This window comes from Lepidochelys olivacea (genome assembly GCF_965140295.1).
Source record: "Lepidochelys olivacea isolate rLepOli2 genome assembly, chromosome: 19".
Taxonomy (NCBI): domain Eukaryota; kingdom Metazoa; phylum Chordata; order Testudines; family Cheloniidae; genus Lepidochelys; species Lepidochelys olivacea.
In genome coordinates, this window is record NC_140429.1 from 11390642 (window position 1) to 11459976 (window position 69335).

At 50.2% G+C, this 69335-nt stretch overlaps 3 protein-coding genes across 8 annotated transcripts; 2 read left to right on the forward strand and 1 right to left on the reverse strand.

Moving 5' to 3' along the window:
* The first annotated feature begins 305 nt into the window (after positions 1-305).
* Positions 306-11998, forward strand: LOC311533072 (uncharacterized protein). Its single transcript, XM_084652172.1, has 5 exons — positions 306-383; positions 928-960; positions 2071-2103; positions 3135-3165; positions 9917-11998. The coding sequence occupies exons 4-5, from the start codon at positions 3146-3148 to the stop codon at positions 10200-10202; spliced, it is 306 nt and encodes a 101-aa protein (XP_084508298.1). The 5' UTR covers positions 306-383; positions 928-960; positions 2071-2103; positions 3135-3145; the 3' UTR covers positions 10203-11998.
* A 4202-nt stretch (positions 11999-16200) lies between these two features.
* RCC1 (regulator of chromosome condensation 1) lies at positions 16201-29368 on the forward strand. 2 transcript variants are annotated; one of them, XM_084652284.1, is made up of 10 exons: positions 16201-16312; positions 18879-18963; positions 20539-20726; positions 21717-21896; positions 22068-22164; positions 22933-23055; positions 23865-24020; positions 25179-25298; positions 26427-26579; positions 27560-29368. In XM_084652284.1, the coding sequence occupies exons 2-10, from the start codon at positions 18891-18893 to the stop codon at positions 27733-27735; spliced, it is 1266 nt and encodes a 421-aa protein (XP_084508410.1). In that variant the 5' UTR covers positions 16201-16312; positions 18879-18890; the 3' UTR covers positions 27736-29368. The 2 variants fall into 2 exon arrangements, with proteins under 2 accessions (XP_084508410.1, XP_084508411.1); XM_084652285.1 differs by lacking the exon at positions 21717-21896.
* Positions 29369-37389: 8021 nt separating this feature from the next.
* Positions 37390-46409, reverse strand: LOC311533207 (uncharacterized protein). 5 transcript variants are annotated; one of them, XR_014714527.1, is made up of 4 exons: positions 45840-46409; positions 45377-45443; positions 44360-44423; positions 37390-38200 (listed from the first exon to the last, which is right to left on the reverse strand). XR_014714527.1 is itself a non-coding variant. In XM_084652422.1 (4 exons), exons 1-4 carry the CDS (start codon positions 45761-45763, stop codon positions 37928-37930), a joined length of 411 nt encoding a protein of 136 aa, XP_084508548.1. In that variant the 5' UTR covers positions 45764-45858; the 3' UTR covers positions 37390-37927. The 5 variants fall into 5 exon arrangements, 1 of the variants encoding a protein (XP_084508548.1); XR_014714528.1 differs by having other exon boundaries at positions 44360-44489; positions 45840-46408; XR_014714529.1 differs by having other exon boundaries at positions 44360-44489; positions 45757-45858.
* Positions 46410-69335: the final 22926 nt, after the last annotated feature.

Consider the following 69335-nt stretch of genomic DNA (forward strand, 5'->3'; position numbering starts at 1 on the left):
GGGCCTGCCTGCCACTGCCCCCCCCTCCACCCGCTGCTGGTCTAGGGCGGCCCTGCAGGGGGCGCTGTCTGGGCTTTCCGCAGCCGCCGCCCTGGGAGGGGAGAAGCGGCCGCACGAAGGCCAAGCCTTTCCCCGCCCGAGATCGATAGTACGCATGCGCGTCAGGGAGCCTCCGCCCCCGGCCGGAGGGCTAGGGCGCAGCGCATGCGCCCACGGAGCTGTTGGCGTCTCGGCCCGCCCCGAGCGACGCGACGCAAGCCCCGCCCCGCCGTTTCCGGCTCACCGCTGCAGCGCATGCGCTCTGGACCAGCTCTTCCCGTCGTGCCCTGGGTGCTATAAATTCTCGTTGCCCCGCCTCTGTCGCTCTTTTCCCTCGGAACGAGGTGGGTGGTAGGAGCGGGGCCGGGCCTGGTTTGGTGGGGCGCGTGTGGGGGGAGAAGGGGATGGTGGCCCGGGGGGGGGCTTATGATTCCTCTCCCGGCCACGGCCCAGGGGAGGCCGGGCCTGGGGCCAGGGGGTTCGTACGGCGGCTGGCGGGGATCGTGATTCCTGAGTAGAGCCTGGGCCTCAGGCTCGGCCCATCCCCCGGCGCCTCTCGCGGGGGGAGGGGCGGCGCCGCGTGCTGCCCCCGGAGGGCCCCCCTGGGTCCGGCGTCCAACGAGGCCCCCGGAGAGAGGTTGCGCGCTCGGCTCTGCCCGTGTGGCGCACGGGAGCGCAGGCCCCTTGCCCCGCGTTGGAGAACTGGTCTGCAGCCTGCCGGTTCCTGCTGCTGCTCTGAGCCCTCGGACTGCGTCTGCGGGGATCAGCCATGCAGGAGACGGTGTATCCCTGGGACGGCTTCTTCCCGCTGGGAAGGCACGTTCTGCAGCCCTGTCAAACCCCATGGGCTCAGCTGTTCTAACAGGTTATTTGTTTGTTCTGTTTCAGCAGCTTTGCAAGCAGCGCATGCCTGTCCACAAGGTGAGGACTTACAATTTTCTCTGTACATATAGGTACCTTTCCACTTGCTGGTATTGTTTTCTTGCACACTTGGGCTGGCTCTGCATGGTAGCCCAGTTTACCCCAAATAACATTGAACCCTGGAGATGGAGAAGGCTCACCAAGGATAGCAAAGTTTAACTAAACCTGAACCACCCCTGTTAGAAAGCCTAGGTGGTGATCCTGCTCTCTCACAATAGAGGAGCACTCTGTTGTCTGGCTGCAGGATCAGGCTTTTGGGGGGGTGTGGAGTGGTACATTTGAAATCTTGTGTCAACAGGTGTTCTCAGTTTAGTTGGTATTGGCCCTACTTTGAGCAGGGGATTGGACTAGATGACTTCCTGAGGCCTCTAACAACCCTAATATTCTATGATTCAATACATATATGATTTTGTGTAATAATTGAAATTTAGAAGGTATGTTGTAGTCCCTTTGCCTTTTCATTGACTGACTCTAGATCTTTGTTTTGGTCCATACAAATTTCCATTTTGATCAAATTTGAATTCTAGTTCACGTACATCACCCCACTTCAGTGTTTATAAAACAGACTTGTGAGGTCCATTTGGTCAGAGTTCAGTTTTCATAGCATTACCCATGGTATGTCTAACACATTTGTGTAACTGGTGCATGGTGTACACCCATGTTTTGCATTGAGGGTTTTCGGGCACTGCATTACGAGGTCAGAATTCATTAAAGTTTAGCATCTGGGAGGCTAACTGGGTGAGTGGTTCAATTGTGTATGGACTAGAGTACATTATTTCAATCCAACGTGGGCATCCGGAGAAGTTGCTCTCTCTTGGCTCTGCCCGTGTGGCGTACGGGAGCGCAGGCCTTCGGGCTCCATGACGTATAGTCCTATTCCACGACGTTGGAGAATAAGCTTGGGCCTCTGGTCTGCAGCCTGCATATTCCTACTGCTTCTCTGAGTCCTCGGACTGTGACTGAGGAGATAAACCATGCAGGAGACATTGCATTACTCAGATTGCTTCTTTGCTCTGAGAAGCCATGTTCTGCAACCCTATCAAACTCCATTAGGCAGACTGAGCAGGGATTCGTTCAGTTGTTCTAACATGTTTGCTTGTTCTATTTCAGCAGCTTTGCAAGCAGCACATGCCTGTCCACAAGGTGAGGACTTATAATTTTCTGTGTGTACATAAATACCTTCCACTTCCTAGTATTGTTTCCTTGCACACTTGGGCTGGGTCTGCATAGTAGCCCAGTTTACCCCAAATAACATCGAATCCTGGAGATGGAGAAGGCTCATCAAGGATAGCAAAGTTTAACTAAACCTGAACCACCCCTGTTAGAAAGCATAGGTGGTGATCCTACTTTCTCACAATAGAGGAGCACTCTGTCTGGCTGCAGGATCAGGCTTTTGGGGGAGCGTGGAGTGGTATATTTGAAATCTTGTGTCTACAGCAGTGTTCCCAATGCATATATGGTTTTGTATAATTGAAATCTAGAAGCTATGTTATAGTCCCTTTGCCTTTTCGGTGACTGACTATAGATCTTTGTTCTTGTCCATAAAAATTTTCATTTTGATGTAGATCAAATATGAATTCTAGTTCACCTACATCAGCCCATTTCAGTGTTTATAAAACAACCTTTGTGTGGCCCATTTGGTCAAAGGTCTGTTTAGTACATTTGTGTAACTGATGCATGACGTATACCCATGCTTTGCATTGCGGATTTTGGGCCACTGCATGGATGGGGTCGGAATTCAGTAAAGTTTAGCATCTGGGAAGCTAACTGGGTGGGTAGTTCAATTGTGTATGGACTAGTGTAAAACAGTGCTAGAGTACATTATTTCAATCCAACGTGGGCATCCGGAGAAGTTGCTCTCTCTTGGCTCTACCCGTGTGGCGTATGGGAGCGTAGGCCTTCGGGCTCCATGACGTATAGTCCCATTCCACGACGTTGGAGAATAAGTTTGGGCCTCTGGTCTGCAGCCTGCATATTCCTACTGCTTCTCTGAGTCCTCGGACTGTGACTGAGGAGATAAACCATGCAGGAGACATTGCATCAGTCAGATAGCTTCGTTATTGCCAGGGTTGTGCATGTGAGTGTTAAAAACACACTTCAGTGAACTATAAGGAAATCTGATATAAGAGGGATGAATTATCAACTCATCTGAAAACTTTTTTGTTTTCTTCTAGCTTCAGGTGCTATGTTGCATCAGTTGAAAAGGTGAGTAATGTACTGTCCATTACTTCTTCATAGATGTAGATTTTTTGCAATTCATAGCTGATGTTTATTAGCACAAGCTCTTTAGCTTTGTTGATTAGTATATAAAAGCTGTATGGAATCAGTTGTAAAGTAGCTTAGTTTATCATAGAAAGAAAAGGAGTACTTGTGACACCTTAGAGACTAATCAATTTATTTGAGCATAAACTACAGCTCACGAAAGCTTATGCTCAAATAAATTGGTTAGTCTCTAAGGTGCCACAAGTCCTCCTTTTCTTTTTGTGAATACAGACTAATATGGCTGCTACTCTGAAATTTATCAGAGACGTTTCACTTCATTGTAGCTATCCAGAGGAATTACTCTGTGTTGGACCAACACAAGGTTAGCCTTCAAGCCTTGTAGCTTCTAAGGGACAGATGGGACCTGAACTTGTGTGACCATGGTGTGGTCCTCAAATGTAGATTATAACCTGCTATGAGGAAATTGAAACTACAAAAAACCTGCCTTGCTGAAAAGCATGAGAATCTGCATAGATCACTACTGTGGGGCTAAATTATTTTGATTACACCCTGCAATATGTATGCTCAGTTGGCTCCCATGGTGTTCAAATTTTTTGAGGCTGGATTAAGGTGACCTAATCTCCCATAACTTCCAGTAGAGAAGACAACGGGGCTGCCTAGTTTGGGTATTGCAACAGAGCAGTGGAAGACAGGAATCTTGAAGCCTATGAAAGTCTCCCATAGCTGTGGGTTTGAGGGCCATGATTTAATCTGCATATTATGGCAAGGCAAGAGGGAGTGAAATCCCTATAATATGGCCTTACCTTTTTGGAAATCATTTGCACTCCATATGTGCATTTTTATCAAGATTTGCAGTTATTCTTGAATTAAACCTTACTACATTCCCTGTGAAGAATCAACATTCACCTACTACTTATGGGGAAGGGAGGGGGTGTGTGAAATAAGGCACAGGAAGTAAGTCAAAACTGGGAAGAGAATCCAGGTCTCTTGACTAGTCATAGGCTTTAACCACAACATTCTCCTGTCTCACACTAACACTGATAACTTTGTTTAAAATACCTAGGAAAATCCCATAAAACAAAACCACTGACCTCTGGCTTTATTCTTTCTCCAGGTAAAATGAAGAAGCAGCTGGATTACAGGGTTCACTCTTTTCAGGTTCCATATTTGAGTTCTCTTTTGGATCCATTTTCCAGCAGGATTCCTGCAGTAGTTCTTCACATTCATGTCCTGGTCTCCTATTCTTTTGACTGGATAGTATTTTAGTACTATATTTTATTCCCTTTTGTGGATGATTAGTTAATTCTAATGACCTGGTATGCTAACTTCTGATCTCATGATTAAATTAAAGAAAACAAGAGGAGTTAGTAAAAAGAGGTTTAACAAGGTTCTGTAAAGGAAAAATGTAGATGTGGTCATATGTTATGTTTTGTGTGGATAGGAGAGTTCTGGTTTTAGTTCTACTCCTTTAGTGCTTTGTGTCGTCTCCAGGTAGCCTGACAAATGGAGTAGGGCTGTGTTTACTTTGGCAAAATTGGTTTCATAATTCTCAGGGTCGATAAAAATGATCTTTTTAATTTAAATTGGAATTTTTTTTTCATTTAAATTGTCTCACTCTGTTCAATGAAATCTGAGTTTAATATAAAATGTTATGGCCTACGTTTATAATCTAAAAACATTTTAATAAAAAATATACTGAATTCATAAGTCTATCAAACTTACAGGCTGATTTCAATGTAAAGAAAGAAATGGAAAAATCTTGCTTCTGAGGTCAGGCTTTATAGATATGGCACAATAGGTCATGTACTGTAATAAGGGCTTGTTTGTTTAATAAAAATTTTGTATGCTGTTCTGTGTGTTTGTTAAAATAATTTCAGTTGCCATTTTTAAGCAGTTTGACACAAATCATGAATAAAGTTAATTAGTAAATAAGCAATTTATTATCACCCACCATTTGCCATACTAAAAATGGACTATAAATTACTAAAAATCTGAATTTTAAGCTATATAATCGCTTAAATACATGTTTACGTGTACTGTTCTAGTTAGCGAAAATGATGGACCAAATCTGGCATAAAGGCTTTTCTATTTAGTTTTAAATCAACAGGTTTTAATGGTTATATCCACTTTCTTTAGAAAATAACTGAAATACAAATGGAAAGATTGGTTAAAATCAGTGATTTAAATCATGCTTTAAATTGCCTTGATTTAAATCAATTCACCCTGCCACAGATACCCCCAGGTGTAGATCCCACTGGTGGCATTAGTGGTGGAAATTGATATAGAGAGGACTCAAGTGTGTGTAACATTTCAGCTCACCCTGTTCTATAACCTGCTTTCACTACATTTTCCACAATTGCTACTACTCGTGGTGAGTCGCATGTCTTACTTTAGTCAGTGTAGACTTAACTCAGGTTTGCCTAGACAAGGATTATTATGGGTGTTGTGTTACACCATGTTGGATAACACAGTGGTTCTCAACCAGGGGTCCATACCTCCTGGGGGGGCTGTGAGCAGGTTTCAGAGGGGCCACCACGCAGGGCCAGAGTTACTTGCTTGGGTGGGGCCCGAGGCAGAAAGCTGAAGCCATGCTACGTGGGGCTGAAGCCAAAGCCTGAGCAACATAGCTTTGTGGGGGCCCTAAGCAATTGCCTTACTTGCTCCCCCTTAATGCTTGCCCTGGCTTTTTTGTGCAGAAAACCAATTGTGGCACAGCTGGACCATGGACTTTTATATCATTTTGTGGAGGCCTCCAAAAGAGAGAGGTTGAGAACCCCTGGGATAACATTCTAAAAATGCCATTGACTATTGCCTAAATATGTTAAACTGCACTAAATACAGCCTAGGCTTCAATTCAGCTTAGTACATGCCTCATTAAGTGTGTGGCAGTTCTCCAAAGTGAGTTTAATGTACTCACCCACAGCATAGATTTATTTGAAAGCTTATATTTAGATGTAGAGTTGTCAAGCATTGCTGTTAGCCTGTAGGTGAGTGAAACAATGTTACCTAAACAAGTCTCATTTTTGATGAGGTAGGTGAGAGAACCTTTTCTTGGTCCAGCTTCTGCTTGGTGAAACAGACAAGCTTTTGAGCTACACAGTCTTGACATGAGGCTTGTGTAGCTCAAAAGCTTCTCTTTCACTAACAAGTTGGTCCAAGAAAAATTACCTCATCTACATTGTTTCAATATCCTGGGACTAATGGTTACAACATTGTCAGATTTTGCACAGTTCCAGAAACACTTCAACAGGCCTGACTCTGGTTTTTACTGTTCATTGCAACATCGTAGTGTGGTATTTATGGATCTAACCTACCTAATGTATTAAGACTTTTATTGGGTTTGCATAGGTAAATCATTTAATCAGGAATGATGAAGCTGCTTCACATCAAGTGAAAATGGTGAATATCTCTGATTTTTCCAATGAAATTGGCTGACCAGGCCAGTCCCCCAGTGAAGGTTGTGTACCAGTAGTAGTAGATAGATTCTTTTAAGTACAGAAGTGGGAAGCCTGAAGTGCTAAAGGAGTACTCCAGGAAGATCAGACTATTGCAGAGAAGCTAAATTAATTTTGTTGGTTTTGACTGCAGATGATTTAGGGGAGATCCGTGCACCCCAGCCATTCCTCTTTAGGTAACAGATCTGAAGAATTGTCCCAGATTGAAGAGTCAGTAGGGAAAGATCACTAAAATCCGCTTTTGTACCACATGACTGGAAGATACTTATTTTTTTTAAAGTCTCCAGAGGTGATGCTGGCAATTATAGGTTAGCAAGCCTAACTTCAGTACCAGGCAGGTTGGTTGAAACTATGGTAAGGACAAATTTGTGTCACATACACGTTATGGGGGAAAGAGTCAACAGGACTTTACTAAAGGGAAATCATGCCGCACCACTCTATTACAATTCTTTGAAGGAGAAAGGTGATCCACTAGATATAGTGTACTTGGACTTTCAGAAAGCCTTTGGCAAGGTCCCTTACCAAAGGCTCTTAAGCATATATAGTGTAGATAGCGCCCCTATGAGGTGGGTGCATATGGTGGTGGGAAAACTGTTCCCAGGGAGGAGTAGTTCAGTCAAGCTGGAAGGCCACATTGAGTGGAGTCCTACGGGGATTGCTCCTGGAGCCGGTTCTATTCTATATCTTTGTTTGCAGATGATACCAAACTGGGAAGGGTTGCAAGTGCTTTGGTTGAAAATGATTTGGAGAAATGGTCTGAAATAGAAGATGAAATTCAATAAGGAAAAATGCAAAGTACTCCACTTAGGAAGGAACGATCAATTGCACACATGTGAAATGACTGCCTGGGAAGGGGTACTGGGGGTGTTACAGGGGACCACAGGCTAAACATGAGCCAACAATGTTGCAAAAACAAACATCATTCTGGGATATATCAGCAGGAGTGTTTTCTGCTCTGCTCCATACTGATAAGGCCTCAACTGGAGTATTGTGTCAAACTGCACCACTGGTCAGAAAAGATGTAAACAAATTGGAGAAAGTCCAGAGCAGCAACACTGATTAAAGGTCTAGGAAACAACCTGTGAGGAAAGACTGAAAAAATTGGGTTTGTTCAGTCTGAAGAAGAGAAGACAGGGGGACAGAATGGTTTTCAAGTATGTAAAAGGTTACAAGGAGGAAGGATGAGAAATTGTTTTCAATCTCTGAGGCTAGGACAAGAAGCAATGGACTTAAATTGCAGTAAGGGTGGGTATAGGTTGGAACAGTCCTGTCAGGGTGTTTAAGCACTGGAACAGAAAGCCTAGGGAGGTTGCGGAGTCTCCATCATTGGAGGTTTTTAAGAACAGGTCAGACAAACATCTGTCAGGAATGGTGTAGCTATTACATAATTCTCCCTTGAGTGCAGGGGACTGGACTAGATGAACTTTTGAGGCCACTTCCAGTCTTACACTTCTACAGTTCTATAGGATAAATGAGAGGGACCTCTCATGGGTTTAAAAGTATCAGAGGGGTAGCTGTGTTAGTCTGTATCCACAAAAACAATCAGGAGTCCGGTGGCACCTTAAAGACAAACATTTATCTGGGCATAAGCTTTTGTGGATATATCTGAATAAGTGGGGTTTTTTACCCACGAAAGCTTAAGCCCAAATAAATCTGTTAGTTTTTAAGGTGCCACTGGACTCCTCTTCGTTTAACTGATTAAAAGAAAATAAAGGGTAGGAATAAATGATGAGTGTTCAGTGGTGAGACATAAATAGTGGGTTTCCTCAGGGATCCGTACTGGGACCTGTGCTGTTCAGCATATTGGTAAATGGTTTGGAACAGGTAGGTGGCAAAAGTTGTAGATGACACAAAATTACTGAACATAGGTAAGTCCAAAGCAGACTGCACAGAATTTCAAAAGGAGTGACAAAATGGCAGATGCAATACAGTGTTGATAAATGCAAAGTAATGCACATTGGAAAAAATAATCCCAACTATACATATAAAATGGTAGGGTCTAAATTAGCTGTTACTACTCAAGAAAGAGATCTTGAAAACATCTGCTCAATGTGCAATGACAGTCAAAAAAGCGAACAGAATGTTGGGAATCTAGGGGGGAGGGATAGCTCAGTGGTTTGAGCTTTGGCCTGCTAAACCCAGGGTTGTGAGTTCAATCCTTGAGGGGGCCATTTAGGGATCAGGGCAAAAACTGGGGATTGGTCCTGCTTTGAGCAGGGGGTTGGACTAGTCCCTTCAAACCCTGATATTCTATGAAAGGGAGAGATAATAAAACAGAAAATATCATCATGCCACTATATCATTCCATTGGTACTCCCATGTAGTTCTGGTCACACCATCTCTAAAAAGCTACATTAGAATTGGTGAGGACAACAAAAATGATGGGGGTGGAACAGTTTCCATATGAGGAGAGATTAAAAAGACAGTCTGTTCAGCTTGGGAAAGAGATGACTAAGGCGGGGATATGATCGAGGTCTATAAAATCGTAAACGGGGTGGAGAGAGTGAATGGGAAAGCGTTATTTACCCTTTCACATAACACAAGAGCTAGGAGTCACCCGCTTAAATTACTTCTTTACACACGTACAGTTAACCTGTGGAACTCATTGCCATGGGATGTTGTAAAGGCTAAAAGTATAACAGTTCAAAAAAGAATTAGATAAGTTCAGGGGGGGGTCTACACCCATCAATGGCTATTATCCAAGATGGTCAGGGACACAACCTCAGGCTTCAGATGTCCCTAAACCCCAAACTGCCGGAAGCTGGGACTGGAGGACAGGGGATGATGGATCACTCAAAATTGCACTGTTCTGTTCATTCCCTCTGAAGCATCTGGCACTGGCTACTGGCAGAGACAGGATACTGGCACAGATGGACCATTGGTCTGACCGAGTATGGACGATCTTATATAAATGTGTATGAATTCATAATTTAATGCTTCTTCATTAATAAGCTTGTGTACATACCATGTAGCATCTAGTCTGCCTGGCAGAAGGTTTTAATCTGTAATTGCAAATGTGTGCAGTACTAGTCTTTGAAATATTCTAGAAATTAGTTTTTTTTATTCAGTGACACTTATGTACAGGTCAGTATTAGGCTTAGAGATGACAATCCACAGCTTCGGTGGAGCTTCAGTCCAAGTGCTCACTAAGCAAAACTGGCAATTTTTCTATTAACGTAGATCCAAGTTAGCACAAGTCTGTGTACTTGTAGAAAATGAAAAATGGTGGTAGTGGTGAGTAATGCTAACAATATACTTTGGGAATTTTACCTCTACAGGGCAGTTACGGTATGTGAAGACATGGACGATACAAGCCCCTTAAAGCTTAGATCAAAGAAAAAAAGACTGTCCACAAACTTTGAAACATGTGTTGTTTGCCAAGAAAATCAAAAGAATGCAAACCTGTCAAAAGCCACCAGTGCTGGCCGGAACTCTGTGATGCTGGCAGCAGAAGCCAGGAGAGATGAATTGTATTGGCGGCTACTGGGTGAGTTTTTTAGTTTAGACAAAAAGAAAAGGAGGACTTGTGGCACCTTAGAGACTAACCAATTTATTAGAGCATAAGCTTTCGTGAGCTACAGCTCACTTCCTCAGATGCATATCGTGGAAACTGCAGCAGGCAGTGTGTCACCAATACTCTACCACAGGGGTCGCTTTCAGAAATACACAAGCAAGTCGAATTTGGCATATGTCAGAGTTATGTTGAACCCAGGGAGGAAAACCAACTCTGAATCTGATCAGAGAGCAGCAAGCTCATCCGAGTCTGTAGCCACCGGTTTAAGCACATCCTCCAGCGACTGGTCCTGTTGCGTTGTTTGCCTAAGAAAAACACATAAGAAAGACAAGAAACTTCATAGAATAGGAACATTTGAGAGAGCAGCCAATCTGAGGGAGGCAGCACTTCAAAGAGGAGATGCTGACATGATGCGCAGAGTATCTGTGGAAGACTTGATTGCTAAGGAGGCCGTTTATCACTCAACATGCATTTCTTCCTACTTGAGTAAAACCAATCTTAAAGCAAAACAATCAAGTTGCACTGCAACAATACAGTCACCTTATGACGTTGCATTTTATCAGCTGATTGAAGAGATAGACAATGATCTTATGGACAACAAGAAAGCTCTTCTCCTATCCAAGCTGCTTCAAAGATTCAAAACCCTACTTCCCTCAGAGATAGAAACCGCAAGCTATTCCAGTAGCAAATTACAGGCAAGATTAGTAAAACACTATGGGTCTGCAATTTCATTCCATGGACAGCACGGACAAGGCAAGTCTACCGTTGTTCTATGCAGCACAGTAACATTAGCTGATGCTATCCAAGCTTCTAGTAATGTGAAGCAGGCCCTTAAATCATCCAAGCGTTTTTTGGATGGGCTTCCGGCGAGTGAACCTGATCATCGGCTTTCAAATGAACAAGTGGTTTTGTATAATGCTGCTTCAGTACTTCGGTCTGAAATAGCCAAAGTGAAAGCCTCAGAATATTATCCAAAGACAGGTGATTGTAATTTTCAGAGACCAGCTACTTTTGTGCCCCAGTTGGTGCAGGAATTTGTCCTTCGGCTGATAGATAAAGAGGCACATAATTCAGTCAGCAGTGAGTGTCTTCCTTCAGAAGACATTCAAAGAAGGTGCCACTCAATTGCAGAGTGCATAGTATTTAACAGTAACCCATGCACTCTCCACAGAGATCATGATGGTGAACAAGATAGTGATGTTGACTAGAAATGTCACCAGCGCTACTAAATGTCCATGATACCTGTACAAATTTATTATTAGAGTGTATTTCACCCTTTAAAAGGTTGTTGTGATGCTTTAAGGTCACAAATCCAATTTTATGTCTTGAAATAATGCATGGAGTCATTAAACTGACAGAAACTTGCAAATATTTCAAAGTGATCATTTTAATGTGTTATTTCTGTAGCAGTGACATCGCTTGGCAGCGCCATGTCATACCTCATCGTAAAATAGACATGGTTTATGGTGTGCCTGTGTGTCGAGATGGCACATTAAGTCGACCCGAATCAGTGGTGTCTGCCGCTCGCCCGTCTCTACGCTGGACTTGTAGATCACTAGCTGATGTGTTCTAACAGCATACCCATACTCCTAGTCTAGACAAAGCTTTAGTAAAACAGGAAAAAAGTCAGAGATGTTAACTGGAAAGAAATAAAAATGTTCCAGTGGGCTCCCCAGTCCAGGTCAGACTGCATTTTAGGTACTAGGAGAGGGTGGGAGGTTGGGAGGTAAGGTCCCATGTGTACTGTATTAAGGAGAGTCTGCAGTTTTTCTTCATAAAGAATCTTATGGACACTGACTGAGGGGTTCAGTGGTATGACCAATAAAAGAATTGGTTTTAAACAGTGGTGCTTGGATCTTGATCTGTCGTTCAGTGACATGACTGGTTAAATGGTTTCACTCAGAGTGAAACTCAGGAACACCTGATGACTTCTCGTGTTTCATACAAATAGCTGTATGCACTTGGGTTCTCCCTGTGTCCTTGGATGTCTGGGGATTAACTCTTTCATCTCCAGTGGTATCAACTTGTCAGGACTAAATGGACCAATCTGAGGCTTCCTTGATGCCAAACTGGCTGATGAAAATCCAGCAGATGTGGTTGATGGATTTATGAAGCAACCTTGCTTGGCAACTTTCTTAATAGGGCTCCTAGCCACCAGATTGCCCAGGGTGAGCTTTTAAGAGGTCATTATCAGACCCAAAGTGTAGAGTTTACCAACTTTTTGTTACAAAACATAGCATTAGTAATACTTAATGAAAATATTTCTGCTAATACTGTAAGTGACCGAGACCTACATTTTTATTTCTCTGTAAAATGCCATGAATGCCTGAAGAAGAGCTCTGTGTTGATCAAACACTTGTCTCTCTCACAAACAGAAATTGGTCCAAGAAAATATATGACTTCACCCACCTTGTCTCTCATGAATACCTATGGCATTATATGACTCGAATGAAATAGTTTTTGGTGAGGGTTTGACCATCCACCTGCTGTATGAGTAACCAAATTGTTGATGCATTATATGAGCAATGGAAACTAATTTCCATCCTCTTCATAAGCGACAGGAGTAGTTATGACATGAAACTTGGGCAAACTAAATCTTTAAAGTAAGTTTCAATAGCTTGAGATTTTAGTGATGGGTAAGAAAAAAATAGGGTTTTTGTCATGATAGTGACTCTTTAAAGAAGGAAAACATTCCTTAGAAAACAATCCAAATGTTAAGGAACGCAGAATACACTGGAGAGCTGAAGTGAACAAAAGCTTAGCGTAGTTCAAACTACATTCTGGTAAGACATCCATGCTGTACTCAAGGCTAAAGATAAGTTCCAAGATATTAGCAAGCTACTAGGAGAGGCAGAAATATAAACTGGCTATTTTGTAGGGATACCTAAGTAACATTGTCCAAAGTGAAATATACCAGAAAATTGACCTAGTATTTGTTGTCATTTGATCACCGGGGCTGTGCAAACCTGAATTTATTAAATCTAACGTTCTGTGGAATGACTTTTATAAGGTGAAGGGAACCTAAAAGCATTGGCTTGAACCAAGGGTAATGTAGGTCTGAGCGTTCTTTTAGTTCCTTTGGATGTCTCAAAAGTACCCACTACCAAGCTAATGTGTAATGCGGATGAGGCTTGAGACAGCATCCAAATGCAGTAATACAAAGCTCAACCAATGTGTATTTTAAACCTTCAGGGCACAGCAGTTCTATGGAGTCAGGCTCTCAAAAGTTAGTTGCAGAGTGGGGGGAAGTTCTCTACTATGATTGTCTCCGATTTGGAGCTGATGGACCCATGGCTGAAAGGCCCTGACTACATGGGGACCTGAACTGTCAGGAGAAACCTGAAAAGAGTTGAAGACCACTTCCGTGCAGCAGGCTTTACATGGTTCATTGTATTCATGTTTAAATTGATGTCTAAAACCTGTTTCCTTCCATGCATATGATTTTCTGTTTATAGCGCCATACTGCCTAGATGCCCTAGTTATGGACCAGGCCCCCATGGCGCTAGGTGCTGTACAAAAACAGGCCAAAAAGATGATTTCTGCCCCAAAGGCTCACAATTTATGCTGGTTTTCTCTGCCTAATCTAGGAAACATTTCTCACGATATTTTCTCCACACTGCCATGTAGCTGTCTTTAGATCACATAGAGCAAAGTGGTTTTCAACCGTGCTGACAATTCATCCACATTACAAAATCTGTGTTTAAGCAGGCAGGCGTCTGATCATGTCATAACCAGGCCCAAGCCCTAGTCCTAGATTGTGCTTCCTTAACACATTTGACATGCTGCTCTTATTTGCTTAGAAGATGTGAAGATTGTAGCATCATGCTTAAATATTTGCAGTGCAGCCAGAGCATTAAAATGGCTTCCCTTTAAATAGGCAAGGCATTTTGCAACAGACCTGCGAACATGGCCCTAAAGTGAAGCATGACTCAGCTCTGCAGTTGAAATGTGTGTAATAGGTTATGGAGCCATGTTGCCTGAACACCTGTTTGGACAATCCTTGCTACAGCCTCTGTGCTGAGTTTTAGAACATACTGCGTTTCTATTGAATTATGACTAAAATGACTTTGGGCTGTTCTATTGCTTACCAAAGGCCTCAAGGCATTTTACCAGAGTTAGTTAATCCTCACAACACTCCTGTGAGACTGGTGTGTAGTTCCCGTATTTTTGGAACTAGGGGGAAGTGAGACATAGAAATGACTTGCCAATGTCACAGTAATCAACGGGGGTAGGAATTTTGACTCAGGAACATGGGATTGGAAGGAATCTCCTGGGTCACTGAGTTCAGTCCTTGTCCTGTCATAATCCCTTTAATAACTTTATCAAGATCTATCTTAAAACTAGTTAGGCTGTTTGCTCCACTTCTATTAGAAGGCTGCTGCAGAACCTCACTCCTCTGATGGTTGGACATCTTAATTTCCAGCCTAAATGTATTCATGACCAGTTTAGACCAAGTGGTTTTCAACTCTGAGCACTAGGCATCAGTCCACTCCATACAAAAGCTGTCAGTGCAGGTCTACATTTTACAGCCTTAAGGGAACTCGCCCGGCAATTGCAATGCTTGCTGTGGGGAGTGTAAGGCTGTGCCACAAAAACTGGTGAACAGTTTACCCCAAACACTTGTGAAATAAATGCTTACACTAATTGTTTCACATCTTTCCTCTTCCCCATCCGGACAGGAAAATACTGTTATACAGGATTAGGAAAGAAATGGACTATGATAAGCCAAATTACTGTGATTTCCTCAAAGATGCCATTTTTATGCTGTAAGATCTCAGTGCAGGGATAGGGTTATAGTTTGTCTTGCGCCAGGATAGTAAAGGAGATGACTTTTTAATGTGAGTGACTGTCACAGCAAGATGTTACACAGGGCACCCATTATGCAAGGAAAGTTACATGTGTGACTTCCTGCGCTACTAAGGATAAGCGTGTGCTCTGCATAAGGTGTGGAGAGGGAAGGAAACGTGCTGTTCCCCTTGTGTCATCCGTAAGCAACAAATGAACAGGAACTTGTTCTAAAAGAAGCCACTGAGACAACCCTAAAGCCTACCGATCATAATTGCTGCTTGTAGCCAACCTAAAGCATAGATAGTCACAGGCATTGCAAACCTGTCGTGTGTAAACAATGCATTAGTATAGTAAGACACTCCATTCTTGCCTCAAAGGAAGCAGTCGGGTCTAGTGAACAAAACACTGAGTTAGGAAACAGGAATTGCCTCATGGATCTGCCATTAACAGCGGAGTTGGGACACCATCTAACCTCGCCATAGCCAAATCTCCTCTCAGTAAACTGGGGCCAAGAGAAGGCAGTTTTGCGGACTAGTTCATATTTCTACAGCACTGTGAACGATAAAAATAATGTAAATGTTTCCAATTTAAAAAAAAAAAAAGAGAGAGAGATGTCCCCTTTCAGTGTTTGGGTCCTGGGGACTGCGGCGTTGGGCTTGGGCAGATGGCATTGATTAGAAGTTACAGAATGGTAAACATCTGACAAGTAAAACAAGGGCGCAAAAATTGAATTCTTAAAGTATACGCCTTTGAATAATGTCAGTTCTTTGCAGTAGAGGTGTGGTTACTGGTTACATGCACAGTGAACCCTGTAAGCACTTGGGCATACGCTTCATGCCATGTGTGCGATGAGGCCCGTGGAGTTCAGTGGCTGGAGCCTAAAGTTAAGCGTGTGCGCAGAATTTGCGCGCTGCTGCAATTGCATCTGCACAAGGCAGCTCCCGCCGCTGGGGCGGACCTTCGGGTCTGTCTGCGGTTCTCCGTCTGCCGGTCCAGTTGCAGAACTGGGGCACACAGCGCCAGACCCTGCAAAGCCGCCTACGCCGAGGAGTCCCACTGACATTGCCTCCGACCCCCAACGCTGCAGCCGGGGGTGAGCGCGGGCAGGACCGGGCCCGTTGCACTTCGCACGGCCCCCCTGCCCTGGCCCCAATTCACCGCGACTTCTCCCCCCTCCTGGGGTTTCTAGCTCCCTCCCCGGGGCTTTTCCGCGCAGTGGCCAGCAGGGGTCGCCAGCACCATTTTCTGTCGCTCGCCCAGGAGGCCGGCAGGCAGGCGTTGGGGCTCTCCTCGCGCATGCTCCGGCTGCAGGGGGGTGGGGGGGCGCACAGAGGACCGAGCGGGCCAGCCGGGGTGGCGGAGCAGCAGGGAGGTGAGAGCCCCGGTGCCGCTTCCCGTCCTCCTCCCCCCCCCCGCCCCGGGGTAGCCAGGGGGGAAGCGAGGCTCCGGGCTGGGGGGGATGCACCGATCCCCGCCCCCTGGGTCTCCGGCTCCCCCTCCCCGGTGGGGGGCCGAGGCCTGGGCCGGCCCCACGTGGCCGCCGCGCGGCTGTGTCCGAAGGTTCCACGCGTGGAACGCCGAGTGTCAGCCCGCGCGCGCGCGCCCCCCGCCCCCGGCCGCGCTCCGAACGTTCCCCGGGAGCCGCTCGCGCAGCCCCCTCCCCCCGTCCTCCGGCGCGGCGCTGCGGCAGCGTGCGACAGGCAGGGCCCGGCCCAGCGCGGGAATTTCAAACCCCGGGGCAGCGGGGGGCAGCTCGCGCGCCTTGCGCCGCGCGCGGGGGGCTAGTGGGCGCCGACCTGTCCTGACTCCCTGCAGAGGGGAGCGTGCGGGGGAGGAGGAGGGGCCATCAGGCCCTTAATTCCTGGGGGGGGAGTTTGCAGGTTGGGACGCGCGGGGGGGGGCGTGTAATTCTCAGGTTGGCGCTGTCAGGGCTGGATGCGGGGTGCTTGTTGTGGCCTCGTTGGTCCCAGGATATTAGCCAGACAAGGTGCGTGAGGTGCAGGAAAAGACACTGCCTCGCCCGCCTACTCCTAAGGGTGTCACCCAGCAATGACGCCGCATGTGGGCAAAGCTCGGGGGGGTTTGCACATTGCCTTGCGCTTTCTGGTTGCACCTTTGAAGCTTGGATTACTCGGGCATTTCTCCGTATCTCATCTGAACCTCTTTACTTTTGTGCAGTTTTTTTTCAAATATTGGTCATTGTGGAGAAAGCATTATGGCCACGCTCCACCCCAGGTATAGCTGCATTTCAGCAGTGGGTGGCATGATTTTTGTGGTGCATGGAACTCGTATAGCCAGGTTAATAAAACTGAGAACAAATTTTACGTGGAAGATACCAAGTGAGCTAAAATTGAGCTGTATTGTATTGCAATGCCGGTGTCTTGGAGGATATCACTTTGCACATATAACCTTGTACTTGGGGGTCTCAAAACACTTTACAAACATGAAAGGGGACGCAGCATAAAATGATTATCTTACTGAAACCTTCTATTTTTCACCTGTATTTCTAATAACATCTTACTTTGTTAAAACCGAGAATACCGGAAAAACGGAATCTCGTTTTCACCCTTTATTCATTGTTTACATTCTACCTTTTGCTTAACTTGGGCAATGAAAACTGACTAACCACTTTCACTTGAATTTCTAGTCAGTTTCTTACTGCTGGCACAATACTGCAATCATAGAATCATAGAATATCAGGGTTGGAAGGGACCTCAGGAGGTCATCTAGTCCAATCCCCTGCTCAAAGCAGGACCAATCCCCAATTTTTGCCCCAAATGGCCCCCTCAAGGATTGAACTAATGTTTGAGGTGTCAGCTCTGCCTGGGCCTATTTAAGCAAATATTTTTGTGAAAATTTGTAAAAATACAGTTTTGGAAAACTCGTCAAATGCACCCTAAATGTTGGGCCTAAAATCCTGAAGTGTCACTTTAAGCTTTTGTTAAGGTGTTAAAGTCCAGTGATTCCCTCTTACAGCCCTTGCTTGTGTGTGTCTTATCGCACTCAGGGCTTGTCAACCTTTTTTGGGCCAAGGCCCCCCCCAACATGCTACAAAAACGCCACAGCCCACCTGTGCCACAAGTGTTTTTCTGCATATCCAGTAGATTAAAAACCAGGACCGGTGTTAGGGCTTATCAAGCACGGCAGTTGCCTAGGGCCCCACGGCACAGGGGGTCCCACAAAGCTAAGTTGTTTAGGCTTTGGCTTCCTGCCCTGGGCCCCAGTGAATCTAATGCTGGTCCTGCTCTCTGGTTCATTTTGGCGGACCCTCAGAAACCTTCTCTTGGACCCCCAGGGGGCCCCGGACCTCTGGTTGAGAACCACTGATTGCACTCATTTTAGATAGGGTTGTAGGATCAGGCCATAAAATTATAACAAAAAATATGATTCTAGAAAGCAGAAGTAGACTCTTGAAGTAGCAGGCTGTTTGTTTCTTTAACATCTCTTCCTCCTCTTACGCTTTCAGATGTCAATATTTCACAAGTCACGGACTGTTGTAATGGGCTAATGGGTATTTTTAGGACTAAGGACTATTGTGTCTCTGACCTCTCCTGTAGCGAGGGACCGGAAAGCAGTGTTTCTGGGAAATAGAGCCATGAAACAGTTGGGGGCTTTGACTTTCTGGGAATTCACAATTGCATCCGAGATGGATTAGTGGGTAGAATGGAGAAAAGTAAATTAGATTCTAAAAATTCCAGGTGGTTTTAATGTAACAGTGGGATTTTCACAGTGGGCTAAGGTAATTAGACACCCAACTCCCACTTCACTTTCATCTCCCAGAGGCCTCTTGCAAAACTTCAGTGTCAGTGATTTAGCAGAGAGGACTGGGGAGAACTTGACAGTGTCCCTTTAAAAGCTTGTGCTTTGCAATTTTCTTGCTTTTCTCCCAGACTCTGGGTTAGTGCATGTCTTAACGTGGAGTGTTTTCAATTGTTTAGCTCTATAGCAATATGCCGGGAAAGCGTGCTGCAAAGAAGAGCCCGACACCAGAAGAAGGGTCTCCTGAGAGGAAGAAGATTAAAGGTAAAGTGGCTTTTTCAGGGTTTTGCACCTTCCTCTGAAACATTGAGGCTGGCTGGTTTGAGAGACAGGGTGCTGGACTAGATGGACCACAGGTCTGATCCAGTCTGACAATTCTTGGCCTTGTCTACAATGAGGATTTGCCCAGAATTTCAGCCATCGCTGTGTCCGCACTGGTTCGACCTCTAGTGTAGACAGTTTCAAGCCACAATATGCGGCAGTACAGTTTATCCCCGCATGGAACCAGGATCACTGCTCCATGGATGTAGATTGTGGCTTTGTCTGTCTACACTAGAGTTTGAACAGATGCAGCTGTGTCATTTTGCTGGACACCAATGGCTGCAACTAGGGCAAATCCCATCGGGAACAAGGCCAAAGTGACTCTTCCTCTCCCGGTTCTGCAGTTTTTCTGGTTCTGATTGCTCCCTATCATTCAATGGGTGTTCGCTGCCGGTCAGCATCAGAAATGGCATCTTCCAGAAGCGTGCAGTACTGCAAATTGCCCTTTTCCCTGAGCTTGACTCCTTGCACACCTTGGGTTGTCTTCTGGTTTGTACTGTGCCTGTGGTTAACAACAGGGGAAGATGGCGAGGGTGCAGTTCGTGCTTTGCAATTCTACTTTACGCCGGGAGACTTTAATTTTTTTTTTTTAAAGGTCCCATTTTCAATTCATGCTTGGGAGGTTTCTGTGGACGAAAAGGGTCTTCTGGCTGTGCCTTGGGAGGCTGTGATTAGAGGTTATGTTGCTTTCGAGTTGGTTAGTTCAGTTTGTGTGGAGGACACTGAGGACCTCCGAGAACGCTGGGTGATACTGCTCCAAAGCGACAGGTTTCTTTACTCTTCACTCCAACCACATGTGAACGGCTTTTATTTTTTTATTGCATTCAGGCATGCGATAGACTAAATTACAATCCACGCAAAGATAATTTCACTCCCCACACAGCCTTTCTCTTCAAAGTCAAGTCTTCTCTGTCGACACCTCCTTCACACGCCAAGAAACGATACAGGCTTAACATTGCTAGGGCTTTTTTTTTTGACTCTCGCTTTAATAGTAGATGTAAGTCGGGGGGGGAGAGTTGTGTCAAAGTGTTGATGTAGGATAAGCTGTGGCTAGCCCGAAGAGGTTGAGAAACTCTGGACTAAATAACAAAGACGCCAAGCACTTCTAGAGCCCCTGCCCCCCAAGGATCTGCAAGCAGCTTGCTCTGAATCCTTCCACCATTCTTTGAGGAGGGGGAGTTGTATTCCCATTGTATGGATGGTGACTCTGAAGCAAGGCAGGGCGTGGGCTGACTTGCCCAAGGTCTTTTGGTGAGTCAGATGCAGGAGAACCCCAGGAGTCCAGACATGCTGCTGCTTAAATACGAACCCTCCCGTGGGGTTCGTGCGAGGGACTGTCAGTCTCATGAGCTCAGCGCAGGTTGCAATGGGAAGGCCAGCACAATAGCTAGCTGTTGCTGAGCCAGCCCCTTGTTCTGGGAGCTTTGGGAAGGACGTCTTGACTGCCGTGATATTGCATGAGCGTGAATCTGGCCTCTCGCTTATCAAGTGTTTTCCCCTCTGTCTCCTGTGCTCCAGTCTGCCATTCATCACACCGGACAGAACCTGGCCTGGTGCTGACACTGGGACAGGGGGACGTCGGGCAGCTGGGCCTGGGAGAGGATGTGATGGAAAGGAAGAGGCCAGCCCTGGTGCAGCTGCCCGAGAAGATCGTCCAGGCAGAAGCAGGGGGGATGCACACCGTCTGCCTTAGCGAGACGGGCAAAGTGAGTCTGCGGCACCTTTATCCGAGTCTGATCGTGGGAAAGGAGTGAGGACATGAAATCGAATGGGGGGAGGGGACGCTCATTTGGGTGACTCGTTGAGCAGATTGACTGAGATGTTGGACTGAAAGCGCAGTCTTAATTACTGTTCTTGTGCAATGGGTCAAAACCCTTTGGAACCTCCCCCTCAAACAGGTTCCTTGCTCCAGAGTCTCTCTGATTACAGTGCCATCACGTTACCGTGATCTCACTCTGCAGCCTTCTGACCTTCCATAGCTTCTGGTCAGAGCCTGGACTCTTAGAGTGTTGGGAGGGGGCTGTCCTGGGGTCCCTCGCTCTGAGCAGCAGATTGTGGCGTGCAGCGAGGGAGCTGTGAGTTGGTAAAATTCCTGGCTTTGAAATGAACCGTGCAGGGGGAACCTGCTGCTGTACGACTCCAGCTGTTAACGCTGTACTGCATCTGGCCTGGTGGTAAGCAGCGCCATGGGACGGCTCTGTGATCATAGAATATCAGGGTTGGAAGGGACTTCAGGAGGTCATCTAGTCCTCGGGTTCAGAGAGCATCAAGAGAGAATTGTCTCTGTGTTCCCCAGGCAGATCCTCTTGTTTGAGATCTTGGAAACCACATGGTCTTTCTGCCCAGCAGGGACATTAAAGTTCTCCTAATACCTTCCAGGAGAGGGGGCGCTTGCCCCGAGTCCTTGCCCAGGGTTCCCCCTTCCTCACCAGTACGCCGCGGCGTGTCGACTTCCTCCCGCCAGCGGTGACTGTTTTCTTGACCTTGTAAGCCTCTAACTTTTAAAGTGCTTGGAGATGAAAGGGGCGACCTCCCTCACCCTCCAACTGCGGCTTCTGAGGCTAACGCATCCCCCTCGGCTGGGAGCTGATGGCTGAGCTCCCTGCCAGCTGCTCTACGCGTGTGGGTTCTCCTGCACTGGCTTTGTCCTCCTTGCTCCGGGCCCCCGTCCCACCGTGAGATGTTTCCGTTTCCAGATCTACTCCTTTGGCTGCAACGATGAAGGTGCCCTGGGACGCGACACCTCCGAGGAGGGCTCAGAGACCACCCCGGGGCTGGTGGGGCTGCAGGAGAAGGTGGTGCAGGTGTCTGCCGGCGATAGTCACACAGCAGCGCTGACGGAGGACGGCAGGGTCTTCCTCTGGGGCTCTTTCCGGGTATGCTGTAACTGGGAATGGGTCCTGCTTCGAGCAGGGGGTTGGACTAGATGACCTTCAGGGGTCCCTTCCAAGCCTGAGATTCTAGGATTCTATGCGAGCTGTGCTGGCTCGGGGAGCTCTGCTGCGTCTTCCCGGGCTCTGCCACTAAACGTCTCTCTCTCCGTCCAGGATAACAATGGAGTCATCGGTTTGCTGGAGCCCATGAAGAAGAGTGCCCTTCCAGTACCGCTGCAGCTAGATGTGCCTGTCCTTAAAATAGTCTCAGGTGAGCGAGGGCTCGGTGCGCAGGTGACTCAGGCTGACGGACAAGCCGCTAACCCTGCTCCAGCAGCCCTGACAAAATCAGGCCCAGAATAAACCGGGTTAGTTGATCTTTTTCTACCAGCTGCAGAAGGCTGTTCCCTCCCCTCCGCCAGCCCAGTGCACGCCTCCTGTCTTACCCCTGACTGGCCATTAATAATAATTGGTTCTCGGTGCAGCCTCTCTGCAAGTACTTTGCAAATGTGAACTAACGAATCCTTGCGGAGTAGGAGTATTGTCCCTCTCGTGGGTGGGGAAACTGAGGCAGGGCAGGTAAGGGACTTTTCCACGGTGTAGATGGGGAGTCATCAGTGACTCTAGTCGTAATGTTTCCGGTGCCACCGTTTTGGGGGTGGTTAGGACTCAGCTGATGTCCATGTGTGGGTTGGGGTCAGATGGGAGAGGTGGCTTGGTGCTCGTGGTTGGTAAGGGAGCAAATAACACAGGGAGTTAGCATTAGATGCCAATAGAAACTGTCCTCTTGCTGGTCCAGGGTTAGTGCAGGGCGTAAAACTCCAGGGCCTCTTACCAAGTTCATACTTGGTACGCTTTAACGTGGGACTTCAACGCTCAACGCTTTAGCATGGGACTTGACGTGCGAGGCTTGTTCTCCGGCAATCTTCCAGTGTTACCCAGCCGTGCTGCTGGCCCCGGGGAGGGGTACCAGGGGCGGGCACGCAGCACGGGGATCGGCGTCCCAAGGCTGGTGCTAGCCCTCTCTCTGTCCCCGCAGGGAACGATCACTTAGTGCTGCTGACCGTGGACGGGGACCTGTACACGTGTGGTTGTGGCGAGCAGGGCCAGCTGGGAAGGGTGCCGGAGCTCTTTGCCAACCGGGGAGGAAGGAAAGGCTTACGTGAGTTGCTCTTCATGCCGCGAGGGGGATACGCGCTGGTGGGGCCCCTTGAGCCAGTACCTGCTAGGACACTATGGGCTAGGGGGGTTATAGACACTGATGTCCTCCCCGAGCCAGGCTGGGACGTGGGCTCGCTGAGTAGGGAGGTGCAGAAGCTGGCTGGACTGCAGTCTCCAGGGTGCCAAGCTGGCTGCTTTTGCCGGAGCTAAGCTCCCTGGCACGTGCTGTTGGTGATGATCCCTCCTGCCTTGGGAGCTACACCCCCCCATGTAACAGGTGGGCACGCTCGGCCCCGAGCTGGGGAGATGAGCTGGTTCGATGGCAGCCCTGTCCTGCTGGGGGCTGGCTGAGTGACTCTTTGGTGGCAATGAAACAGGATAGATCAGAGGCAGGGGGGTGGGTTTGCAGCGCTGCCGGAGGGCAGGACACATGGGCAAGTCTCTTATACCAGCTGACTCCTCTGTCGGCGAGGAGAGGGTATTGGGCAGCCCCGTGCTGGCTCCGCGGGGGCTACCAAGTTTCTTTTTAGACAAGCGGCTTGAGTTGTTCAGTCTCCAGATCCCTGGTGTGGGGCAAGGGAGGGCTGGGTGCTGACGGATGAGCCTGTGAAGGGATTTCCACCCCACAGAGCGCCAGGAGACTAAGGCCCCAAGAGGGGGCACTGTCCAGCTTGGAGCGACACTGTGCTTGACTGACTGAAGCACTTGAAAGGCCAGCCAGGCTTGTCGTCCCCCCCCAGATGTGTCTGTGGGGAGGGCACCTGTCCCTGGCTCTCCTCGCTGCAGCCTGCTCTCTCGTCTCCCGTGTAGAACGACTCCTCGTGCCTCAGCGTGTCCCTCTCAAGGGGAGAAGTGGCAAGGGCCGGGTGCGCTTCCAGGACGCCTTCTGCGGGGCATACTTCACCTTCGCCGTCACCCAGGAGGGCCACGTTTACGGCTTCGGCCTCTCGAACTACCACCAGCTGGGTGAGGTGTTGTCTGTGTTCCGCGCTAGGCGCTGTACGTGTGCACAGTGAGAGAATCTCCAGGTAGACGCCTGGGCGGAGGGGAGAAAGGGAGTGGTGTCTCACCGAGGGGGAAGTGGGGTGCAGAGAGACGAAGTGACTTGCCCAAGGTCACGCATGGGGAGTGTGTAGCAGAGCTGGGGAAAGAATCCAGGCCTCCTGAGCCCCATCCAACGCCTTGACCACGGACCAGCCTTCCTTTCTGCCCCTGCTGTTCAAGCATTGAGTCGAGCGTAATTGGTTAATGAAGGAAAACACCAAACGATCTAGCTGGGCCCCAGCAAGCCGGGCGCGCCCACTGTTCTGGCTTTGTGTAACGCTTTCCAAAGTGTCCGGGTGTGGCCAGGCTGCTGGGATCTTTAATAGCTCCCCTGTGGGCTGTATCCCTGCCCCTGACCGCAGAGGGGCCAGGTGGTCTTTCTCGCCTCAGAGGGACCTGTCCATTGAGAAAGTGCTGAATTTTCGGGCTGTCCCACAGCTCCCATTGAATTCAATGCGAGAAGGTGTTCGAGGCCGGGCCCTCCCACAGCGTTGGTAGGTCCTGTGCCCTGCTAAATGCTCTGTCCCATCCGTGTGTGGTCGGTCCCGGTGGCAGAAGAAAGGTGCCATTAAAGCAAGGGGCCTGCTTGCATCCTGCTCACTGACATGGTAGGAAGCCGGGCACAGTTGGGATAGATGAGAAGGCTCCTTCCGGCGCTGCTAACTCCACACGTGGCCTGTTCCCATATCTGGGCACCGATGCTCTCAGCTCCTCGGACCTCCAGGAGCACGTATTTGGAAGCAATGCAGGTGACTCTCTCTGAGCATTTCTTACTGTACCAGGCTCTTGTCAAGCACCCCCTTCCTCCCAGGTGTACCCTAAAAGCCCACTGGTTTTAGCAGAGGTTTTGCATGGCACAAGGTCTGTGCATTTAATAACGGCTGCAGGATACAGAACAGGTGGGACATTCTTGGATTGTCTCCTGATGGTCCCCGTCCAGGCTAAGCACCGTGGATTAAGTCTCGTGGTGTAGTGCGTCCGTTCTCCTGCAGCAGGCTTGGGGGTGACCTGCCGGCTGCGAGCGGGGCGTCTGCTCACCTGTCTCTGACTTCCTTGGCTTTCGTTGTCCCCCCCTTGCAGGGACGCAGGACACCGAACCCTGCTTTGCTCCCCAGAATCTGACATCCTTCAAGAACTCCACCAAGTCCTGGGTGGGGTTTTCGGGTGGCCAGCACCACACGGTGTGCATGGACTCGGAAGGTGAGTGGGGCAGCTGCTTGTGAACCAAAGGGGGGCGGGGGTCCGCAGTTCTTTGGTTTTGGGCCGCTGTCTCCCAGCGCCAGGGCACTGGGATTGGGGTGACGGTTGAGCCTAAGATCCTTGGCATTCATGAGGTCATGGGCAGCTCTCTGTGCTGAGCTGGTACGTGGGTTGTGGCTGCCGCTGGGATGTTCAGCATAGTCCATGGTGAAGGGGACTTTTCGGTCTCTTTCCTAGCAAGGTTGTGGGAATCACACCTGGCTTTTCTGTCACACTTTTCACCCGTAGCTCTCAAGTGCTTTACAAAGGAGGTCAGTGTCCTTATCCCGATTTTACAGGTGGGGAAACTGAGGGATGGAGGGGGTTGCGGGACTTGCCCAGGTCACCAGGAATAGAGCCCAGGTCTCCAGAGTGCCGGTTCAGTGCACTATCCACTAGACCACGCTACCTCTCTGGTAAATGAGAGGACACCATGCTGCAGTCCCAACGTTGATTGCATTACATACAGAATCACAAAAGGCTCATGGATGCTGCTAATAACCAGAAATAAGTAACTGCTCCTAGTGCAGGAGGGCCTTGGCTTGGCTGGATCTGTGTGTCAGAGAGCAAGAAGCTTGATGGGGGGCTTGTGAGGCCCATACAGACACACAGACCCTTCCCCCCCCCCCAAAGTGCTTCATGCCCTTGTCCTTCCCCAAAAGACCAGGTTCAGCGCAAGCAAAGACTGAAGTCCTCCTGCTAACTCTGGTTGCACATGTCCCGAGAATGCAGCTCGTCTCTCCCTAGCAGGCAGTGGGGGTGGGACGGGGCTGAGCAAATACGGGAATCAGGAGCAACTTATTGGCTTTGGACCCTGGCATCTAAGCGAGTGTTGGTCTCCATCTTGTGTCCTCTCACCATGGCTCAGTTTGCATGCTGCTGGCCTGGAGCGGTCTGCAGGCTGCTGGGTTCCACACAGGGCAATTCGGGGAAGGAATAATGCCTGAGATTAGCCAGATCTGACTGGCAGGGGGCCGGACGTATGTGGGGTGACTGAGGTAGGTACTCGAGTGATGTAAATTCTATGCATCCGGGGTGGTCTTGGCTCCTGAGGAGTAATGTGTCTTTTGCATTTCCTACCTGTGCCAGGGAAAGCCTACAGCCTGGGCAGGGCAGAGTACGGCCGGTTAGGGCTTGGAGAAGGGGCAGAAGAGAAGAGCATGCCCACCCTCATCCCGGAGCTGCCAAGCGTCTCCTCCATTGCCTGCGGGGCGTCTGTTGGCTATGCTGTTACCCAGGAAGGTAAGTGGAGGGGGTGAGGGGGTGGCTCTGTGGGTAACACGCGACTATGGAGCCTAGTCAGTTAGCGCCTCCGTTTGGGTGCCAGGAATGCAGCTAATACCTGTCCCTTCCTGGCTGGCAAGCAGCGATGGGCTGTGACAGCCCCGCAGGCTAAAATCCTCAAGCCAGGGAAGCTATGGGCTTTCCCACCCGCCCGCTGGGCCTGAGGCTTGATCCACAGACCCCCGGGAGAAGGGTGGGGGTGAGGGGAGGAGACCCACGCAATCCTGACCCATCGTGCTGAGGGTGGACAAGGCAGATCTTTGCAGGATAGACACCAGTATGTGGGGAGCCGAGACTGAGACAGTCGAATTGCTACATACCCCCAGCTCCCCAGCCGTCAGCCAACAAGGTTAATAACAACCCTGCCTGGCCTGGATTAGAACCACCGACCTAGAGGGGAAAGACTCCATATACTGTTACTAATCCAGTCCCCCTGCAGAACAGCCCCTGGTGGTTGGTGGTGGGCACCCTGGCACTGCATGCCGTTTGCACGCAGTTCGAGCTGGGCAAACGCTGCAAAAATATCTTTCTGTGAAGGCGCTGTTTATAAAGGGTCAATGGGGAAACTGGACATGCGCACTGGGTGTTAGAAGTGGCTCCAAGCCGCCTATTGGATCCCCCCAGCAATTGATTAACCACATATGAAACCACCTCTGGTTCACTTTGTTACCCTTTATGAATGGAGCCTTCATGTGAAGAAAAGCCAGTATTAATCTGGAGTCTCGGCCTCGCCGTTCCCTGGAGCATCCGCAGGGCTGAGTCCTGGCAACACGAGTACTCACAGGAAGCTAACACTCTGCCCGCGCCCAAGTGCTGGGTTCGAAAGCCACTTCCCCTCCTCGCCCCAGGATCCCGCTCGGATCTGTCCGTGTTCCGGGCACGCAGCACGGTCTCCAGCGTTGGGTGGGCAATCAGCGTCTGTCCCTGTCTGTCTTCAGGGCGAGCGTTTGCTTGGGGCATGGGCACCAACTACCAGCTGGGCACAGGGGAAGAGGAGGACGTCTGGAGCCCCGTGGAGATGACTGGCAAGCAGCTGGAGAATCGCGTCGTCCTGTCTGTGTCCAGTGGGGGGCAGCACACCGTCTTGCTGGCCAGAGAAAAGGAGCAGAGTTGATGACGCAGCATTGTGCAGCAGTAACGCTGGGGACCCCCCCTCCCCCCCCGAGTGGCTCAGGGGTGGGGTTTGGGAGACTGGCCTCTGGTAGTTTCCTGAGACCTTCTGATTTGTCTGCAGAGTTGTGGGGGGAAGCCCCCCAGCTGACACCAGCTGCCTCTTACTCTAATCCTAGGTGCAGAGTCTGCATGGCTGGAATGTGGCTTTTCAGAGACACCTTTCCCCTCTGGAAGCGTGCGGCTTTGCTGGTGTATTCAGGGCTCACTTCCTCCTCCTCCTCTTCCTCCCCGCTTGGTCACCCCGAAGCTGATTTACCAGTGTGATGGCAAAGTGGGTTCCCCACCATTTTAAACAATTCCGGGCCCAGCCACGCTGGCATTCCCCTTTATATGCAACAGGACTTGGGTGTCTCAAACTTTTTAAGGCCACAGCACCCGAAAGCCAAATCCCCCAGTCCCTGTCTTCCCCATCTCCCATTTCCTTAGTGCTCTCCCGTGGGCCTCGTGTGATTTGAGTCACTTTTATGTATCTGTTGGCCGAGTCTCTTTTTACTGTAGATATCCGAGGCCGGCCATCCGTCCCCCAGCTCCTTCCCTCTGCTTGCGTGATTTGCTAGCCGGTGTGATCACAGCGGACGTGCCTCTCAGAGCAGCGTAAGGTCCGGAGGCAGAGGATCTAACCTGGGGAGGGGTGTAGGGCAGATAGGTGGGAGGAAGTGTTCTGGTCTCTCCTGGGGGGTTTTCTAATGTCACCTGAACTGTGACTCCGGCCCAACTCCTCAACCGGGACTCTCTGAAGTCAGTCTCTGAGATCCTTGTTTAAGTTCTTAAGTAGCTGGCCTCGGTTTAAGCTGCAAAATGCTGAGCGATCTGGAGTTCCCTTGGAAGTTGGGAGCGCTCAAGACCTTTGCAAATCAGACCACTTTCGAAGAGCAACCCCGGACAGTTGCATTTGAATACATTGTCTTAGACTAAACCCTGCAGGTGGGTGAAGTTTTGAGCAAATCATTTGTCTAGTCAAATCGTTCCATTTCCCTAGCGGATGCAGACGAGAGCCAGGAAGAGGCATGGTTTCACATCACTGAACTCCCTCTTGTGTCCACCTGCTTTTAGAATTGCAACAGCCGGTCTTCACTCCCTGTATCCGTCGGCTTTGGAGACTTTCAGCAAGAGAACGGTTTTGTTGTTGGCTTTTTGTTTGTACTCTTTTGTGCCCTCCCCTCCCCCCAGTTAGGGTTTTAATTTGCTACATAGGCCTTGAAGAGGAGGAAGAGAAACCAATTCCAACTATGCATTAGATCACTCAAAGTAACTAGCCTGATTTAGTACCTTGGATGATTGTGTGTGTCTAATTAGCCAGGCCATCTACCCCTCTCCCACTCTGTCTTCTGCAGCTGCATTCCAAACACCTTGAATAAGAACCGCGGTTCTGCAAAGAACTGTTTTATATGTTAAGTTATAGCAATATCAGGGAGGGAACAGGGAAACTGTACAATGGCTCATATAATAATTTTGGTTTTTTTTTTGTTTTTTTTTAAGAAAAAAAGAATTTAAAAATATTTTGCAGGGTGAGTGGGGAAGAGAGGCAGGAAACTGTAAACTTTTAATATTTGGAATAAATCGAGTTTTGATAACCCCTAGTGTGGCTCATCGCTGAAGAGGAGAGATGTCTTGGTTTAATTTGGAATGTTTTTCTGTGTCTCTTGGGCCCTGTGAAACGCTGGGAGACTAACCCAGAGCAGTTGGCTTTGTTTTACTACCCTGGGCAGCTGCTTTTCAAATATGAATTTTTAAATTGTAGCACAGAATAATACATCTAACAATATTTTCTCTTCTTTGGGTATCTTTAGGGTGCCCATCATGGCGCTGTCTGGGTACCAGGGCTCTTCTAACTCTCCCGTGCAATCTGTGTTCATGCAGCTGAGAACCAGGCTTGGTTCCAGTTCCTTCAGCCACAAACCGAGCCTTCTGCAGCGCCTTTCCTAGCTGGTCTGAACGAAATGTTCCCATTCAAACTTGCCCCTGGGTTGAGAAGCAGTGTGCCCTAGAGGTGAGGGCAGGGCTTGGGAGTCAGGACTCCTGGCGTGGCAGAAAGGCAGGCGTGGGCCCTGTGTGTTTTGAGGTTGGTTGTGTATTGCAGGAATGCCTAGGAGCCTCAGTGATGGATCGGGACTTCATTGCGCTCGGCGCTGTACAGACCCAGAACAAAGATGGTCCCTCCCTCAGAGTTTGCGGTCTGGGTCTGACGGTGTTAGCACCTAATTGGATAATGCTCGCTGCCCTGCGCTTTAACCCAATAGATGCCACTTCCTCCCCAACCCACGAGCTTCTCCAGCGCCCGTGTGCTCGTGAGAGAAGACACCCAATCCCGCCTTGACAGGTGCTTCGCTTTCAGTCTGACCTACGGCTGCTTCTAATGCTGGTGCCCCCGCCCATCAATGGGCTTAAGAAATGCACTTCTCGCTGCAGGGCAGGTGGGAAGCTGGGGAGTCATTTATTTTTAAACAGGTGTCAGAAAAATACCTAGCCACTTATAGGGGTGAACCCTGCCCTTCTTCCCCCTTGGCCGTAGTGTCTTTCTGCTTTCACGTGATGGATTAATGATGCTTCCTAAAGCTGCCGGGGTGCCTGGTCTCTGTACACATTTCTGGTGCTGCTTCTCGGAAAGGTTGAACTCGTTGCTGGTGGAAGGAAAAACATATTTTTATTCCCCCCTGCGCCCCCAGTTGCTCAACCCCAGCTCTGAACTGGCTGCTTCAAGGGAGAGTCTGCCCAGTGCAGTGTGGGGAAAGCAATGAGTTCCTCATGAACCGGAGAGACTAGAGTGCCTGGTGTCGCAAGCCAGCTCCGCCACGGCCCCCAGGATGAGCTGCCTGCCAGGCGTGTGGCTGCTGGGCTGGGGTGTCAGTGATCTCTGCTCCCCGTCCGGTGCAGCGGGGGAATCGGCAGCACTGGGGCAGGCAAAGCTGGGGGCTGTTGGCTACAGCACGAACCTTCCCAGCAAGCTCCGGTCACTAAAAAAGCAGATCTAGCCTAAGCTGCCATTATGTCCCTGAATTACTGTTCTGTAAGCTCCAGTCGGCCTCCTTCAGTCACCCCCACCCCAAACTTCTTGGCTAGCTCCCCCTGGCCCCTCCAGATCCACTTCATCCCCCTTGTTTTTAAAAACCTCCTGAAACTTGCACCAGCCCGTCCGCTTGGCCACATCCCTCTCTGATCACCAAGCGTGAGCCTCCTTTCTCTGCTAGATCATAGAATCTCAGGGTTGGAAGGGACCTCAGGAGGTCATCTACTCCAACCCCCTCCTCAAAGCAGGACCGATCCCCAACTAAATCATCCCAACCAGGGCTTTGTCAAGCCTGACCTTAAAAACTTCTAAGGAAGGAGATTCTAGCACCTCCCTAGGTAACGTATTCCAGTGTTTCACCACCCTCCTAGTGAAAAAGTTTTTCCTAATATCCAACCTAACCCTCCCCCACTGCAACTTGACACCATTACTCCTTGTTCTGTCATCTGGTACCACTGAGAACAGTCTAGAGCCATCCTCTTTGGAACCCCCTTTCAGGTCGTTGAAAGCAGCTATCAAATCCCTCCTCATTCTTCTCTTCCGCAGACTAAACAATCCCATTTCCCTCAGCCTCTCCTCATAAGTCATGTGTTCCAATCCCCTAACCATTTTTGTGGTTTTCCAATTTTTCCACATCCTTCTTGTAGTGTGGGGCCCAAAACTGGACACAGTACTCCAGATGAGGCCTCACCAATGTCGAATAGAGGGGAACGATCACATCCCTCGATCTGCTGGCAATGCCCCTATTTATACATCCCAAAATGCCATTGGCCTTCTTGTCAACAGTGTGCCCTTGTTGCCTCATATCCAGCTTCTTGTCCACTGTAACCCCTAGGTCCTTCTCTGCAGAACTGCTGCCGAGCCATTCGGTCCCTAGTCTGTAGCAGTGCATGCGATTCTTCTGTGTCCTTGTTGAACCTCATCAGATTTCTTTTGGCCCAATCCTCCAATTTGTCTAGGTCCCTCTGTATCCTATCCCTACCCTCCAGCGTATCTACCTCTCCTCCCAGTTTAGTGTCATTTGCAAACTTGCTGAGGGTGCAATCCACACCATCCTCCAGATCATTAATGAAGATATTGAACAAAACCGGCCCCAGGACTGACCCTTGGGGCACTCCGCTTGATATCGGCTGCCAACTAGACATGGAGCCATTGATCACTACCCGTTGAGCCCGACAATCTAGCCAGCTTTCTATTCACCTTATTGTCCATTCATCCAGCCCATACTTCTTTAACTTACTGGCAAGAATACTGTGGGAGACCATGTCAAAAGCTTTGCTAAAGTCAAGGAACAACACGTCCACTGCTTTCCCTTCATCCACAGAGCCAGTTATCTCGTCATAGAAGGCAATTAGATTAGTCAGGCATGACTTGCCCTTGGTGAATCCATGCTGACTGTTCCCGATCACTTTCCTCTCCTCTAAGTGCTTCAGAATTGATTCCTTGAGGACCTGCTCCATGATTTTTCCAGGGACTGAGGTGAGGCTGACTGGCCTGTAGTTCCCAGGATCCTCCTCCTTCCCTTTTTTAAAGATGGGCACTACATTAGCCTTTTTCCAGTCATCCGGGACTTCCCCCAATCGCCACGAGTTTTCAAAGATAATGGCCAATGGCTCTGCAATCACAGCCGCCAACTCCTTTAGCACTCTCGGATGCAACGCATCTGGCCCCATGGACTTGTGCTCGTCCAGCTTTTCTAAATAGTCCCGAACCACTTCTTTCTCCACAGAGGGCTGGTCACCTCCTCCCCATGCTGTGCTGCCCAGTGCAGTAATCTGGGAGCTGACCTTCTTCGTGAAGACAGAGGCAAAAAAAGCATTGAGTACATTAGCTTTTTCCACATCCTCTGTCACTAGGTTGCCTCCCCCATTCAGTAAGGGGCCCACACTTTCCTTGACTTTCTTCTTGTTGCTAACATACCTGAAGAAACCCTTCTTGTTACTCTTAACATCTGTTGCTAGCTGCATCTCCAGGTGTGATTTGGCCTTCCTGATTTCACTCCTGCATGCCCGAACAATATTTTTACACTCTTCCCTGGTGCAAGAGCCTTCCCCTCCGCAGCTCTGCCGTCTGTGATAGCCTTCCTCTGCCTCCAGCCCTTGCTGTCTCTGCAGAGCTGTCTGCTGTCGCCAGGCTCGCCTTTGTTTCAAACCATCAGCGCTAGAAGCTTAATTCCACTGGAGCACAGATCAATGGGACAGGGGGTGCATTCCCTAGCTGAGGAATTGTGGATTACACGGGGCCTTGTCTGCGTTAGGCTGTGGATCTGACTGGTTGCTAAGGCCGAGGCCCTGTTAGCTCCTTTCCATTCTCCAGCCCTCATCTCTGCTTCCAAAATAGGGGTAGCTTTGAAAAGCATGGCAGGAAAGCCTAGAGCTTTGACCAAAAGGCTGAGGGGGGTGAGCCTCCCGGATCCTATTCCTGGCCCAGGTTCATAGAATCATAGAATATCAGGATTGGAAGGGACCTCAGGAGGTCATCTAGTCCAACCCCCTGCTCAAAAGCAGGACCCATCCCCAATTAAATCATCCCAGCCAGGGCTTTGTCAAGCCTGACCTTAAAAACTTCTACGGAAGGAGATTCTACCACCTCCCTAGGCAATACATTCCAGTGTTTCACCACCCTCCTAGTGAAAAAGTTTTTCCTAATATCCAACCTAAACCTCCCCCAGTGCAACTTGAGACCATTACTCCTTGTCCTGTCCTCTTCCACCACTGAGAATAGTCTAGAACCATCCTCTCTGGAACTACCTCTCAGGTAGTTGAAAGCAGCTATCAAATCCCCCCTCATTCTTCTCTTCTGCAGACTAAACAATCCCAGTTCCCTCAGCCTCTCCTCATAACTCATGTGTTCCAGACCCCTAATCATTTTTGTTGCCCTTTGCTGGACTCTCTCCAATTTATCCACATCCTCCTTGTAGTGTGGGGCCCAAAACTGGACACAGTACTCCAGATGAGGCCTCACCAATGTCGAATAGAGGGGGACGATCACGTCCCTTGATCTGCTCGCTATGCCCCTACTTATACATCCCAAAATGCCATTGGCCTTCTTGGCAACAAGGGCACACTGCTGACGCATATCCAGCTTCTCGTCCACTGTCACCCCTAGGTCCTTTTCCGCAGAACTGCTGCCGAGCCATTCGGTCCCTAGTCTATAGCGGTGCATTGGATTCTTCCATCCTAAGTGCAGGACCCTGCACTCATCCTTATTGAACCTCATCAGATTTCTTTTGGCCCAATCCTCCAATTTGTGTAGGTCCCTCTGTATCCTATCCCTGCCCTCCAGCGTATCTACCACTCCTCCCAGTTTAGTATCATCCGTAAATTTGGTTGCGTGGCTTTGGCTTGTCTGTTTAACCTGTGCGTAAGTGGGGCTAGCGCTGACCTCCCAGGGGCGGCTGGAGGTTAGAAGGTTCACCAAAGGCTTCGGTCTGCCTGGATGGAGTTAGTGGTGAAGGATCAAGCCACTCCGCCCCCGGGGTTACTGGGAACTGCGGTTCCCTCTTGACCAGTGAATGTGTGAGGCACTTTCATGCCCTTAAGCTAGTCTGAGCCCCTGCTCCAGGGCTCCTGTGTTCGCTTCATGGAGTCCAAGGCCAGAAGGGACCACGGTGATCGGCAGTTACCTGCCCTCTTCATCATTCACCGCTCCCCCCACTGGCCTGTCAACTGCAGACTGTATCAGTGATGATTTTAATTTCTCTTCCAGGTCATTGATAAAGATGGTAAATAGCCGTAGGGCCAAGACCTGATCCCGGTGGGACACCACAGGAAACAAACCCGCTGGAAGACAATTCCCCGGTTCCAGTTCCATTTTGAGGCCTATCATTTAGCCAGTTTTAAACCAGTTAATGCCTGCCACGTTAATGTATTGTTCTAGTTTTTTAATGAAAATGGCGTCTCTTCCGTGGCAGCCTGGCGAGGCTGGACTTGTCTTCATGCTGGGCTAGGCGCTTTCCAAGGAGGGCGGGTCCCCAGGCTGAGGGAGCTGTGGGGCTAATCTCCCCGTGGCTGAAGGCCAAGCTGTGCGGCTGATGTGATTTGCTTCAGCTTGCGCGGTGCTGGCAGAGGGGCGACTAGGGGCCAGGTGCTGGGGAAGCCATTTACATGGGTCTGAACAATGTGAGATTGGTTCGCCCTGCAAAACACAGGTGGCTGGGGAGCCCAGCTGCAATTCTAAGTGCCTGTCATCAGTGGATCTCAAAGCACTAAAGGAGTGGCAGAGCCCCACTTCTCATGTTGCACAAGGGGGAACACGCTCTTAGAGTGATTGGGTTTGATGGAGCAATCTTGCCACAGGCAAGACCGTGGCGGAGAACCCCAACCACGGGGGTCAGGGCCTGCCATTGGCCCCTCTGTAAAGGCAGAGAGCATGGGCTTGCAGCTTATCTGAAGGGCTTCTGCCCTGGGTGAACTGCTTTAGAATTGACTCCCGGGGAGGCATCCAAGCTATTGAATTGCCAGCAAACCTGTCAGGAGCAGGCTGGGTTCTCTGGGCCTCCTGTCCCAGGGCTGCTAAGGTCCAGTCTTGCTTTGCTTAGCAGTGGCTGAAGCAAGGAGTATAAAGTTGGAGATAGCGATGAGAAGCGGCAGGTCCTTAATCTTGGAAGTTATGGGGCTAGATTTGCAGCCAGCGTAAATCAGTGTGGCTCCTTTGAAGAGTTCACCAGCAGAGGGGCCGGCCCCAGCGTTTTCTTTCCTGCGGAGACCAGCCCGAATCAGAATTTTCACGCCAGCAGAAGCTGTTAAGTCTGTCTGGGCTTTTACAGCCCTCTTCCCGCTCAGCCGCAGCTCGGGCTGCCACCTCAGCACCTGCGGCCTCAAACTCTCCATCCCCGGTGTCCAACCTTACCAGAGTCACAGCTGTGTGGTCAAAAACGCTGCAGTTCCCCCCCGGGGGGGACACGACACTTTCTTCACCCGCAGTTCTGGGATGTGACCACACGGTGGCAGCAACAAGGCAGGAGTGGAGAGTCCCGGCTCCAGCGCGTGAAGTCCATCGCAATTTGCTATTTTCAGCGGGCCCTCTGACGAGCTGGAGGGAATTAATCGCGCAAGAGGCGCAGGCGCAAAGCGGCCGCAGGGGGCTGTGATGAGGTAATTGCTGCGCTTTGCGCCCCAGGCTGAGCTCCTGCAGTGCGAGAGGCTTTCCCCTTAGAAAAGGGCCAAGGCTGACAAAGTCCCGGCCAGCAGGAGCTCTTCAGGGCTGCCCAGCTGCCCAAGGGGCTCCTCCCCCTTGCTGCTAATGAGCAGCCTGGGTCTTTGGATGGAATTTGCTCATCCCGGGTGCTTAGAGGCTTTTACAAAGGTGGGGAATAGTTCCCAACGGGGCGGTGCAGTGTGACCGGCCTGGGGCTGCAGCGCCAGGCCTAGAGCCCAGATCTCATGGCTCCCCGATCCTGCCACCGGTGCACATGCCGCTGGGACAGCCAGGGTCTCCCCCAGCAGCTGTCGCCTCTTTTTCTCATTCCAGCAGGGCAGGAATTAGCTCTGGGACTCCGGCTGCTGGGGACCCCTTTGAAAGGAGGCGTGGCGGGTAGCTGGGCCTTCCCCTAGCTGCTCGGGTCATGGTCAGCAAACCCTCCCCTGGCCCCTGTTAGCCATGCACTCAAGATGTCTCTGTCGAGAACAAGGGCAAGATTCTCTGAGGCTTGCCTGTGGGTTTGGGAGATGGTTCATGGTGAGGGGGCACGGCCTAGGGGGCTACCTGCTGCTTGCATTGTCTGCTCCCCCGTCTCTTTCCCCTGCGCTCTGACGTTCAGCAGTCCTGGTCATACGTCACTGAAAGGAACAGAGCGCAGCACCCAGGGTATTACAGGAACTGCTCGCTCAGAGCTGGTGTGTTTGGCTGTTGTCAGCCGCACGCTCACCCCGTCGCTGACTGATGGATTCTGTCAAGGTTTGGAGAGAGGCTCAGGCAGACGCCGGTCTGGGAGGCAGCCTGGTCCTGGGGGTGGTTGTGTAGCTGGGTTCCCGGAGGCAAAGGCCAGAGCTGCGAGGAATTACTCCTATGGGTGACGCTGGCATGGGTCGACAATTCTGCGTGGCCTTGGATTTAGGAGCAGGGACTCCCCTAGCACTCCTATGGTACCAGTTGAGGCCGTGCAGAGCCATGTGTTCAGGGGTGGCAGGAGCTGGCTACGGATTCTTAGGCTCTACTCCCAGGATGCTGAGTCTGGCTTGGCTTGTTCCCGCGAGAGTTTAGCCCAATGTTGGGGCATGGATTCACCCCAGACGCTACTGTCCTTGAAGGGTACCACCCTTCCTCCCCCCACATTGCGGCTGCTGCTTTATGAATGGCTTGTTCATGGATTTTTTTTGTCTTGCTGTGATTTAAAAAACAAATAGGGCATCACCAGACACTTCACGTAGCGACATGGATTGGTGTAGGGTGAGCCCCTGCTGTGGCCCGGGGCAGCCCTCACTGAAAATGCCAAGGTCAGGGCAGGCTGTGAAAAGGAGAACCATCTGCAGATTCTCCCAAAGACTGGTGGTTAACACTGAAGTTAGACTCACCAACCAGCCATAAACTGTGCTCCTGATCCCCCCGCACTGGTTAGCAAGAAGCAAAAAAGAAGAAGAAAAGAAATCACACAGCCCTCTTTATTACATTCCAGTTCTCTGGCTCCCAATCAGCACCTAAGCCGGTCAGCCACGTTACCAGGTCAATATTAATTTGGATCTTACCCAAAATCCCACGCTGCCAGCCAATCCTTTAGCGTCTAAAACTAAAGGTTTATTATAAAGAAAAAAAAGAAAGCACCAAAAGAGACTTGTTAAATAGTAAAGCAATCAGACACATATATAAGATTTCAAAGTCCGTATATCAGGTTCTTAGCGGTGTTGGTGAGTTTGCTGGCTTGAAAGTCCTTCTGGAACGCATCCACAGCTTAGATGGGTCATTCACTCCTTTGTTCAGAGCTTTATTTCTAGAAAAGTTACTCCAGAGGTAAGAACATGGGTGGCGGGTGAATCCCCGCTTTGGGGAGTCTAGCCCACTGGCTGCGCCTCTTCCACCCGAGGCCCTGCCCCCATGCACGGCAGAGCCCTGAACCCCTGTAACAGGAGGAGCCCTGAGGGCCCCACTGCGCCTGGGAGAGCCCCACGGCCTGCTCACCCCAGCCACGTCAGGCCACCCCATCGAGCCACCGGGCTGAGCACATGGCCGAGCAAGCCACCTCACTCCCCCGCCAGACCCTCCCGCCTACCCCTGGCTTGCCGTGTTCCCTCCTCACTCCCCTGCCCTGAGGAGGAGGGATGCGGGGGCCTCGGGGAAGGGGCAGGGCCCAGGTGTCCGTTGGCAGGTCGGTGGTGGCTGCGCCAGGGAAGGCAGGAATGAAGACAAAACGGACATGACGCAGCTGCCGTTGATATTCTTCTGGCCATGTGGCTGGTACTTCCTGTGTCCCAAACACAAACATGGAAAAGCCTTAGAGTTCTGTGCCCAGGCCTGCCCCTACATGTCTTGCTGACTCATAAGGTATTTTTCCCTGGTTCCTTTCCATGGGTTCATCGTACTGCTGATGACCCGTGATAGGTCATCGAACAGGCTAGACCGTGCCGATGCCAGCCTGTCTGGCGATGTCACCCAGAACATGGCACAAGTTTGAAAATACAGATAAGCCCTACATATCTATAACTCATAATACAAAGGGGATACAAGCATATACACAAGATTATCAGACCTGACAAACCGTAACATAAAGCGTCACCCATGTTCTATACAGTGTCACACCCGACTCGTGGCCCGTGGGCGTCTCAGCCCTGGTTCTGGGCACCCAGAGCTGGAGGGAGCTCAGCCCCGGTTACTGTTCCCACTCACGCCGGGGGATGGTCCCCGCGCCCCAGAGGAGCACACGTGTGCCTGGGTGCACGCCGAACAGCCCCTTACTGCCAACAGGGCCGCCGGCCGAGACGGTGTTACTCAGCGTGGTAACTGGGCAGAAACTGGCCTTCAGATCCTACGGTGATGAGCGTGGTCCGGGCTCAGCCAAGTTAGACACACAATGTGGCCCACAGACGTTTAACTAATGTACTTGGAAGGAACTCGCCAGCGGTAGCAAGGGAGAATAAAGGGGCAGCGTTGCATAAAAGGAGCCAGCGTGGGCTAGTGGACAGGGCACTGGACAGGGACTCAGGAGACCTGGGTTTGGGCTTGGCCACTGAGCTTGGCCAAGTCACAGCCCCCCTCCAAGCCTCAGTTTCCTGTCCCGTGTCTGTCTTGTCTGTTTTGGGCAGGGACTGTCTCTCGCTCTGTGTCCCTAGAGTGCCTAGCACAATGGGCCCTGATCTCAGCGGGGGCCTTGTACAAATAAGCAGGGGTTAAACAATTAGGCCCTTGTTAACTTGCCAATTGCCTAGCAGAAGGTAGAGAGCCTGGGGAGTGTTCCAGGGACAAGGTGAGAAGCTAGCAGCAAGGATGCTTCTTGACAAGCTGAAGCAAGGAGGTTTCCTGTGGCGGACTGGATCCTTTCCCCTCCTGACTGCGATGGCTGGCAGCCCCAACCATGTCTCATTCTGGGAGGGGACAGGGCATGGTCACCATTGACTAGAGAGGCTGGTGTTTCTGTGGCAGGGAAGCCCTAGATCCTGTAATATCCTGGTGTGACCCTGATTTCAGACTTGTCCTCCCCACTTGCTCCTGGGTGTTGCCTGAGGCCCATGCCAAGGAAGAGGCAGAACGACTCTTTTCTCCTCTCCTTTCGCTGGGCAGAAGGGGGCGTAGTGACACGCTCCAGCTGCAAGTCTATGATCCAGATGGGGGATGTGCCCCAGAGTTTGAGGGGGGTCTGGAGCTGGGATGTGGGGGTGGGGAAGGGGGGCTGTCTGCCAAATATGACTCCGGTGTAGGGGGCCAAACTTGAGTGGCATTGTGAGCTAGCACACCAGCTCCCTCAAGTTTACCACATGCTCCAATGTGGCTCAGCTGCCCCTCCGTCATGATGAAGGGGAGCCCTAGGCAGCTGCCCAGAAATCTGCTAGCCTGGCTAGCTGCCTAGTTTGCCTAGAGTTAGACTTGCCCCTGTCTGATGTCCCTTTGTGGCAGATGCCCATCAAGCAGTGAGGGCTTTCACCCGCGAGGCCCTTTGTTCTTGAGTCTACCAGCAGGAGTTCATAGAATCATAGAACATCAGGGCTGGAAGGGACCTCAGGAGGTCATCTATTCCAACTCCCTGCTCAAATCAGGACCAATCCCCAATTTTTGCCCCAGATCCCTAAATGGCCCCCTCAAGGATTGAACTCACAATCGTGGCCCCCCGAGTTGTTCAAGAGGGCCTGCTAGGAGCTCATCCAGCCTGTAGCCAAAGCCGGTGGGCAGTGAGGGAGCTCCCCTGGTCCTGCCCCGGTTCACACCATGAGGATTCCGGGAAGGGGAGGGAGCCGGCTGTAGGAGTCCTGCCCTCCTGTGGGGAGCATGGCTGAGATGTTTGGGATGGTGCCGCATGCCATCCCTGCAGGCGGAGAAGGGCTCCCAGCAGCCCTGGCTGTGTCGTTAAAGGGGAGGAGGGAATGGAAAGGGGGCAGGTGGAAGAAGACGACTACGAATAGTGGAACGGGTGCTCGTGTGGGGTGGGAAGAGGCTGCGTTAGCGTCAGATGGGGAAAGGGGTCCCTTGGCCCGGGAATAACAGACTGAGGCCTGCTAACTGGGGCTGCTAACGCACAAAGCCGGGTGTGGGTTGGAATGGATTCCGGCCCCGATTCTCGAGGGGATGCGACTGGGCCGCCCCTTTCAGTGCTTAGCCCCCTCTCCCCCTGCTATACCACATGAGCAATACTTCCATCTCCCGCTGCCCCCCGCTGTTCTGGGCTCGCAGCCCCCGCCTGCCGTGGGAGTGTGAAATCTTATCTATGTTAGGCAGCATTCCCACTCAGCACCTGGGAATTGGCAAGTGTGGCTGGCTCGACATGTTAATGAAAGTGTCTGCCTCTCGTTTTGTAACATTGTACCAGGTGTACAAATATTTTAATTTACTTTCTGGACCAAAAAAACCACACCCCACTTCACTGGGGTTCACACCAGGGATGGCTCTGGCCCTTGATGTCTGTATCCCTAGGCTCTTTCTGAGTTCGGGACACCCCCCTACCTGCTGCACTCCAGACACACAGGCCGGTAGCTGGGCTCCTTTGATTCTTGCTTTGGCACAGCAGGGCAGGTGGGTTTCCTGTTTAGGATTTCAGAGCTGTATGCTGGAGCCTGGGGAACTCAGCTCCACTGAGAGAGGGCAGGCGGCAGCCGGATGTGCTGGGTCAAAGCAGTTCAGTTCTGTTTTCCCTAGGCCAAAGGAAGCACTTACCCTGGCTTGGGTGGATTAACCAGGATTTGCCACACTGGTCCTGATTGCTGCTCCCTTTACACTGGGCTTCCTCAGCAAGCATCTAAGTGAGACGCTTTATGGGTTTCTCTCTGTGACAGGGGAAGCTGGCCCTTTAAGAGGGTTGGGGGCTCAGCCTCACCTGCCTCAGGTGTAGCCTGCTTCCCCAGGTGAAGGGAATGAGCCCTGGGGGGGCAAGGGCAGCATGTGACTCAGAGCCAGGCCTTCTGGGAGATAGAAAGGGAACCCGGGGCTCAGGGGGAGACTCCCAGGAGCAGAAGGGCTGGGTGAGCTGTTCTGAACAGGGAGATGCATGGGGGAGGCCTGCAGGGAGAGAAGCCAGCCTGGGGGAGGGAAGCCACAGTCGGGCTAGGGCTGAGAACGCCGCCCCAAGGGTGTGAGCCAGCAGATATCAGTCGTGTGGCTGGTGCTTAGAGACATGGTGACCAGTGTGTCTCTGGACCTGCAGAGACCAGAGGAGGAGAGCTGGGAAGAGTTCTTCTGTTAATAAACCAGACCCCCAAAGGGGTATCCTGTGACATGTGAAGTTATTGGGGAGCCCAACAGGATGAACAGTGAGGCAGTGGACAGGCCCAAAGCTAAGCTGGGTGAGTCTCTGCTGTGCGCTCTCTCCCTCCTTGCAGTTTCACCACAGCGCTTTGGTGCGAGAGCCTTCTCCTCTGCAGTCCCTGCTGCCTGGAATGATCTTCCTCTGTCTCTCTCTGCCTCATGGGCTCTCCATCTCCTTTCCAACAGGAACTGAATCCAGCGCTCCCCTCGTTGGGGGGGGGGGCCTGCCTTTTCACGGGTCTGTCTCTCCCTCTTTGTGTGTTCGGTTCCTCTTTTAAAACCAGTGTCTCTAGAGCATTTGCGGGACCGTGCTGGCATGGGGGACGCTCCGCAGGCTCGCGCTGTAGTGTCGCTGGAAGTCTGAGCCAGCGCACGTTGGATCGAACAGCACAACACAGCGGTTTGAAAAACCGCTTGATGCTTCCGTTGCTCTCCTTTGTGTGACGCTTTCTCTGAAGCTTGAACCGAACTTGTGCTCAGGGGGAATACTGCAGGCTGTGCTCTTGCGATGTCCTGGATTTTGCACAGGGCGTAGCCAAGGGGGTTCTCAATCCACGACAGGGGCTTCTAGGAGCCACTCAATCTTACTAATAATTAACTAGGTTTCCGTAAATACTTGCTCGTGTGATTTAAGTAACTTGCTTTGGCCTTCCGTGGCCAACTCACACTATTCTGTGAGCAAATTTACTGGCAGGCATAGTTCACTGAAACAGGAAATAGCCAAGGCCTTTCAGGAAGGCTGGCTTTGTGGGTAAAGGTGTGTCTGCCCTGCATTGTAAATCTGGGCTCAGACTCCTGTTTGAGCCCAACCCCGCCCCACTGTCGTCCACACCCACATCCGTCTGGCTCAGGTCAGGAAGCACTCGGACCTGAGTCCTAGGACCCACCAGGAGAGGGAGGGGGTCTGAGTCCAGGTCCCACTTAGGCTCGGGCCCAAGCCCTGTCACTTTGCGGTGGGGATGCAGTTCAAACCGCAGATGGTGCAGCATAGCCACGTTCGCGCAGCTGTGAGACCCAGGCCCAACAATTGTAAACCGAGGCTTACAAGGCAGAGTGGATGCTCAAGCGTGGGCTTGGAAACACTGAGTCCACAAACCTGCCCCACAGCCCTGGGTTGACAATGCAATGTAGATGTACCCTAAGGCAGTGGTTTTCAAACGTTTTTCCTCGTGACCCAGTTGAAGAAAATTGGTGATGTCCGTGACCCAGCATAATTATATCTTTTGACTAGAGTTTTCATAAAATCATAATATTGCAGTCCATTCCAGCATAACCCACTTTACATCACTAGCCTTAGTAAGCCTATGGTAAGGAGTGGGGGAGGTGGCCAAGGGTGGGGAGCAGGGATGAGGGCTCTGTCTGGGGGTGAGGGCTCTAGGGTGGGACTGGGGATGAGGGGTTCAGGGTGCAGGAGGGGGCTCAAGGCTTGGGTAGAGGGTTGGGATGCGGGGTGGGGTGAGGGCTCTGGCTGGGGGTGTGAGCTCTGGGGTGGGGCACGGGTGAGGCGTTTGGGGTGCAGGCAGGCTGCCAGAGGACTCCCCCCAGCCCTCTCTTCCCCAGCTAGCTCCGCGGGAGGGGGCCCCTTTCTCCCCCCGCCAGCAGGCATCACAGAGCTCTGGGGGAAGGGTCCCTCTCTCCCTGCCGGCAGCAGCATGCTCTAGGGCCAGGGGAGAGGCCCACAGCAGCCCTGCAAGCCCCAACTTGCTCCCCTCCTCAGTTCCCGCCTACCTCTTTCCTCTCCAGGTCCCTGCTGCATGGCAACGATCGTTACAATTTGAATCAGCAAGGCGACCCTGTGCTTGACGTTCCGTGACCCAGCGCTGGGTTGCGACCTGTACTCTGAAAATCACTGCTCTAGGGCACTTGACTAGGATTGGGGAACCCTGGTTTCACTCCAAGTTCTGCCACAGGCTCCCAGTGATCTTGGACAAGTGACTTCATCCCTCTCTGCCTCAGTTCCCCATCTGTACAATGTGCCGCCCTGCCCTGCCTCCCAGGGCTGTTGAGGAGAGAGACCTTTGAAGACTGAAGGATGTTGAGATCTACTGGTGAAAAGTGCGAGTTGAGAGCCCTGGGGCCTGAACTGTCCCTGGCGGGGCCCAGCCTGATTCAGCGGAGCCAAGGGCAGCATTGCCAGCCCCAAATGTTCCAAAATCATGAGTCAGGCTCACCAGAAATCACGAGATTGGCTTTAAATCATGAGATTATGTAAAAATTATGGATTTGAGGTTCTTTTTATTTGCCCTTTGCTTTTTGAGCCTTCAGGGCACACTGGGGTCACATTTCTGAAGCTTTCTCCACAGCCACAAGGGCTAGCACCTTACTTTAAGAATGAAGGCTGAAATCCTCCTAGATTCACATGACTCCAGGAGCTGGGGCTTTAAGGAAAACAATAATTCTTGGAGGGGTTGGATTATCTCTGAAACAGCTGCAGCTCTGTTCTTGGCTGCCTCTCGGAACAGAGCCTCGGTTCAGCCCTTTCCCAGGGCTCCCCGCCTTTGTTAAAAGGCCCCGGCAGAGCTACAGCGTGAAGCTAGATGCCAGATTAAAAGATTGCTTCAGACCTCTGAGAGGCCGTGGGGAGGGGGGGAAGGGACGACTCAAGAGCTCTGGCTCTCTGCAAGCTGTTGCAAAAAGCATAAAGCATCAGACCATCTTCTGCCGATGCACTTACCCGTCTTTTGATGCTCAAGAGAAAGGAAAGCGTCCGGTAGGGAACGAAATCCTGCTGCTTCTGGCTGAGGAGCAGACGGTGAGCTCAGTGCTAGGAAATGGCTGGGTTATACTCCGCGCGAGGATGCTCCCTGCAGGGGTAAAGGGCTGTAATAAGCTGCAGGAGACGGGGCATGTACAGGGGAAGGAGTCACTGGGCTGGATTCACCGCTGTTTCTCTTCTGTTCTACGCTGGTGTCACCACGCTGACTTCAGTGGCGTGACTCTGGAGTAAATGCGGTGGTATAGTAGGTCCCTGCGCCCTCCGGGCCTGGCTTATACTGGAGGGAGCTCATTGTGCCAACCGCGTGGCATGCATGCGATGTACTTCATGCCCCCATGCGCCGGCTCCCCCGTGGCCAGTGCGCTGTGACCCCTTTTTGGAGCTGACTGACTTCCCGCATGGGTAACCGCGGTGCGGTCCTTCCACGGTACCACGCTCCATAGGTACGTGGCCAGTGCGGATGCCGAGCACTGGTACAATAACCCCAATGGCGCAAATATCCTCCACTCCTGTCCCACAGAGCACTCCTCAGCTTGCCTGCCTGGTCTGTTTTCTGTGTTCTGCGGGCCTAGAGTCAGGGCTGCCAGAAGCCACTGGCCTGGTCAAACCGTGCTGCCTGCCCCATAGAGCTCGCTGCCTGCCCTTTTGCCAGTTGTGGACAGCAAAGGAGTTGGGTGTTGGTTTTTTATAAATATTGTCCTGCCTGAATGCATTGGGCAGGGGTAGGCAACAGGTGGGCTGCGGGCCAAATCCGGACCGTGAGATGCTTTTGAACAGACCCAACATCTTTTTAGTTACTTATTAATTTTTAAAAAATTTCTCTGGCGTGTTTGGACCTTGACTGAGAAATTTGGAGCTTGACAAAAAAAATAGACTACCCCGAGGACATGAGACAACGCAAAGATAAAACACCTGGGATAAAAAGCTCCAAAGGGGTTAAGGTCACAATGACGGCTGGGCGAAGTGGGTACTTACCTGACTCCATCCAGGCGAGAAGAGTTTGCTCTTGCCAAGGATACGAAAGCATTGCAGAATCTCGGGCCTAGAAAAGGGGAGAGGGTCGGCAGTGAAAGCTGAGAGAGACAGACAGACACTGCAGGGGGGCACTCTGCTTGGGTCAACTCGGAGATGGCTGGATCATGGGCAGCCGGTGAACCCCGGGCTCTTCTTCCTGAGGCTCTGCCTTTCCTGCTGGAGCCCAGAGTGCCCCCGCGTGCAGCTGCCACCCCTTCCCCCACGGGCTGCCCGAGCATCCCCAGTCTGGAGCTCAGGCCAGCCCCCATTAGCCCCAGCGTGGGCGAGACCACACACGGCTGTTTGGGGAGGCTCAGCCCGCCTTGGCCTTCGATACTCACTGCCCATGAGCTGGATGAAATGTACTGAAGCTTGCAAGGAAAGATTATGGGGGAATTTGCGTATAGCCCTTAAATGGTTTTACCTCCTGTCTCCGCTTGCCTTAGACCTTTGGATGAATGAAGAACGAGTGCTTTGTTTCTGAGTTGCTCTGATCAGCTCACTGATCACAGATCCCCAGAGTGAAGCCAAACCTGGTTGGGGCTCTTGTGCTCACTGGTTGAGAAATGCAGGGAATGTTTGGGAGGGACCCAGTCCCAGGGTGGTAGAATTGCACGGCTCTCAGAAAGGGGTGATGGTAGCGAGGTATGTCCCCAAAAGGGTGCACTCAAGGGGGTCTAAAGCAAAGTGTGCCCTGGAACTATGACATTGTTGCTCTAGATTTGTGGGGTGTATATACCCCAGAATGTGATCAAGCTATTTGCAGCCATATTATGTGCACTCAGCCACTGTGAATGAATGAAATAGAACACCGCATAGTTAAGGGTTAATTTGGAGGCAGGCTTTCAGAAGCAAGGTCATAACAATTAGCAAAACTGCCAGTAAGTATGGGAAGAGGGGAGGAAAAAGTAAACAACTGAGACTGGAAGAAGATATGTGGCTGAACAGCCTTGAGTCTAGACGCCTCTGAGAGTAAAAATTTCTTGGAAGTTAAGACAAGTGATGACTTAGTAGGGGTCATTATGGCCTGTGTGTTTTGTAGAAGTTAGTGTTAAAAAGTTTAGATAATAGTGTACTTTGGGGAGCTATCCTGGGAGAGATGTTTTCTTGACATCTTTACTCCCTGGCAGGGAGGCGTTTGGCCAGCGCTAACTTGTCGTTGAATACTCAATATCTGGGATGTTCTAAATCTGTTGCTTATGTCCATGTGCGCTTAAATCAAATCAACTGCAGTGTTAGACAAGAGCATGCTGACTTGTATTATTCCTTGATCAGACAATCGCTGAGTTCCTCTTGATTTATTCCTTACACTGCCTGGAGTGAAAGAGTTAAGTTGCGGGTTCTGACAACCGTGGGTAACAACATCAGTGACAGAAGCTGTCTTCAGCATCGTGGTTATCCTGCAATAACGCCCCTCTTAGCAGCAAGGCTCTTGGAAGGTGGCCCTCTGAAATCTCCCACAAGCCACTGCTTCAGGGAATAGTGCCAGGAACTCTGGGGTAGGTACCCAGAGGGGTACCCTGAGGGGAAGGAGGTACCCAGAGGGGAAGCAAAGCATTATGGTTGGTGTGGATGTGCAGCCAGATCAGTGTGATCCTGCTACCTCCAATCTCTAGTGCAGACCCGGCCTTGAAGTGGGCTGGATGAAAGTGCAGCTTGAAAATCAAATGACACAGCCAGCCGCTGTCTTCCTATCACTACAATATATTCTTATTCTAACTTACCTATGGCCTGATCCAAGTCTTTCCATTCACCTGAATGGGATTTGGATCAGGCGCTTAGCTACCAATGCTGGACCAAATCGTGTCATCTTTAGCCAGCCCTGACTCCCACTGAAGTCCGTGCTGGTTCTAGCTGAGTAAAGAATTTAAGATCTGGCCATTAGTGATATTGAAATTGTCCAGCCCTCTTTTTAAAACCTCAGCCACAGAATTTGATTTCTGGACCTCCTGCAGCAATGAGTTCCACAGCTTAACCAAATGCTGGAGGAAGCAACATTGTCCTCTGCCAATGGGAAGTCAATGGGAGCTTTGGGGGAGGTACCTGGAGGCGCGGCCAGGGCAACACACAGACCCCCTGTGCCCCCTCTCCCCCAGGTCCCCTCCGCTTCCCGGAGTGGCACGGGGGCAGGGCAGGCAGGGAGGGAGCCTGCCCTGCTCCCCGTGCATGCCAGGCCGGAGCCACTCTAGGTAAATGCTGGGGAGGTGGGGGTGCCGTGGGGAGCTGGCGGGCTGCAGGAAATAGTCCCGCGGGCCGCATGCGCCCCGCGGGCCGCGTGTTTGAGACCCCTGATCTAGGCTGTAAACTCTCTGGGACATGGGCTCACACCACAGGCTGTGGGGTACTGTTTTGAGCCTGATGCCGCAATCGAGGGATATCACTTGGCAACTGGGAAATTTTGGTTCTCCACATCGGTGTCATCTTCCCCTCCCTCCCGCTGGAAATGGCTCGTCACTCCAAGGCACCGAAGCCTTGTGGAACTCCCCTTGTGCTATGAGAGAACAGATCAGAGCAGCCTTGAGACCCAGAACCCTCTTGCAGGGAATGGCTCCTTTGAGCAGGCCTGTGTCCTTGTAAGGGCGGGGGAATTTCAAAAGGAATATACAGAATTTGGGGGTGGCACAGACAAAAGGAGCCTCTGAGATCCGGTGCCGAAAGCCGTGACAGAGGCCCAGTGTGTGCTTCTCGAGCTGAAATAGACGAACGGTATGAAAGGGCTGCATAAACTTTCACTGAAGTGCGACTCTGCTCTGAAAAGTGACTCTGGAGGGAAGAAAACAAGGCCTCCTGGGCTTCCATCTTTATTAATCCAGAGCAAAACTACTCCGCTGAAAAGTGAAGAGGAAGAAGAAAAACTTTTCCCCTCCCAGCTTCCAGCCCCGCTGAGCTGCCAGATGCTTGGAGAGTCAAGCTGGGTTCTCTGTGACTCCTGCATCGTATCCATCCATCCTGATGCTTGTGCTGCCCCGTTTGAAGGCCTGGGGTCCAGATCCTGTGCGTGGCTTGTGGGATCAGAGAAGACCGCAGGGGCTGGTTGGCTGCAGTGATGACTGCAGCATGGACAAGAATGGGGAGGGGGGTTGAGAAACCCAGCGATACTAACATAGAAACAATAGCAGGCCGGTCCCCTGCTTTCACTCTCCGTTCTTAACGTTGGCTGTAGATAGACTGTGAGGGAAGCATGTTGTCATCCCTATTTTATGGATAAGGGAAGTGACTTGCCTAAGGTCACCCTGTAGGTCAGTGACCAGTCTGGGACTAGAGCCCAGGTCACCTGAGTCCCAGTCCAGTGCTCTATCCAGTAGATCTCATGGGGTGGTTGCAAGTGACATGACTCCACCCCTGCATCAGTCGTCTTATGGGCTTGAACCAGGGACCATCAGCAGCACAGATCTCTCTCAATTGAGTCACTTCATTGACTGGTTGTAGTTATCCTCTAGGAAACCAGCTGCTAGAGCAGGGACGTGACACACTCTGCCATTGCATTCCATGAGGATCGACTACTCAAGGTTTAATGCAATGTCCATGCCTGATCAAGGTCTCTTCCAAACCCTGTTCTGCAGGGCTTGAATGGTTCGGGCTCCCCCTGGGCTGCTCCTGTCCCACTTCCCCTTCACTCCCCTCACCACCCAGAGCAATTTGGAGGAAAATCCAGAACTTAACTTGAGGCCAGGCGCTCAGGAAAGTGCTGTCCTCCTGCAGGGAAGCACAGGAGCAGAATTACATCTCAAGGTAGCTTTGCCTCCCGCAGAGACTGTCTGTGCAGTTGCAGCTGGAAGCCAACCTTTCTTTCAGGCAGCATATGCCAGATCTTCTGTGCATAGTGAAAATATATTTTTATATATAGCATCCTGACACTAGATTTCCCTGTGGGCAGCCCCCTGCATTTACACGGTAATTAAAGAAAAATAACAGCCGCTAATATTTTAATTGCACTAAGAATTCCCACAGCCTGGCCTAACCTGATGTGTGTGTGTGTGGGTGTGAGTGAATGAATATTACAGGGCAGCTTCTCAACCTCTTTGATACCAGGGACTGGCTTGCTGCTGCCCTAAACGGAATCAGGGAGATCTCAGGGACCGGTGCAGGTTACAGGTGTATCCACTGGAGAACTTGGTGACCTTTTCAATTCGCTCTGCCCAGTGGCAAGGACAAATTCGCCCAAGAAGAGAGAAATTAATAGGTTGAATTCTTCCTTTTATCTACAGAGCAGATTCAGGAGGAGAAGAGATAGCGAAATCGCTTTTTGTTCTCCCTGATTTTTTGTTGTTGCTGGCATTGAGTGGAACAAATCAACCAAAGCTTGACTGTCTGTGATGAGGATTTGCTAAAATCTGACTATTAAAAGCCACCTCCTCCCCACCAGCCTCCCCCCACCCTAAGATTAATCATTTTGTTTAAGCACAAAGGAAATGCTACAAAGTTCTAGGCATCTTTATCTCCCCAATTAGATCCTGCGTCATTCATTTTGATAATTTAAGAAATAGGTTTTTTTTGTGTGCCTATCCGCCACTAATTAAGCCAGAACAGAGGCAGGGAGGGATGGGAAGGAATCTAAAGCTGCTCGTTCATCTAAAATAGCCTGTCATTCTTGCCTGTGATTTTAGATAATTTTAATTTGCTATAAAGGATTTGGCTTGGTAGCTTTTCTGTGGGGATGCAACAGGGCCTAGGGGAAAGAGCCCTGGATTGGGACTCTGGAGACCTGGGTTTTATTCCTGGCTCTGCCACTGGCTTGCCGGGTGACCTTGGGCAAGTCACTGCACCTCTCTGCCTCAGTTTCCCCATATGTACAATGGGGACAGTGATACAATGGGGACCCAATTAGAAAAGGGGTTAAGAGCAGCCACAGCTGGGGCTGCACCCAGTCAGGCCACAGCTGGCCATGATATAAGGGCTCAGGGAGGAGCTGGGTCAGTCTCACTCCAGCCTTGGTGTGGGAAGGACCTGGCTGCCTGGGAGCACAGGACACCTGAAGCAGAGCAGAGCAGAGCAGTGCTGGGGAAAGGCAGGCGGAGCTAGGGGCTCTGGCCTGGCGAGTCCCCAGGCTGAGGCCTGACTGAAGGCCAGAGGAGGTACTGGGGCTGCAGGGAGACAGCTGGGCCTAGAAAGGCAGCAGGTCCAACCTCCTTGCCAGTGATGAGTGGCCATTACAGACTGCAGTCTGCCCCAGAGAAAGGGGGCTAGATAACAACTGGCAGTAGCCACTGGGGCAAGGTGGGTATGGGGGAGGGAGTTCCCTTAGGAAGGGAGACCCAGAGTGTGGGGCACTGATGTGGGGCAGCACCCCACGGTAAGGGGCACTGGAGTCTGGGAGGGACATGGGAGCCTGAGGCAGGCAAGACACTGGCCAGCAGGAGGTGCTCCAAGGCTGGAAAGAGCTAATTCCCAGACTACCAGCAGGAGGCGCCGGGATGGTGAGTGCTCAATCTGCCACAGCTTCTTATCAGTAGATCTCAAAGTGCCTTACAAAAGAGCTAGGTTTATTATATTCCTCTATTATTTTGCTGAGGAGCCTAATTGCTTCAAGGGGTTAATGGCAATGGAGAAAGCTGATGCTTCTCTAGCTGTGTTGATTTTCCTGACCTTGCTGTCCAGAAAGGTCAGAGTAGAGGGTTGCTAGTGGTCCCGTCTGGCCTTAATATCTTTAGGAGAAATCCTGGCCTTTTGCAACCACTGGAGTCTTACCTCTGGCATCAATGGAGCCAGGATTTTGCCTTAGGAGTTTGACTCCTCCACTAGCTAGTCTGATGATAATGGGGTGGTGATGCATGTTTTTTGGTCAGTCGGGCTAACCAAACCCGTGACCAGCCTGAACTTGGGTCTGCTGCGGGAGAAGTCGGGATGCTGGTGGGCAACTGCAAGTTGCTTCCACCTCCTCTCTCCCCCTCCCGTCAGCAGGGAGATCAGGGCCACACAGCCAACTTCCTTGTGCTGATGAAGAGGATGGGGGAGGGAATTCACTTCCACCACTCCAGCCTTGCTGTTGGAAAGCGGCGGGAGAGCTGCAGGCTGCCACGTGAGCTGCTGGGACTGAACGACAGGGGATGGCTCACTCGATAAATCGCTCTGTTCTCTTCACTCCTTCTGAAGCATCTGGCACCGGCCAGTGTCCGAGACGGGATACTGGGTTAGAGAGGGATAGCTCAGTGGTTTGAGCATTGGCCTGCTAAACCCAGGGTTGTGAGTTCAATCCTTGAGGGGGCCATTTAGGGATCTGGTGCAAAAATTGGGGATTGGTCCTGCTTCAAGCAGGGGGTTGGACTAGATGACCTCCTGAGGTCCCTTCCAACACTAACCTTCTATGATTCTATGGACCAGAATGGCCGTTCTTATGAGTTGCTGACCTCAGGCCAGATCCAAGTCCCTGGCTTGACTCCCCCCTGACTTCAGTGGGCATGGGCTCAGGTCCTTCACGCAGGACTGTGGGTGCGTCAGCAGGGGCAACGCACGAGGCTCCCAAAGGGCCACTCCAGCTGAATGTGAAGGGACGATGGAGCTCCAAGCCCTGTCCCAGCTGTGACTGGCCTCCAAGAAGGCCCCTTGCCTGGCATATTCATAGGCATTAGAACAGTGAAAACCGGGGGCTAAATCCATTTCTGGTGTAAACTCACTCAGCAGCCCAATGTGTGATATCAGGGCTGAACTTGGCTCTTCAGTGAAACAGTCCCACTATCAAAACTGCTGCCCAGGAGCCTGGCACAGGACAGGGCGCCACCCATAGCTTTGATCTGAACTGCAGATCCCAGGAGTCTCCTTACACGTGGTCGCACTGTCGTCGTCGTCCGCTCTCAAAAACGGTCACCAGCAGGCCTGCTTCCCTTCGCACTCCTTGCTCCTGTACTTCCACAGTGGGTCAGTTATTGCTCTGCAGCCTGTAATTTCTTTCATGTTCTGCTGTCTCCGCCTAATAGGCCCCTGGTTATAATACTTCCTTGCCTCCAGAGTTCTTCTGGCCTTGCTTGTTCAAGGCTGATGGAAAATAAACACGGATCAAAGCATCTGAACAATGGGGATCAACGCATGGGGAATTCACCCACACTAGGCAGTGTTTCCATTTTAAATGGATACCCCTGAAGCGTGTCCTAGGAATACTTTCCCCTTGTTCTTACAGTTACACTGAGAGGCCCCAACGGAGATCAGGGCCCCGTTGTGCTAGGTGCTTGTACATACTAATAACCAGAAACAGTTCCTGCCCCAATGTATTTATGATGGGGAGAGTCATAGCCCCATTGTACAGATGGGGAATAGGGTGGCAAGGTCCCAGTGCCTTTCTCTGACCATGCCACGCCACTCCTTGGAAGGGAGCTTCGCTTCTCAGCGAGAGAGACCAAGACACTAATATTGCTAAATACAGGCAGCATGGCTAATGGGTAGGGCACTGTAGTAGAAGTCAGGAGACCTAGCTTCTATTCCCAGCTCTGCCACTGACCGGCTGTGTGACTGTGGGCAAGTCACTGCTGTGCTCTGTGCCTCAGTTTCCCCTCCCACTCTTTGTCTGTCTTGTGTGTTTAGATTCTTTTGGGCAGGAACTGTCTCTTACTGTGTGTCCATATCTGCCCAGCACAAGGAGATCTCCGCTGAAATAGAATGCCCCAAGTCACTACTGTAATGTCACTAGTAAACAAGTAACCCAAAATTTCCCCTTGCACGAATGTTCATTTGGGAGAGAATTTGAACTTGATATGCTCCCGGCCCCTTAAAAACGGTGCACACCTTTGCTGAGTAAAATCCATTGAATATCGTCACGTTCCTGTCCACAAAGGGACTTTCTGCACGAGAGGAGGAAATCTTAAAGGGCTGGGACTGTGGGTTATGGTGCCTGGAGTATGTGAAACTTGTGGCATCTTGGAGAGTTCTGGGAGTTGGGCCTGTCCTCAGAGGGGTTTAGGAACTAAACTCTCATTGGTTTCAATGAGCTTTAGCAGTTAGGCACCTAAATACCTTTGCACATCTGGGCGTGGGTGCCGTTTCTGGGGAAAGCAATTATCACTGGTCTCTATTAACTGCTGGTGTGAATCCCCTCTTCCCTGCGTTCATTCTGTAACTGTCCCAGAGTCAGTTAGTGGGAAAACACACCAATGCTATTTAGATCTGCCATGGCCTTTTCAAAGCGCAGCCCTTTCCAAACGTGCAGAAATTCCTGGCTGGTCGCTGACGCTTTCTGACAGCTGCAAAATGAAACTTTTTACCTGAGCTGGTACCTACCTTTGCATGATGTGACCCTGCCTGCCAGAAGGGAGACTGCAGCTTCTGTGAGAGCTGGCGTGGCCTGGCTCCTAGTTATCAGGCTGCTAGGAGCTGTGGAAGTGATTGGAGGGGAACGGAAGTGGGAGCGTGCACCAGTAACTCGAAATGAATGGGGAACGTGATGCATGGAGTAGCTGTTTCCACCAACTCCAATTGCAGAGGTTCCCGTTGATTGCATGGATCTCGGCTCTGGCTTTGCAGCCATATATGGCGAGTTGAGATCAGTTGCAAGTCTTTGACTTGAGTGGGCTTTGGATCAGGACCATAGGGAGGTCGGGGTGTGGTGGGGGGTAGGGAGGGGACTGTTACTTCGTGGTCTTGAGACTGCTGCAGTCTTTGTGCAGTGAAGGGACCACCGGGTTCGTTGTAAGGGAAGTCCATGTGGACTCTGAAAAATCAAATGCATGAACACACAGAAGGAGCAACCAGTGGATCACTCACTTGCGGAACTGACTCCCCTCTGTTGGCCAGATCCTGGTCTCCATTAACGTCAGCTGCAAAACTTCCAGGCAGGATTTGACCCCTCAGGTCTAATCTCTAGTCTAGAGTTGATTGATCTGCTATTTGGACTGTGTGTGTCTGTCTGCAGGGCTCCTGGGAGGGCTCCTGCAGAGCGCACAGTGCCAGATCCTCAGCTGGTGAAAGTCGGCGCTGAAGTCCGTGGAGCTGTCAGGATCCAACCCATATCGTTTATGTGTTGACAGAGCATGCTGTGCCCTGTAATGCCCATGTGAGCGTAGGTGGTCATAAGTGGCATAATGCCAAGTGCAGTGTACATATCTGCCCCCACAGGCTCCTGGTGGCTTTGCACTAGTGCCTCCAGCATGACCCATGAGGCTAATGAGATGGCCGTGACTCGTTCTCTGGATGAGTAGTGATGGCCAAGCATGCACGTTGAGTGCCTATCTGGGGATCTGTCAAGACGCTGAGAAATTGTAATCATGTTGTTATGGTTTCAACTGAACCTCACTGAAACAAGTGTAACAGCTGCTCCTCATTAATAAATGCAAGAAACAATTAAGCTCCTGCATGGAACCAGGTAGCGGAACAATAGTAGTCTCCACTGAAAACATAGGCATGTAGCGGCAGGGATTTGGGGGATTGCTTGGAGGGGGTGTATCTGTATCTATGAAAATAGCAGGGAACACAGCAGAGAGAATCAGCAGAAAGCCAAGGATGCAGCCGGAACAAGCACTGGGGAGGAGCACGGCTCTGGGGGAAGCCTAGAGGGAGCTTTTGGGCCAAGTGCTGGCTGAAACGGGGTTTGGACGTGTGAGCAAAGAGATTGTCCCTTGCTGCATTTAGGGAAACAGGGCTTTGAACATTCTTTGTCAATAAACAGGATGGCACCAAATAAATTGTTAATGCATAGCCCTAAATGAGGGTGGCTATGAGAGGCAGGATAGCTAAGCAGCTAAAACAAGGAAACCGGCATCAGGGGATCTTTTCTCTGACCTTGTCCTACATGAAGTCCCACAGTAAGACACTTCAGGCAGTGATAGATAAAGGACCATCTGGTCTTTTCACTTCATGAACTCCTCAGCAGGGCTTCTTGCTACTAACTCTTCCCTGGATCATCAAGAGAGCAAAGTTAGAATGGGGATGAATTTTCTCTGCTGATGGTGATATTTAGACCAATCTGGAATGGGTGAGGGGACCTTCCTGCTCTTGTCCCCATCTCGTTTCAGGGTCGTCTTGTGCCCTATGTCACTGATGACCAGGCTCATGCCTGTTCGTTAGGCTGCTGATGTCATCCGTGACCAAGGACACGTGTGTGTGAGAGAGACGCTCCGTTACAACACAGCTGATTGGATATTTGGCTCTAATCTTCATGGCCCTCATGCAACACTGGGGATGACATGCAGTGAAACATCCTGCTGCAAGCTGGGCTGGCTAGAGATGCCAAATCATTGAGGGGCGAGAGAGGCTCTCTCTCACGGTGGGATCGGTTTCTAATTTGGGTTTGTTTCCCAGTCCCAAACCCTGAAGTCTTCCCTCCATCTCACACAGACTCAAGTCCCCAATGGCTCCCAGAGCTGTGAGAGGGACAATTATGGTGGGAATACACTGCCCAAAAAGGGAGCCTCATCTGTTAGTGGCTGACCCAGGCTTTGAAGGGGAAGGGTGTTTTATATAATTTAAAAACCCTTTCTCTCATTATCTTCATGAATATAACGGCAAGCATCAGTATCCAGCAGCCAACACGCTCCCTAATATTTTACTTGCTTTTCTGGCCTCTGCTGCATGTTGCAAAGATGTGTTCCTTGAGCGGTTGTCTTGGAAAACCAAGTCTCTTTCCTGAGCAGTTTGTAGTCCGTTTAAAACCTAAGGGTGGGTGGGAAGGGTTCCAGCTCTTTCTTGCATTTTTAAATTAACATCAGAAAGACGTTTTTAATTGTTCAGATCTTTCTTTCCACTCTAGTGTCTCCTCATTTTCGCTAGCTCGTCAAAGAGCTAAAGGGTTGAAATTTCTTCCGCTCATTGACTGCCTCGGTTGCGCCCAACCAGTGTCCTGGTGTTGAGGGATATAGAGTCAGTTGGACTGTTCAGTTTGTTGCAGCTCCTATCTACTTGGGGTATTTAGATGGCACCATCTCAGCACTTCACAATCTTTAATTCTCCTCTTGTATTCCCAGCCTCCAGTGAGGCACAGCATTGCTATTATCCCCATTGTGCAGAGAGGGACGTTTTGGGCTTATCTTCACTCCCACACAATATCCGTGCAGCTGCACCAATGCAGTGTGTCTAGTGAAGATCGTCTCCCGCCATCTCTCCTCTTCATGCTTTCGGTCTCAGGGCTGGCTGAGCTCTGCCATTTACCACTAGTAATCAGAATGCGGCCATGCTGGGTCCTTTGGCAGTGTAATCAGTGGGCTGAGGAGGCATGCGTGGCTTGTGGAATCGGCTGGGGGTTCAGCGGAGGCTGCAATCATGATGTCTTTATGCTGTCCCTCAGCACACTTATAAGTGGCTTCATCTCCATGTTCCCTGCTAATGGATTCTGTTCCTCAGTTTAACTCCATAATAGCCTTTGTTAGCCACTGGGGAGGTGGGCTGAGACTCCCCCCTCAAAACTCGCTTCATGTGAGCCCAATCCTGCCAGTGCATGGGACTGCTGGGCTGACTTAGAAGCTGGCATCCCGAAGGTGAAAGAAGCCTCTAGCTCCATTACCACTCCCTTCCGGGTAGCCTAGGTCAGGACTTGGGGCTGTTATGAGAGAACTGGATTTGATACAATTCATGGCCATCTTGTGCACTTAGCCCCCATAAACTGGAAGCGAGGATGCCACAAGCATCAGGAAAATCTGGCCTCATTTAGGCAGGCAAAAACAGCTGCAGTGTGTTACTAACAAGGAAAGATCCTTGGTGGGGAGGGGAAGTGGAAAATTGCCTTGAGTCTGTGTGCCTTTGTTTGTAAGTTGTTAGAAACTGATTTGCTGATAAGTAGAAACTGAGCTTCTTGCTGTTGCTAGGGAAACCCCAGCCTATTAGAAGTTACTATGAGTGCTTTGTTTTGAGGTGCTATAAAAGTTTTGTCAGAGTATGTGCTTTGGTGAAGTTTGGATTTTGTACAAGCAAGGAGAGTGGTACCACATTCCCCAGTGGCTGGGAGCAAGGCTGGCCGCTGGAACCCTGTCGCTGTTGCTCAATACCACCTCAGACTTTGGGTAACTATTTTTGGGGTGCTTCTAGGCTATTGCCAGTTTTGATGTGTGTGCTTTGTAATCCATTAAAAACAAGGATTTTTTGAGCAGAAGCACTCATGTGTAGCAATCGTTCAGCAGACAGAGGTGCTGTGTCCCCCACTGCTGTTTTCCAGGCAGTGTCAGGAAATAAGTCAATTTTACCAGAGCTTTGGGTTCAGATAACCCCGGGTAACAGGGTGACCATGTGTGGGGATGCTAAGCAACGTGGGCCGTGTTAGACAGAGAAGCACGGGCTCTGCCTGTGTCCATGAGCCTCACTAAAGAATCCCCGCAAAGCTACCGCATCACTGTCTCTTACCTCACACGCGAGGTGCTTGTATTTTGTTGGCAATCTGACACGCTCATGACCTTGGCTGCAGCATGAATCTCAAACTGATGACCATGGTGGTGTGCTCTGCAACCAAAGCTGTTAGAATATGAATGCTGGGATCCATGTATTGATGGGGTTAGAGTGGGGCACGCTCAGGAACAGCCCCAACTCAGCCCAGTTGAGCTAACCTGAAGTGACCTATCAGTTCCCACCCTTGTATGCCCTGGTATTCACATAGGGTGTGCCTATGCTTGAGCTGATTGTGTAATTGCCAGCTCCTTTAGACATGCCCAGGCTAGCTTTGATCAAGCTAGTGCGCTAAAAATAGAAGTCTAGCCATGGCCGCCTGGGTGGCCGGAGGGGTGAGTTGTCCCAAGTACGATCCTGCCCGGGAGCCTAGGTAACTACGTGGGCAGCTTGCCCCTCACTCTGCCACCGCTACGTTATTTCTAGCATGCTAGCTTGATTTGAGGGATTGCATAGGTCTGTCTACACCTCCAGCTCCAGTGTGGATGTACCCTAAGAACAGGTGGTAGAAGCCTAGTGTGGACAACTAGTGTAAATACCCAACTCTTACAGAGCACATTTCAGCTATAGATCTCCGTGCTTTCCAAAGGAGGCCAGTCTCCACCCCCTCTTTTCTAGTGCAGCTACACACTTTGGGGATCAGCAGTGGGTGTCACTACAGCACCAGCTGCGTCGGGCTCTTCCAAGGTGTGTAGACGCTGCCTTAGGAAAGTGCCAGCAGGCCAGAGATTGCAGGCAGACAGAGAGGGGCCAGGTCCCCCCTTGGCTCTTTGTGGGCTGCGCAGACAGAAGGATCAGCCGTAGGCACTGCACCATCTCCTCTGCTCCCTTGAACCCAAGCTGGGGAGGAGGGGGAGGGAGGAAGAAAGGCTGTATCATGTCTCCGAGGATTAATTAGAACGGGGCCAAGGCCAACATTGCAGTACAGGGATATCCTGAATAGTGGGTAATTTGCTTGGCCCCTTTGTAGATGTTGCAATTTAGTGGGAGAGCAGGGCTGGGCCAATGCTTCCAAACCCTTGTTAATATCAAAGGGAAAAATATGATACATGCTCTCAGGAAGTGCAATGTGCTGTCTCCCTCCCCTTCATCAGAAGAGTGCCCTAGCCCCAGGAAGGGAAGTTCTCCCCACTGTGACAGGGTCAGGCCAGATGGCTACAGGAGAGTAATAGAAGGCAGATATATTAGCCCCAGATTAAGTAGGTCCCTTTTCCCTCAGTAAGGTAACAGGGAAGGTTTTTTTTTTTTTTTTTTTGCCATAATTTCTTTGAACTTTTATACATGTATGGTATAGTACATATAATGGTATTATGACAGGGTCAGGCCAGATGGCTACAGGAGAGTGATAGAAGGCAGATATATTAGCCCCAGATTAAGTAGGTCCCTTTTCCCTCAGTAAGGTAACAGGGAAGGTTCCAGAACAATCAGGAACCTTCTGGAGATAATTAAGACAGACAGGCTGATTTGAACACATGCAGCCAATCAAGAAGCTGCTAGAATCAATTAAGGCAGGCTAATCAGGGCACCTGGGTTTAAAAAGGAGCTCACTTCAGTTTGTGGTGCACATGTAAGGAGCTGGGAGCAAGAGGAGCTAGGAGCTGAGAGTGAAAATGAAAATGCATACTGTTGGAGGACTGAGGTGTACAAGCATTATCAGACACCAGGAGAAAGGTCCTATGGTGAAGATAAAGAAGGTGTTGGGAGGAGGCCATGGGGAAGTAGCCCAGGGAGTTGTAGCTGTTGCACAGCTGTTCCAGAGGCACTCTAGACGGCTGCATTCCACAGGGCCCTGGGCTGGAACCTGGAGTAGAGGGCGCGCCCTGGTTCCCCCCAAACCTCTCAACTCCTGGTCAGACACAGGAGGAGATGACCTGGACTGTGGGTTCATGAAAATGGCCAAACGGAGGGCTGTTTTGAAGCTCCAAGGCGAGCAAATCCGCCAATAAGCGCAAGACCCACCAAGGTAGAGGAGGAACTTTGTCACACCACCCAAGGTTCAAATATTTTGTGTTGGAAGGAGTTGGCCAAAGTGACGCCTCACCAAACAAGTGTTTTGCCCCCATGCCCTCTGGGAGCCGTCGCAGAGCATTTGGTAATGGAAATGGAGCTGAACCAGAGCCATTTATTCACCCCGGTGTATATGAAACCAGGCATTACAGGGAGCAAATTCATTCCGGTGCATTAGAAACCTGTCGTGCCTGTGTGACGTCTTTCATTTCTGTTTGGCCGTAATTACTGGGGGGAGCGGACTCTGTAATGTGGCAAGGGAAGAAAGGGGAAGGAAAAGGCTGATTTTTTTTTTTGAAAGAAAATAGAAAATTTAACACATTTAGGGGCAGATTTTAACGGCAGTGGAAGGAGCCAGATCCCTAAATGTTTAAGGTTGGAAGGGGGCTGTTCTGATCATCTAGTTTGACCACCTGTAGAATGCAACCAGAGACCCTCATCCAGTGATTCCTGCATCAAGCCCATAACTTCTGTTGTAGCCCCTCAGGGCTGTTGATTGTCTTAGGGACTGACGGTCTCTGCTAATCCACAGGGCAGGGGTGGCTGTGCAGGTATAATGACCCCCAAGCCTGGCTTGTTAGCGGGGTTTGAACCTTGGCTCTCCAGCCCCACAGTACAGACATCCTCCCTTTTAAGGTAAAGGAATCACTCCATTAGCTGGTTGCAGCAGTAGGCTGCTCTCCTTCACGTGGATCAGCTACTAGAGGGAGCACACAGTGTTCCTTGAGCTTCCCCTGCATGTTCTGTCCGAGCCAACATGCCACATCCTTGACCTGGACCCCATCTCCAATTTTAATGATCACGGTGGCTTCCCCTAGTAAGGAGACTAAAATGGACAGGGCTACGTCATCCGGCAGTGGGTTGAGAAGCATTATGACAAGGTGTGTGTGTGTGAAAGTCGTGTGGGTGCCGGTCTTGACCCTGCCTCAGTGATGCAAAATGAAGAGGGCGCTCAAAGCAGATTTAGGACAGAACAAAGAAAATGAGTGCTTGAAAATGCAGCACAGTTAACATGTGGAACTCACTCATGCAGGATTACGGAACAAAATACTGTTGTTTGGAAAGGTCCCAAAAGGGGGTTGGTGTAACAAGTGCCCCCACTGCTCACCATAAGTTGTTAGCGGGATTTAAAGCTGAACCTTCAAGTGGTAGAGGCCTGTGCTTTTGGGGCTGAACGAAAGGAATGACTTCTTAACCTAGCAGCAACAAATAGGTATTATCTTCTGTGGGCCAGGTACAGGAAGAGTAGGTCTGACCCACTTAGCCAGGGCATCACGCACTGCCGTGTCAGGAGAAGCTCACACAGAGCATCTAAAGTCCAGAGCCCATGGAAGCCTGATGCCCCTGACATGGCTTCTCAGCTAGAATAGAACCTGGTGCCTTCAAGCTCCAGAAGTAGCGCTTGAGGCAAAGGAGTAACTCCATCAGCTGGTAGCAGTCAGCTGGTTTATGTATTTACAATAGTAACTGCAGTGACACTGAGCAAGGACAAAGATTAGTGATTCCCAATCCCCATGCTTCAGGGCACAAACTGGCTGACCTGCTAAGTCAGGAAGCCCTTTTCTCCTTGACAATATGGGACCACACGGTTTGCCAGCTGTGTTATTTTTTGGCTTTCCTCTTATGTATTCAGTGTGGGGCTCTGTTTCCACTGTGTTTCCTCTCCTAGCATGGTACTATCTGGCGTTGCTTTGCAATGAGAAGCATGGAGGGCTCCAGCCTGGGAGTAACTGTACTCCTGTTTAGGACCTCTGGCATCCTAATAGCCGATGCCAAAATGTGAGGCCAAATTGAATTCTCCCACCAGTCCCCAAGCAGCACTGCAACTCCCAGTCTAATCAACTGCAGCACTTCCTATCTCCCTATTCTAGCTGTTCCATTTCAGTGGCTTTGGCACGTGTCTGACTCTTATCTTCCCAACAACTGCTTTTACACTCTAAGAGCAGCCAGGTCATGCCTAATAAAATGATCCTATATCCTCAACAGCTCTAGACTCTTCCTGCTTCTGCAAATACTCTGACTTAAAACTGGCACCTCCTGATGGGCAAATACATTATTGCTCTGCGTCTGTGGGCAAGGCAGGCTGTGTGGCAGCTGCAAGCAGAGAATTGATCTCTTTGCAGAGGGACGTCAAAACCCTCCTGTAGTGTCCTGATACGCTGTGGAGAGGATCCTGGAGCTTTTCCGCTTAGGTGATATTTATCCTCCATACAAAATGTGGTGAAAACTCAAATCAAAGAACAGCAAGGTCACCTGAAGCCCCAACTCTGCTGGCTTCTGCATCAACGCTGCCTACCCTTCCTTGAGTTGAATTCACAACTCTGGTCTAGGTGGCACCTCCCCACTGTCACTTGAGTGGATGCAGCCCCCTGGGTTTTTCCCTCGGTCCTGTCCCTGTCAAGATTCCTTCCCCACTCTGAACACTAGGGTACAGATGTGGGGACCTGCATGAAAAACCTCCTAAGCTTATCTTTACCAGCTTAGGTCAAAACTTCCCCGAGGTACAAAATATTCCACCCTTTGTCCTTGGATTGGCCGCTACCACCACCAAACAAATACTGATTACTGGGGAAGAGCTGTTTGGACACGTTTTTCCCCCCAAAATACTTCCCAAAACCTTGCACCCCACTTCCTGGACAAGGTTTGGTAAAAAGCCTCACCAATTTGCCTAGGTGACTACAGACCCAGACCCTTGGATCTTAAGAACAATGAACAATCCTCCCAACACTTGCACCCCCCCTTTCCTGGGAAATGTTGGATAAAAAGCCTCACCAATTTGCATAGGTGACCACAGACCCAAACCCTTGGATCTGAGAACAATGAAAAAGCATTCCGTTTTCTTTACTTCTATTTACTTCTATTTCTATTAAAAGTCTTCTTGTAAGAAATCACCTCTGTAAAATCAGGATGGTAGATACCCTACAGGGTAATTAGATTCAAAACATAGAGAATCCCTCTAGGCAAAAACTTAAGTTACAAAAAAGATACACAGACAGAAATAGTTATTCTATTCAGCACAATTCTTTTCTCAGCCATTTAAAGAAATCATAATCTAACACGTACCTAGCTAGATTACTTACTAAAAGTTCTAAGACTCCATTCCTGGTCTATCCCTGGCAGAAACAGCATATAGACAGACAGAGACCCTTTGTTTCTCTCCCTCCTCTCAGCTTTTGAAAGTATCTTGTCTCCTCATTGGTCATTTTGGTCAGGTGCCAGCGAGGTTACCTTTAGCTTCTTAACCCTTTACAGATGAGAGGAGCTTTCCCCTGGCCAGGAGGGATTACAAAGGGATTTACCCTTCCCTTTATATTTATGACAGTCCCTTTCTGGAGAAGTGCTGTAGAATGTGAAATGAGTAGGACCCCAGAAGAGTTCTATAGAAATTACTATTAAAAACCTCTGGGGAATGAGACCTAGAGATTTTTTTTTAAAGTAATATCTAGTGATCTTAGAACATGAGACATCTTAAAGGGCCTGATTTTCGGAGGGTGAGCACTCAACCTCTTCTGAAAAATCCCTTTAAGGAGTCAAGTTGGGCACCCAAAATCCCTAGCCACTTTCAAAAAACACCTTACTCTTGCTCTAAGATTTTTTTAATTAGCAACATCTAGTTCCAGAGCAGGGATAGAATTTTCTACTGCCTTCTACAGGGTGGTTCGAAAATACTAGAGAAAGGGTACTGTATTCTAGTCAATCCCCTAGGACTTTTTTCCAGAAAGGGCAAGACTCTGCTGGCTGTTTAAAGTGACTGACTTGTTTGTTTGTTTGTTTTTCCTCAGAAGTAAGTCATGGTTTCCCTGTTGAGGTTGGCTGGAATAAACTTTTTAGTCGTGCTGGCTGGAAGTGAAGCTAGTCACCAAAGTTGCAGAGAATTGTTTCCACCTGGACTGTGGCCATCTATTTGACACCCCCACTCCTAGTGGACGTCCCCCCTCCCCACCATTCAAATTTGTATACCTTGTAGGAAAATTGTCCATTTCTCAGGGACTTGGCATGCAGTCTTGTTTCCAAGAGCCACTTGGTTATTTTTACTCCCTTTCCAGAAAAGCCAGCCTTGCTTTGTAGTGCTCTAAACTCTTTTTCAAAGGCAAACCTGGAACTCATTAGTACCCCTGCAGAACAGTGCCACAGACGCCTCTGCAAAGTGCTGGTCAGACAGAGGCTGGCAGCAGAGATGTTCAGTGTGTGCGTTCTCATGCTTCTCTTCTAACGTCTGTGTTTGTTTTAAGGAGATAAGAGCAGGGAAGCTTAATAATGGGGAGACACTTGAACCCTCCTGGACTGAAGCGATGCAGCGAGGCTGGTAAGCAAAGAGGAACTGCCGCATTTGTTTCATATTGCAGTAGTGCCTAGAGACCCCAAGCAAGATCAGAGCCACGTTGCGCTAGGCGCTGTGCAGATACGTAGTGTGATTCGGCCCCTGTCCTGACACTGCAGACTGTGTGTACAATACTGACAAAGAGTGGGAGATAGGAAATATTATCCCTATTTTACAGATGGCCAGCCAGGAGGCCCAGACAGATTCAGTGACATGCCCAGGGTCACAGGAGAAGAGTTTTGGGTATAATGCACTGCCAATTAGAAACAGGACAAACTCAGCCCCTCTGCCTGCAGCGAGCCACTGAATTGTGGTGGTTCTAGTTAAATGGAACCTGGATTTGGACTGACCTTTAGTTTTGGATGGGCAGAAGGAACCCAGCTGAGCGGTGTGTGTTTTTCTTTTTGTTTTTACAAAGCCAAAACGCTGCTTCCTTGCTCCTTCTCCAGTTTTGGTCACTTTCCCAAAACTGATCTGATTCCAAGTTCAAGATGACTAGAATAATATGACGCAGGCGCACAGGAGGAAGGATTGGCCAGGGGCTAAGTAACTGGACGAGGATTCTGGAGCTGTGGATTCCATTTCTGGCTCTGCCATAGGCTGTTTGACCTTGGGCAAGTCACTTTATCACTCTGTTCCTCAGTTTCTCTATGTGTAAAATGGGGGAGGTGGGAGGATGAGCATCCCACAGCACTGCCATTGTCAGGTACTATAATAATGAGCTATATGGATGGAGAGGTGTGGGATGGAGAAGGGTTTTGTCCTACGAGTGGTTCCCATGCTAACAGGGTCTGTGCAGAAGGGTAGGCATGAGTTGATGGGAGTTCTCTTCCTCTCTCTGTTCCCTAACCCCCAGATCAGGTGGAAATCAAGTGAGCAACTCTGGCCCAAGTAGCTTACTGCCATTGATGTCTGGGGGAATTAGGCCTCTCTCTACCTTTGTGGATCCCAACAGGAATTTGTTTGCCTATTTCAAGTTTTATTTGTACAGTGGTCCCATGGGCACCACGGGACACTATGCAGCCTGTTCCCAGGGGGAAGAGCCACCTCTAGGATGAAAGGCAGCCGCTGTTTAACACACATCTCAGTTGCTACCCTTCACTTTCTGTGAGGAAACTGTCGGGGTGAAATACTAGATTAGCTTCCATCTCCAGTTCTATTCAGCCGTTGTCCCACCCTAGACTCCTCTCCCGAGGTACTTTACAGGTAGGGGAGAGTGGGAGGGGTGAGCCTGAAACTGCAAGTTTTCTCTGACCCCTAAGCTTCAGCCTCATGTCTACTTCCCCTCCCTGGGGACCGGAGGCCAGATTTGCCCTTCCTCCTTCACCCAGTGCCAGAGAGGTATTTTTTGTTTGACATCCTCTGTCAGAGTCCCTGAGCTCCCAGGAGCCAGTCAATAGGCAACAGATCCCAGGCTGAGACCAGGTGGCTTGTTGTTTCATGTTAATTTGCAAGGTGGGGCGTGTGTGTGGTTTTCTTCCTTTCCTTGTCAACAACTTTTTGGGACAGTCAATTTAAAAACCCACTGTGACTCTGTGTGTCTTCCTCAACCCACTGTGACTCGTGTTCCCAGGAATCCATGGTGAAGCACAGATCTGTTGTCAGGAGGGGACGGCATGGGCGTGCTTGTAGCATTTGCCTCCAGTCTAGCCAAGGAAGGGTGACTGGTGGGAGACCCAGCTTGGGTTAAAGAAGAATGGACCCAGCCTCCAGCCAAACGCCTTTTGAGTTTAAAAGTATTTAACTCCTCTCAATTATTGCTCATTTCTTCAAGCACGTTCTGAATTTTCTGGGTTCGCTTAGGAACAGAAGCGCTGGAATCAAATTACTCCCCTCACCTCCTTCTGCAGCATCCCAAACTCCAAAGAGGATGGCTCTAGACTGTTCTCAATGGTAGCAGATGACAGAACGAGGAGTAATGGTCTCAAGTTGTAGTGGGGGAGGTTTAGATTGGATATTAGGAAAAACTTTTTCACTAAGAGGGTGGTGAAACACTGGAATGCGTTACCTAGGGAGGTGGTAGAATCTCCTTCCTTAGAGGTTTTTAAGGTCAGGCTTGACAAAGCCCTGGCTGGGATGATTTAACTGGGAATTGGTCCTGCTTCGAGCAGGGGGTTGGACTAGATGACCTCCTGGGGTCCCTTCCAACCCTGATATTCTATGATTCTATGATTCTTGCCTCTCCTCTTCCTTTTCCATCTAGCCTGAAGGCTGCCCTCAAAACCACACCTTGCCCAGGTCTGTCACTTCTTGGGCTTCCCCTTTCTCTTTTGCATGACACTGAAGATCTGGCACAATGTAGCTTTTACTCCTCTCTCTGCTCTTCTCTCCCCTTTCGCTCTGCTTTAGTGCACACACCATAACACTTTCCCTCCGTATCTTTTTCACGTGGTCCCCTGTGCCAGCCCAACCTCCACGGCTGATTAGCAGCCTCTCCATTCTCTGCCGCTTCAAACAAATCTGCCCCCCAGGGCCCAGAACTTCTCATCCTGTGGTGGTGAGATCATTGCAGGGGGTGGGTCCATATGGAGATCTGACCTAGTGTGGACAACCATGCAAGTCGCCTGTCTATAAGACAGTAGTTTTCAACTTCCTCCATACCAGGACCCCTGTCCATAACACCTAGCTGGGACCCCCCACCCACCCATTTACCAATATGAGAAGGGCTCTCCAGGCACCTGCTCTCCCCCCCGCCCCCGATTGTGAATCCATGCTATCAACTATTGTGCTAGAAGTCTCCTCTCCAGACATTCAGCCTGTCCTCTAGAACTAATGAAGACATTTGCAGAAACTCAGACACAGCTTGCCAAAAACTTGGGAACAGACTGAAGGGCAGAATTCACCTGGTCACTTACTTGAAGCTGTAATGCTGATGCCCCTGGGTGGGTTGTCAGCGGTGGGGATTGAACCTGGGACCTCAGGATCTTTCTTACTACTTGAGCTAAAAGATCTAGCTCTCCTAGCCACGTTTGTAGCAGGCTCATCAATTTATAGTTGGCCTAGCCACCACTAGAGGGGGAACAGAGCACCACACCAAGTAGACAGAGCGTGTCCTACAAATAATGAGTCAGACGCTAGGCAGGTTATGGATGAGGGAAACTCCACTGTGGTTGATGGAGCGACAACCACTGACACCAGTAGAGACTTTGGCCCAAGATGACCATCCTTGCTGTTGTTGTTTAGTATTGTGATTACAGTGCAGCCTGGAAGCCTCAAGAAAATGCACGGCCCAATTGTTCTGGCCAGACACATAGGAAGAGATCCCCTGCCCTGCAGAGACCAAAGGCTCCATTGACAAGACCAAGGCTGGGAGAGGAAGCAGACTCAGAGAGGGGGAAGTGATGTGCCTAAGGTTAGCCAGCAGGGCAGTGACAGAGCTGTGAGCAGAATTCAGGCTTCCTGACTCCCAGGCCATGCTGAGGCTGCCCACTTTGGACAAACAATTGTCCACCTGTCGGTTGTGCAGGAACTGTTATTTTTGGTGTCTCCTTATTCGTAGGTGGGTGATGTTGATCCTTTATGCTGAGGGACCGGGTCCTACAGAATTTGAATGGTGTCCCATCACCAGACTTGCATGGTATGTAGTATCATGACTAGCTGCTGGAAGCTAGGTGACGGGGTTTAAAATGCCAGGGGCCACCAGCACCTGAGCTATACCAGAGCTGTTACCACATGGTGTTCATGACCGTTGGAATGATTGGGGCTAAAAGGCTAGTTTAGTTTGTCTGACTGTGCATGCAATGGAACCTAAAGCAGACAACTTTTGTACGGACTTAAATTTCTTCCTACCCAAGAAACTCGGGCCAAGTTGGTGGGAAGGATTTCTGAGCTTTGCAAAGCCATCAGAGGAACCTCAGTCCTACTGCGAGTGGGTTCATTTCTAGCTTTGTGTCAGTCTGAGATGGGGCCAGATTCCAACATTCCCAAACCCTGGAAGGGGAAGATTCAAACTCCTGTCTGGATTTTATTTTTTTCCATGTGGCCCTTATATCATAAACTGAACAAAACCCCTAGATCCACATGCTTATTAATTTCACATCAGCGTCTAGTGGTCCCAACAAAGATCAGGGCCCCATGGTGTCAGGTGCTGTACATACATCTAGTCAGGGGCATTGGAACAATTTGTACAGTGGGGGGTGCTGAGAACCATTGAACCAAACTGTAAACCCTGTATGTGATGGAAACCACTTCATGCCAAAGGGTGCGGCAGCACTCCTCGTTCCAGCACCCTGCACCTCGTGAGAGAGTCCCTGCCCCAAGGAATTTACAAATCTAAAGAGAACACACACAAGCTTTGGAAAAGTCCAAAACTTGGAGCTCGGTTTTTCAGATGGAACCCGTCTCTATTCAAACCTTTGTCAAATGAATGGTTCTTATGGGAAACTAGCTGGAATAAGTCAGGTTTGAGGGTGGGCTTTTTGCTTTGGGGACTTGCGTTTGTTCACCCCTGAAATCCAGAGAAAATTTCAACCCCCCCATAAGCCCAAAGAGAATGAAATCTGAGCATGCCAACCAAGTGGAGAGGGTTCAGGAAAGAGTTATGGGAATTATTCATGGGCTAGAAAACAAGCCTTTAGTGTGAGACTAAAGAGACTCTGTTTAGTTCGTTTATCTAACAGTAGGTTAAGGGGTGACTTGGTCAGTCAGTAAGTACCTATGCTGGGAAGAGACTTCTGCTGGTAGATGGGTTTTTTTTTTTTTTGATCTAGTGGAAAAAGACACAACAAGCCCCAATGGCTGGAAGCTAAAGCTAGACAAATTCAGACTAGAAATACGGTGCATAGTGGAGAGGTAATTAAACTCTGGAACAACTTATAGAATCATAGAATATCAGGGTTGGAAGGGACCTCAGGAGGTCATCTAGTCCAACCCCCTGCTCAAAGCAGGACCCATCCCCAATTAAACCATCCCAGCCAGGGCTTTGTCAAGCCTGACCTTAAAAACTTCTAAGGAAGGAGATTCCACCACCTCCCTAGGGACCCCATTCCAGTGCTTCACCACCCTCGTAGTGAAAAAGCTTTTCCTAATATCCAACCTAAATCTCCCCCACTGCAACTTGAGACCATTACTCCTCGTTCTGTCATCTGCTACCACTGAGAACAGCCTAGAGCCATCCTCTTTGGAACCCCCTTTCAGGTAGTTGAAAGCAGCTATCAAATCCCCCCTCATTCTTCTCTTCCACAGACTAAACATCCCCAGTTCCCTCAGCCTCTCCTCATAAGTCATGTGTTTCAGTCCCCTAATCATTTTTGTGGCCCTCCGCTGAACTCTTTCCAATTTTTCCACATCCTTCTTGTA

Excerpts from the sequence above, each read along its gene's own strand:
- LOC311533207 (XM_084652422.1), bottom strand. Across the intron at positions 44,424-45,376 it reads TCTCGCCTGGATGGAGTCAG|CCAGAAGCAGCAGGATTTCG; the intron begins GTAAGTACCCAC and ends TCTGCTCCTCAG. Across the intron at positions 38,201-44,359 it reads TCTTGAGCATCAAAAGACGG|GAAGTACCAGCCACATGGCC; the intron begins GTAAGTGCATCG and ends TTTGGGACACAG.
- RCC1 (XM_084652284.1), top strand. The coding sequence starts at position 18,891 with ATGCCGGGAAAGCGTGCTGCAAAGAAGAGCCCGACACCAGAAGAAGGG. Across the intron at positions 20,727-21,716 it reads GCCTTAGCGAGACGGGCAAA|ATCTACTCCTTTGGCTGCAA; the intron begins GTGAGTCTGCGG and ends TTCCGTTTCCAG. Across the intron at positions 22,165-22,932 it reads TGTCCTTAAAATAGTCTCAG|GGAACGATCACTTAGTGCTG; the intron begins GTGAGCGAGGGC and ends CTGTCCCCGCAG.
- LOC311533072 (XM_084652172.1), top strand. The coding sequence starts at position 3,146 with ATGTTGCATCAGTTGAAAAG. Across the intron at positions 3,166-9,916 it reads ATGTTGCATCAGTTGAAAAG|GGCAGTTACGGTATGTGAAG; the intron begins GTGAGTAATGTA and ends TTACCTCTACAG.